This window comes from Lemur catta, chromosome 12 (genome assembly GCF_020740605.2).
Source record: "Lemur catta isolate mLemCat1 chromosome 12, mLemCat1.pri, whole genome shotgun sequence".
Taxonomy (NCBI): Eukaryota; Metazoa; Chordata; class Mammalia; order Primates; family Lemuridae; genus Lemur; species Lemur catta.
The window spans coordinates 65,030,584-65,102,672 of record NC_059139.1 but is presented as its reverse complement, the minus strand read 5'-3'; the positions used below and the strand labels follow the sequence as shown (position 1 = coordinate 65,102,672).

General features: G+C 39.5%; 1 protein-coding gene across 1 annotated transcript; it reads left to right on the top strand.

Annotated features, from left to right (window-relative positions):
* Positions 1–20,891: 20,891 nt before the first annotated feature.
* PCSK1 (proprotein convertase subtilisin/kexin type 1) lies at positions 20,892–59,575 on the top strand. The gene is made up of 14 exons (XM_045566573.1): positions 20,892–21,267; positions 24,443–24,547; positions 27,823–27,933; positions 29,850–29,996; positions 31,325–31,401; positions 36,754–36,842; positions 39,940–40,112; positions 41,439–41,651; positions 44,128–44,228; positions 51,965–52,198; positions 53,368–53,525; positions 54,929–55,062; positions 56,647–56,808; positions 58,316–59,575. The coding sequence occupies exons 1-14, from the start codon at positions 21,088–21,090 to the stop codon at positions 58,691–58,693; spliced, it is 2,262 nt and encodes a 753-aa protein (XP_045422529.1). The 5' UTR covers positions 20,892–21,087; the 3' UTR covers positions 58,694–59,575.
* The last annotated feature ends 12,514 nt before the right edge of the window (positions 59,576–72,089 follow it).

The window sequence follows — 72,089 nt, the reverse complement described above, 5'->3', positions numbered from 1 at the left end:
TGAATCCTGACAATTTCCTTTCATGTACATATACGTGACCCTTCATCAATTATCCAAAGCAAAATCAGGAACATAAGAAAGATGAAATGCATTAAGTTTTAAAACCCAACTACAAGCTGCACAAATGAATTGTAAACTCCACAGGGATAAACTACAGCTGTGGGCCCATGTGACTCTGGTCAGGTACTTGGCTCAACACAATTCACTTGGTGAGAGTGGTGGCTTCCAAGCAGAGGACAGTGACAATCCATACTGAGTTCAGGGGGACAATGGCTTATCCCATCCCTTACATAAAACATAATTCAGATAGGAAGGGAAAAGAGGGATTAACTCATGCAAAGTTGTGCAGGTAGGAACACACTTGTTAAGTTAAAAAAAATACTGCATAAGTCAAAGTGCTGAATTTTGGTACAGGAAAAATTAAAAGTCAAGAAGCAAACATAGTTAGAAGATAACCTGAGGAGAGCTAAAGTTTGTACCTCATTGACGTCAGAGGTTGAAAGTGAGTTGTCAGTGTTACATCTACTATTTATATGTTTGCTTTGATCTTTCAAAATCCAGTTTCTCTTGAAATTCAGAAGACCTTGTAATACTAGTCCAGCATCCCTATGCCCTTGAAATAATGTGAGTACCTCAGTTTTTTATGGCTCCAAATTCTTCTTACTGAATTGTTTATTTCTGTCCCAATTCATTCATTTTTGCTATAGCCAGACACATATTTGCCAGATATATTTCAGATCATCAATGCCAACATGCTCTTATTGGCCTCCAAACCTTTACACACTCAAACACACACTCTCTCTCACACACACACCATCCCACTATAATCTGACATCTCCTCCTTATCTTTCAGGGCTAACATTAAATGTGCCTATAATGTCAAGTTCTGGGAATGCAATGTCTGAGTCCTGGGAATGCAAAGTATATAAAATAAAGACCCAGTCCTCTTGGAGCTTAAATTCTAGTGGAGAGTGATAGACAATAAGTTAATAAAGAAGTAACTGAGTAGTATGTAAGGCAGTGACAAGTGTGATGGAGAAAAGCAAAGCAGTGTAAGATCCATGGGGAGGGGGTGCTGCTACCTTCTGTAGCAAAGTAGGCCCCAGGGATAGGGAGACATATGAGCAGAAACCTGAAGGAAGTGAGGGAGCGAGTCATGAGGCCATCTGGAAGAAGATCATGGCAGGTAGAGAGAAGGGCAAGGACAAAGGCCCTGAGGTAGGAGTATGTTTGGTGTGTTTGAGGGGCCAGGATGGCTGGAGCAATGCAGGAGAGCCAGAACATGGTAGGGGATGAGAAGGGAATGTGTCTGGATCTAGGGCTTTGTAGGTCATTATAAGAGCTTTACTTTGAGTGACGTGGGAAGTTATTGGAGAATTTTGACTAGAGAGGTGACATGATCCAACTTATTTTTTTTTAATTTTGGAGAATTATTTCTCTGAAATAAAAATCTTTACTAAAGAATGCTCTTCACAACATCATACTCATGCTTACATAGTTATAAGCCTGTTAAAACACACAAATTTTTCATTTAAATGAATGCATTATCATTTACATAAAATATTTATTCAGCACCTTTCTATACCTCAAGCCAGAAATTATGCTAATTAAATTATTGGAATAAAGATAAACATTCTCCTAAGTAAATCCTTCTCCTCCCCAGGAATCACTGGTCACTGTTTATATTATTCACTTTATATTCAGCAAATTCTGAAGTAAATTTAGGATTTTTATTTTTACCATACAGCAGTTGCTTTTTCTCTGCTACTTTTGACCAACAGACTATTCTTCTTTTTTATTTTTTTTTTAATTTCAGCATATTACAGGGGTACAAATATTTAGGTTACCTATATTGCCTTTGTCCATCTGACTCAGGTGAGGCAAAGCCAACTCATTTTTAAGAGGATCGTGCTGGCTGACCATGAGGGCAGACCATGGCAGATGGCCGCAGGATAGAAAGAGGGAGATGAATTGAATGTTGTTTGGTAGTTGACTTGGGCCAGAGCAGCACTGATGGGTATAAAGCAGGGAGGAACGGAGAACTTTGAGAGATATAAGAATCAATCAGACATGAGGACTGATTTGGTGTGATGAACGGTGGAGAAGGAGAAACCAAGGATGGCACTAAGAAGCTCTGTCTACCTCTCCAGATCCCTTGTGAGAAAGAAGCTCACAGAGGACAAGAACCCATCCATATTACTTACAATTTCATCCCTAGTGTCTGCTACAGGGTAGGCATACAACTTTTAAATAATTAATGAATGAAATAAGTTGGGCATATTAAAGAGAGGTTTTGGAACCAAGGTGGATTTGGAAGATAAAACTCAGAACAACGGTCTTCATATTCTTGGAAAAGTTGAATGTTAAACCATTTAGGTTTCCAAATGGTGGGAATGGATGCCCCAGAATTATCATCTATCACTATATACTTTTAAGAGGTTTTTCCTCTAGAAAAGCCTGCAAAGGGAATAAAGATTTTCATGAAAGTGCAGATCACAAAATGACAGCCAACATATGTATGTTTAGCTCTCTAAATATTGGCCCCTACAACGTTTTAAAATTTTTTATTTAGTTTCCACCTTTAAAATAAGCAGAATTCACATAATAGTGTAGATTTCTATATCGTCTCTTGGAAAAAAAAAATCAAGGTCTGACCATGTTGGCCTCATATTATTCCTTCATGGCAAATACTGGATGGCGCTAAGTTCCATCCACTGTCTCTAGGGAGCCCGTGTCACCCTTTCTCCAGGTCATCAGATTCCTCCCATCCCCACTCCCTGTTGTCCTCCCAACACTGCAAGTGAGAGGAGGTTCTCTTCTGTCATCCCATACCCAGCCCACTTCCCTCATTTACGTTTTCTGTTTTGGACCCAGAGGGATTTTTATCATCAACTGTATCCCTGGAGTGAGTTCTTTCTCCATATTTGTTGTTGTTTTCCTCCCCACGTGACCTCCCTTCCCTCAGCCTTCAGAAACCCAGTGCCCTCATCCTTCCCTCCTTCCACTAACTGTGTCGAAGGTCTCCCGTGCCAGTTGCTGGAGATGTGATGGCCTCCAAACAGACACAGGGTTTGCCATCAGAGACCTTAAACTATTAAAGAAGAGACAGGGGAAAAAAAAGCAAATCAACACAGAAATAATTCCAAGTTATAGTGAAAGCCATGGAGAAAAAGAATATGCAGCAAAAGAGAATAGTATGGACAGAAGAAAAAATTTAAGTAAGTTGTTCAAAAGAGGCCTCTGAGGAGGCAGCGGTTAAACTGTGAAAAGGCGGGGAGAAGAGGGCTGGGAGCTGAGGGAATGGCAGGACAGAGGCCCTGAGTGGACAGAGCTGGGCTCTGTTGAGATGTTGGTGGAACGGAGGCCGGCTGGGCTGAGAAGTGCTGAGGGCATGAGATGGGACTAGAAGGCAGGCAGTCGAGAGCCAGATCCCGGAGGATGTGTAATAGGCCCAGGAGAATCATCAAAACGTGCCCCCAAGAAAGGATTGGAAATGCTTCCACGTTCCACTAAACTCACAGGCGGGAGTTAATATGTTACCTTTCTTGGTGGAGGTAGAGTTTTATTTTAATAGGAATCCAAACTTCAAATGGAAAAATAAACTTCCTATGACAAAATGAAGTGAATCAGCATAGCTCATGTAGACTGGAGCATGAAGACCCCCATTATCTCTGAAATAAATAGGCTCTACCTTAGAAAACAATTTAGCACAGGATTAAATTCCAACTGAAAAATGAATGAGAATCTTAAAATAAGATTAAGCTGTATTTATTATTTACACCAGCACCTCACTTATTCAGAGGTCATTTTCCTGGAAGCCTTGACTATGTGAATCACAACTGGAAATGAAGTAAAGAAAACGGTTCTCAACAGCTAAAGTAGATGTCACAAAGCCCACACATTAAGCTAATGCTGTGCTACTTACGTCACAGTAGAGTTCCCCCCCTCCCTCCAGAGCACTTGATTCCAACTATGCATATATACACACATAGACACACACACACATATACGTATATATAATCTCCCCCAATCCTATCAAGACTGGTTATCTAGAAGCAGTTATTCCGGAAGTTTTAAAGGAAGCCACTAAAATCAGGTACTTTGACAGTGAACAATAATTACCACTGACAAGCTGGCAACAAGGGTAGAAAAAAGAAAATATAAAAAGCAGTGACGAGAGTTTGGAAAATTTATCAACCTATAAGTTGATAAATTGTTATGGGGAAACAACTTCACGAAGATCATGAGCACCCGCAGGTGTCAGTGTTTGTATAACTGTGCTTTATTTAATTTTCATAGTGATAACCCTGATGCATAGAGGTAATATTGAGTCATGCTGTAGTGCCTGTTTGAGAAATTGAGGAAGGGCAAAGAACATGATAGAAGGATTTCTTTCTGGAATGATTATATACAACCAGTTTCAGGAGCTTAAATAGCAGACTTCATTAATGCAATCAGCAAATATTCAGGGACGGGTTGCCGCAGGTTCCAGTAGGAGAGAAAAAATCCTTTCCTCTTGGAACTGACGTAGGAGTGTCAACATGGACAAGGTGTTCAAAGCTAGATAATGGGACAAAATCACCAAGCCTTGGATCTGGGACTTTTGTTTTACATGGAATGTACCCTCTCGGCTGATGTTGGGCAACAGGGTTGTCCTTATAATGTCTGTATTTGCATCATACATCGTAAAGAGAAAGGTGGAACAGGAGGCAAGACCCTCCTTAGTTGTTGCAACTAAGTAGCAAATGCATTACCTGCTCATTCTGGTTTAATTTCCCCAAATGAAACTCCTTTAATTACTGGAACCATGATGCCAAAGTTTATTATCTGTATCTTTTTATAAACAACTCGGTCTTATTTCCAGAGGTTATTTATAGTTTGCCTGGAATAAAAGTCACCTTTTTGTCACTCTGTTTATTTGTGATAGCATCTAATTACTGAAAATGAGGCATACATGAGTGACTTTTTAGCACACAATTTCTCTTTCACAGAAAAGAATTTTCTACTTCTATTCATTCTTCACAGAAGTTGGACACAGTTTTTCCCTGCAATTGAGCTGGGGCCATGCCTAGTCTAGGAGAGGCTGCAGGATAGACTGTCTAAGACCCTGCCTATTTCTTTCTGGTAGTATTTCAGCCCTTCATCTTCCAGGGTTGACTTTCTTACCATATCTTTGTATTATTAATACATATTATTGTGGTATGCCTGTATTGCTTTTAAAATATCTGTATTTTAGTTGACTCACTTTTTATCCTAAATTTATTTAGAAAGAAACATTTATATCACTACCACAAATAGAAAATTACCATCAATTGGCATAAATAGAAGATACCAATAAAATAAATGCTCTGTTGCTTGCCAAAGGCTCTCAGCCAAATGCCTGCTTTCGTTTTATTGGCAAAAGAGATTAGCAGGAGTTTTAAGAGCATATTAGCACCAAACTGAGCCATTTTCCTTGGTGGTTATTGGAGGGCTAGAAAAGGGAATACATCTCTCTTAGAGATTCAATATTACTTAATTCAGGGGTCAATGAGCCACCGAAAATCGTTTCCATTGCCACTGGTAAAACACTTGGGAAATATGGGAATTTTAAAAAGAAACGATCTCTGTTCAATTTAATTTACCAAGGAAGGGGGATTTTACATGTGTTTTGCAGGTCCCATTAGGCTCAGCACAGGGCTGGGTGCAGAGTAGACACTCAGTAGTGCCCAGCCTGATGTCCATCACCATGACTGCACCCCTGCCTCTGGCAGGCATCCACAAAATTGCTTATTTTTGTTACAAGGATTAGGGCACAGTGAGATGACTGAACTCCTGGAAGATAAAATCATAGTGCTGGGATTATTGACAGTCAATACCAACACCTCTTTTGTATTATAATGATGTAAAAGTAGCAATGCAGCATTTTTAAAAGGGAATTGACTTTGTACCTGTGTTTAAATCTAGACTTAGGAACTCACTAATTTCAGACCTTGGAGTGGTTATTTCGTATCTATGGTTTTGGTTTCCTTGTCTGTAACATAAATCTCATAATATCTTTCTTATAGGGATGTTATCAGGATTAATGAGGTGACATAAATGATACAGCTGCCATGTAGTAGGGTCTCAATAATTTGGAGCTCTTCTTGAGGACAACTCCTAGACAGGCTACAATAGCTCTAAGGCCTTGTCTTATAGTTGAAAAAGAAAAATATATATATTTGGAGAATTAGACAAAACCAAAAATTTATTTCTATGGATATAAGTTAGAGAGAAATCTTGAGGAAATTATACAGGTATTGCAGTTCAAAAGTCCTGCCCATTAGAATTAACCAACACCAGTTTGTACTGATTTTTTTTTGTCTTGATTCGCCTGTATCATTTCATAAATTCTCGTTTTTGCAGGGTGGATACAGCTCTAGTATATAGGAACAGATAAAATACTTTTTCCATCTTTGTCTTAAGGATGTTTTTGCATATTGAAGGATTATTTCTAGGTTCTAGGTTTTTATTTGATGCCAAAGCATTTACTCTCATTAGATCAATTGCCAAAGTTTTTGTTTGAGGCTAACTACCTGAAAAAGTCAATGAATCATATGCCATGCACACTTCGGTTATCACATGCACATTCAGATATGCACTGTCACTGGGAGCAGCCTAGTCAGTCACAGCCAATAGGAAAGCCACATTGGATCTCTTCTAACAGTGCCGTACGGGGATGTGCAATGCCCCTCCTGTAGCTACACTGACACATTATGACGATATACAAAGAATTGCCATTGTCTTTTTCATATTGTTCAACTCTCGATTTCATAAAGAAATTTTATTCCCCTGAAAATTCACAGTTTCCTATGCTTAGTCTTCTCTAGAAGCATTATATTATTAATAAACTTCACCACACTACACAAAATAGACACGTGGCGAACTAAAGTTAATCTTGAAAACAATTTTGTAGACCAATCGTTAATATTGTTGCTTTTATACTTTTATTAAATAAAATTAATAACTTTGCCTAAATCAATGCCAATAGGATTCAAAATTGGATTCATGTAAACTCAGAGAGGTGAAAAATAACAGAAAAACAAGTATTCAATTGGCATTTTTGAATAGCTATTTCTCCTGTGTTTAAAAACTTAGAAACATGATGTTGGGGCCCTACTTCTCATCATACCTCTTAGGACCATTACTCTGTATACATGCATTCTTCCTGAACGAAAATAAACATATTTTTTTCTTTGTAACTCTGGGGGTCATGTTTGTTCATTAGCTGAAGTTATTCCTTAGTTAGTTGGAATTTCTGTGACAGGATTTTCTTTTAAAGGCATTAGTTTCCTCACTTATTTATTCTTTCTTTCTTTCATTCATTCAACAGACACTTATCAAGAACTGGATAGTGGTAAGCACTGAGTTAGATTCTTGAGGTAGTATGGGGATGGTAGGTGGTACACAAAGACATAGAAGACTAGGAGTCTGCTCTCCAGTAGTGTATAATCTAAGACCATTTAGGATTCATAAAAGCAATTAAACATATACCATGAGAGTAAATGATAGGGGTACTTGAGTGCTGCAAGGAAAGAGTGGAAGAATCAGAGGAGAGGACATAGGTCAGATCTTGGTGGATGGGCAGAATGTCACTAAATGAAGACAGCATAGAAGTAGGGCATCCCAATAGGAGAGAATTTTCTTAACATAATCTCTTATTCAGCTTAGTCTGACTTAATCATCATTTATTGAGCAACTGCTAAGATTAGATACCTGGAACTCAGAGATAAAAAATGAGTTTCCAGATTGAAAGATACACTAAATGTCCAGCACAATGGATGAAAATAGACCTGCACTGAGGCACATCAGTGTGAAATTTCTGAACACTAGGGACACATTTTTAAAATTTATAAAAGCTTCAGAAAGAAAATAAAGAAGATAGTTTTGAACTTCTCTACAAAAATTCCATCAGCAGCATGACATTGGAGCAATGTTTACAATTATCCAAGGAAAATTGTATTTCTTATATGGAATTATATATACATCTGGATAAATTCTCAATTAAATATGAGGGTATATTGAAGGCATTTTCGGACATGTACTCTTTCTCAGGAAGCTACTAAAAGAAGAGCTCCATAAAAACAAGGGAAAATACCAAGAGAGCAGAAGATATGGGATCCAGAATATTGGCTCCAACTGAAGAGGGTGGTGAAGAGAATCCTTGATGATGATGAAGGGTTCTCTGGGTTCTTCCCACAATGTGCACCAGACATAAGAGAATCCTGTCCAGACAAGACAAGCCAGAAGGCTCTAGAAAATGTTCCCAGGGAGATGGCATTGATGGATTACCTGATGCATGTGAACATAACTAGAGGAGATTTGACAAATGGGTGAAAATGTAGGGATCAATTGGTGATAAATATATAGAAAATCAAGCAATGAACACACATGACAAAGTGTATAAGAAGGGAAATGCAATTGTAGGCAAGATGCCTCAGGGGTGAATGGACTTTCCAAAAGTTAATCACGTAAACACTGAACGTATGTCGAAATAGAACTGTGACATGACTATGAAGGGACAGACATTATTGTGTATGGCAGGAGTGCAATGGGGATTAAGGAGAGCTAGATACTTTGAGGCTACATAATGCCTAAAAGCGAAAAACATCAAGAAAAAAGAAAATAACACTATTTAGAGATATGGAGGGAAGATACCAAAAGCTAAGAAAGTGGGAAGATTGTCTTGGAGGAGCTAGAAATCGGGCACACTGAGGAGGACAGAGGACTATTGTTTTTCATGATAAGCCTACCAGAAGTAGTTGATCTAAGTGTATAACTTGATACAAATAGAACACCAAATATTTTCAAGATATCATTTTTCTTCACAATTTATCCAGGGAGTCTAGGTCTAGGGAATGGTTGCATTTTTAAAATGGCATATGATCCAATTAAGCAGAAAACAGAAATATCTTTGAAAAACTCTGCTCGACTACATTTTCTGATCAGTAATATGATCTTTGTGGCCCAGTGTATTAAGTCAGACCCCTCCCTCATGTGAATATGGAAAACCTGGGCAAGATCTAGATATTTAGAGTTTTTGCCCTGATCTTCCTCAAAGTGACTAAGACCGCCAAGAGCTTCAAGAATTTAAACACTGACAGAAACACATGCAGACATTTATAGTTTGTTCTGATCTGGAAAGGCAGCAAGCAGCAGAAGCATCTATAGTTCAAAGGATCCATGTAAAGATATAACTGTCAGTGGACGGCAGGGAAACCGTTTCCATTGCAACTAGTGCAGTGCCTGCTACTTGGTAAAAGCATAATAAACATTTGTTGAATAAATGAATAAACGAATGAATGAATGAAATATAGCAAGTTGCTTTTTGGATAGCTGACAGGATGGTCTCCAAATGCCAGAGCAAAACATTTGGTCACTTGCTTTCATTTCGTCTTTAAATCCAGCATTGCAAATACTTAGATAGCATCAAAACCCCAAGGGACACAATTAGAAATAATTTATGCACAAATTTCCTGTTCCATTTGGAGTCAAACCTGAGACTTTAAGATTTATAGCCCCTACAGTCATTAAAACACTTTCTGTAATTCGCCCAGGGTAGCAGTGAATACTGCAGTAGCTTTCAAAATGGCTTTCTTTGTAAGGGCAATTGCATTGCATAAAAATATTCCAGACAGATGCCCCAAGCTGATTCGCCTCTCTCATCTCTGCTCAGCCAGAATGGCCCTGGTTTTATCTTCTTTTTACATATGGGAGTTCCATCCAAAATTATGTCTCCACCACTTAAAATGTTTGAAAACCACTGATGTGGTACAGAACTGTTCTAGCAGAACAAGGTTTTACTTCTTGTTGCATGTTTCCAGAGAGATCAGGAAGGACGTGAGGTCTCACTACACAGTAGACAGCATTTGACCCAATTTAACTAGAATCTTACAGACAGGGCCCCTCAGATGATGTCTGGGTTATAGTACATGTATGTGTGTGTGTGTGTGTGTGTGTGTATGTGTGTGTGTGTGTGTGTGCGCACAAACACATGAACACACGCATCTGTATTTTTCTATAAATAAATGTAATTTGGGTTTGGTATGGTGGCTGACATCTGTAATCCTAGCACTCTGGGAGGCCGATGTTGGAGGATTGCCTGAGGCCAGGAGTTTGAGATAAGCCTGAGCAAGAGTGAGATTCCCTTTCTACAAAAAATGGAAAAATTAGCCAGGTGTGGTGGCCTGTCCCTGTAGTCCTAGCTACTCAGGAGGCTGAGGCAGGAGGATCGCTTGAGCCCAGTAGTTTGAGGTTGCAGTAAGCTAGAATGATGCCACTGCACTCTAGCCTGGGTGACAGAACAAGACTCTGTCTTAAAAAAATATATAATTTGTATGATAAACCCACATTTCCTTCTAAAAGCAGAACACTTGACCAGGTTTTTCCAAGTAAACCCAGTCAAATTATTGCTCAGTTATTTTAGTTTTAGCCTCAAGCAACTTTAAGGTTCTATCCTTCTGTGTTTTCTGCCCTTGAGTAACATTTAAATTCCAAAGAGTACTTATGTAGAAGTCTGTGTGGGTGTATGTGAGTGTGTGAATTAGTGTGTGTGTATGTGTATGTGTGTGTGTGTGTGTGTGTGTACGTGTGTGTGCCGGCTGTCCGTAGTCAGTAGGTATTCTTTGTCTTCTGCAGGCATCAGCTGCTATTTAAGTTGTCTGCCCTAACCTTTGGAAATTGGCCCTTACACCCACTGCCTGAGGTCCTAACATGGATGGACTTAAGCTTTTTCCAGTTCACTGGTGCATTCTCGTCCACGTCCAAACCCCCTCTGGGCTGCACACTTTGAGCTGTCATCATATCACTTAGAAGTCCTCTTTCAGCTCTGAAGTCTGGAAACTCAAAGGGGTGTCTCCTGACTTCTCATGCCTGGGCTCATTTTGTATTATTCCTCTCTTGCCACTGAGCTGTGGAGCACATATCCAAGACTGTTCCCACACTGAATTCTCCGGTGGAAACCGGGCATTATCTCCCTCTCTCCAGGTCTGTAATTTAGCCAACATGCACCAGAATGGTCATTAGGATTAATTGGGCATCTCTTTTAAGTGGCCAATGCTTGTGATTTTCTGGCTGTTAAATACTTAGAATCCTATCCCTCCTCCCAATTCTCCCAGTGACAGGAAGTTCAGTCATCCCCTCTCTCCTCTAGATGTTAGTTTGATAAGGACAGGAGCTGAAATCACACACTCATGTTGCACAGTTGCTTTTTCTTCAAGGTAACTCTTTTCCCCTAGCCCAGGCAACCTTTATCTAGTCTCTGGATATAGCAGTCTGACTCTTCATCTGTTCGCTTTCCACTCCTTGTTTATGACACAAACTTTACGCCTGACTTCCTTTAAGCCTTGGCCTCTTGCAGCTCAAAAGAAACTGGATCTTGAATATCAATACCCTTGACTTTATAGATTACTATCTCTGCAGTGAGGTTTACATTTTATTTTTAGAGATTCAAAAGCTGAGCACTGACTGCTTATTTTCTTTTCGTGTTCCTAGCATAAAACCCTGCATCTTCTCTGAAGCAATGCCTGCTGATGAATGAATAGGAGAGGAGCTTGGGGAACCCTGGTTAATATCTCAAAATTTCATCCTGCCATAAACATGCGAGTGATGAGCCTGTCCAGTTCCTCCCTTCTACAAACACAGAAAAAAGCCCAGAAATTATAGAGATGCAGTTGGCCATAATATCCTTCAAAGTCATGATAAAGCAGTTTGCAATGTGATACATCATGAACAAAGAGTTCTTGTACCACAATCAAGTCAAGTTATACTAAAGATCGAAATACAGATTTCTTATGTAGATCCAATGAGAGATTTTGTCAGAAAGGTAATTCTGGGAGTTCTCTAATGTTCCTTTTGGACACTTAACAATTATTTTGCATTACCAAGTAGAACACTTCATCCCCATTGCCCTCCACCCTACCCAGATGCACACCTAGCAAGGGGATATGGAGCTCACTTTTGCTCAGAACTCAGAGTGAAAAAAAAAAAAAAAAGACTGAAAAGGGGAAGCCAGGGATCTGCCAAAAAATAATAAAAATAAGAATGCACAAGGCTGAGGAAATTTATAAGGCACGTCCTTACTGGGAACTTAAGGGTTCCAGAGTAAGATATGGCATGTTCCCAAAATAGAGAGAAGAGTGAAACTTTGAGAGAAGAAATGGAGTTTAAAAGAGGGATAGACTGTAAGAAGAAAGGAGAGATAAGGTTAAAAAAACAGGAACCATTCAAAGTGACAATCCTGGATGCCTAAAGAACATTCAAAAGGGACTCATTAAGTTTCTGGAGAATGAGTCCAGGTCTCTTTTCCAGGTCAAGAAGGTAAGATAGCTACACAAAGCCTTGATTTTTCAATCCTCTACCAACTTCATTCTGCATGTTTTGGATTTATCAACAGAAGTCTTTATATAAGCCCAGTCTGGAAACCACTGGCCAAGGTAGTTCTTTAAAAACAAAAGGAAGAGTTTCTTTCCTTCATGGACATTGGTAAATGATTTCATCATGGACATTAGACCTCTAGAGAACAGACCACAGGAACAGCAAAACTACCAACAGTGTCCAGTACCCCAGCGCATGTCCCAAGGATAGCTGGAGACACATTCCTTGGGATTTCAAAAGAGAATTTCTTCTGGGTTACAGAAATATGTTTCTTTTTGTTTTACAAAAATTGAATACTATGCTTCAAACTTTGCTTAGTAACTGTATAAAATAGGAAGTAGCAGACTGCCCTATATGGAGAGCCACTAAATGCACATAAATGGAAAATTCCCACAATTCAGCCTCATAATGAAGTAAATCACATACATGTGTCACAATAAGAATCTCGAGACCCAGAACTCAGACAAAACCCAGATGTCAGAATTACTAACTTGTTGAGTTATTACCTTACATGGTAGATTAGTTGTTTCTGGGCAATGAAACAGCCTGAAAAGCAGGAAAGAAAATAAGCCTGAGCCTCTTTTGCCCCTGGGCCTCTCAGATCTGTCAGATTCCTCATCTGCTCAAGCTGCTGACCACCACCTGATCCCTGGGAAGAAGAGGAACACCGGAGGCCATGCTTGGTCAAATGCATCCTTGTCAGTGTTTTTCTCATACCCTTTTGATGCTTAATACAACTTGTGAATAGAACACATTGATGCCTGTAAGTTCTATTCTGTCATTTAGACTCCAGCGATAGTCTTCTCAAATCTGGGTCAAAGACACTGTGACCTTGGGCAAATTGCTAATCTCTCTCAGCCCCAGTTTCCCCATCTATAAAATGGATAATAAGAGTAGCTTCTTTACAACATTTTTCTGTGAGATTAAGTGAAATAATCCATTTAAGGGCTTAGCAGAAGACTGAGGAGACAGAAATTGCTTAGTTTGCTACTATTATTAATGCTATTAACCTATCACTTTCCACTTAATGTATAAATGTATTTCCATGTCAGTAACTACTCATTTTCATTATTTAAAATGGTTGCATAGTTTTCCATTATATGAGCACCTTATAGTTTATTTAACTAATCAAATATTGGGGGACATTTAGATTGTGTCTATTTGTTTGGCTATTACACTGCCAGGTATAGTTAGTTGATTAAATATATGTGTCTACTTGCACTCCTCCCTAAAACCCCTCAAAAACACAGTTAAGGGATTTTTAAAGTCATAAACTCATGGAATGGGGAGAACAGAAGTAGAAGCAATAGCAACAAAATTATGGAAGCAGAAGAGCAAACATTTTAGCAGACCCAAGAAAATTGAATGTTAAGCCAACAGCAGGGAAAGTCAAGAACTAATCCTTTCTATGCCTCAGAATTTCTCCAAGGCTTAGGAATTGGTGGGCACCAAATAGCTCTAGAAGTCGGGATGAAAATAGATGTTAAAATAAAAAAGGTTGCTTGAAAGTCTGTTTCAGAAGCAGTCCTACCCTAGCTCCCCTCAACACTCTCTATTATCGGGAATCCATCCCTCTGCCACCCTATCAAGAGACTGAAGATTTCTTCCCCAGGGACACCAGGCACAGTTAAAAGTTGAGGCTTCACAGTGAAACATGGGACTAAGTAAGGTACAATGGATGCCAAGTTCCTTGGGATTCTTGTCTTTTCCCTCTGGCAGCCAGCCCCTCTCCCTACAGATTGGAGGTTGGGGAGTCCCCTCTCTAGAATCTGATTAACCCAAGAGGATAGACTTAAAGACTCTGGTATTGGAGTTTTCTCAGCTCATCTCCCCAGCCAGACCATCCTGCAGCAAAACTCACAGTTGTCAGTCTCCATTTAAATGATCATAGCCTAACCCCATCACTCAGGACTGAAAAATAGTTAGGATTCCTTAAAAAGGTTAGTAACCATTGCACATATAGGAGGAGCCAGAGCCAAGAATTTAAAAGCTTTTTCACAACTTCAACAATATATATGACTCACTTATTTTAGATGAAAATTCACAGGAATATGCACATTAAAGCCACAATGGGGTACAGCTACACATACCCATGGTGATGAATAAAATTTTAAAAGACTGACATTATCAAGAATTGGAGATGATATGGAGCAACTGGAACTCTCATATACTGTTGGTGCCACAATAAGTTTGTACAACCACTTTGGAAAGCCGTCTTGAAATGGCTAATAAAGTTAAACATATAGCTACCCTAAAAAATAAATAATCACAATCTTTCTTTTCTCACTTTTAAATGTGTTCTAGCAACCACGGATCATCAGAGATCTGAAAAATGCCTCTACCATGAGAAAGGGCACTGAAACAAAACAGAAGAAAACAGCTTAGTGGTCTACACAGGAAGAGAAAAATTTCAAAAAATAAAAATAAAACAAACAAACAAATATCCCTAGCATTAATATTCTTAAAGACAAGAGAAGATACAGCAACCATGAGAGAAGAAAAGAAACAAATAAATATGAACATATATAAAACATAGAACTTTTGGAAATTAATAATATGGTGGTAAAAATGAAAAACTCAGTGGAAGGGCTGGAATATAAATTGAGAAAAACTGCCCAGAAATTATAGCAAAAAGAGGAAATGTAAATGAAAGGGTAAGTTTATCCGTTATAGACTGATTTGGTGGGAATATTTGAAGGAAAGAGGACATTTTAAATTATAGGAACTAGCAGATTTTTCAGCTTGAGATAAAATCAGAGAAGAATTCAATTTGTAAAAGTCTTTAAACATTAAAACATGGAAAACAGTAGAAGTTTATTTCTAGTGCCAGAACAGCAAGGCAGACGGCAAGTACTAAAACATTATTAGTGATCTTTCTAAATTAAATAAGTCTTATGTCTAGCACCAACAAAGTGACAAATCTGTTACATGAGGCTTATTGGCAAGTCGTGGTCTCAATCCACCTATTTTCAATGAGAACTGAAAAGGCATAAGCTATAAATGCAGGCCAGTTTAACAATACCTTAGTTATGTATGTCAACCCACCCAGTCTTTACAAATTCCTTAAAGGGCAAGATGGAGTGAACGCTCAACCCCTGTGGCTGCTTCTATGACAACTCTGATTCAACCAAGAAAAATTGTTGACCAGACATAATTTGCTTCTACCTTCATTGCTTATATGCTAAGATTCATTTTGAATGTCCTTGAGGGTCTATATGTTACTAGATGCAGAGGATATTTTGACAAGATCAAGTATACCCTAGCAAAATGAAATAGAGAATTGAGATAATTAAGAAGAAATCCTAGACTAATAATTCACTTTCCCTAAAATATGCAGGTAATTCAGACCAAAGTGTTCTTAAAATTCTCTGCTTTATTTTACTTCTAGGCTTAATATCTGTCCATGTCTTGCAGAAGGATATAGAGAGCAGGCAATTGTTAAATAAATTTTATTCCTGTGTATCAACAGACACCCCATGATGCCCAATAGAATCACCTAACAAGATCCATGCCACACTGATTAAATTTCAATCTCTGGATTTAAGGCCAAGGCATTAGTATTGTTTAAAAGCTACTAAAGGTTCTAATGTGCAGTAAGAATTGATAACCACTGATAAAGATACATAACCAAAATTATTATTTAGGTTAAAAAATACTTTGAAGCCTATGGTTTGGATTGGCTATTTATATATTTTTTAAAAGTTGATAATTGCAAAATATCTACTTTCTTTGAAGCTGTATAGATACAATATCCAAACTGGTGACCACACTTGATTAGCTTAAGTGGTTTCATATTTGACACTTGGCTTTCCTGACCAGTTTCCCAGCATTTAGGTGCAATAAGTTGGGGGCTGAGGTGGGAAGTGGGCACCAATAACATCATTCTTGGAGTGTCTGGCTGGCTTGAAGCAAAAGATCAATATAAGTAAGATTTCTATTGTATTGTAAGAATAATGATCCTATATCTAGTTATGCATCTTTATAGGAAAGACTTTGAAACTTGATGTCAGGGCATTAAATTTGGGTCCAGCATTAATAAGCTCCAGGAACAAGCATGAGCTATTTTACTCTTTGGGAAAGGGCCAGAGCCCTAAAGGGATGTGTGAGTAAATGATCACTTCAGCCTAATGATTGTCTTTCTAATTGGCCCTAGGAAAGTTACATATATTTTTTTCTTTGAGTAATTACTCTGTTTTTTCCCCACAGGTTCAGTGGCATTTTCTCTAAAGAGATAATAATAGAGCTACTCTAATAGTGGAAAATAACCTCAGGCAGTCTGTTTGAAATGGTTAAGGGGAAAAAAAAAGTAAAGAAGAAGAAAGAAAGAAATGAGAAGAAAGTGGAGGGAAGTACCAAAAGGATGATGATGAAGAAGACAACAAATAAGGAGGAAGATGGAGTGGAGAAAGAGAAGAAAGAGGAGGTAGACCAGGAGGAAGAAGAGGAGGAGGGAGGGGAGGAAGAGAAGCAGCAGCAGGCCAGGTAGGAGTCAACTCTAGTTGATTCTTATTACATTTAAGATTTTAAGCGTTAGTCTAGTTCATTCAGCAAGAATTTTTCATAATTATTTATTTACCTCAGAGCCTTTCAATGTGCAGACTTTGCTTTGTTGTTCTCTTATCTTCATTTCTGTAGGCCAGCACTTCCCAACTGGCAGAGTTATAGATGTCCCTCAAAATATTTGGTCTTCTTATCCCTAGAGGAAAACCAGGCAAGCAACTTGATGCAGCCCGTCTGGAACTCAACCAAGCAGACAACTACCATGATACTGTATTTACTTCAGCACCCCATTGCAAGCATGTTTCTTTCTATCATGTGAAAGTATCCCTGGATCAGGTGGAAGAGTTCATGTTCTAGTGCTCACCAAAATTTGATCATGGGAGGAGAGATAATGAGAAAGCAAGTCAGGGACTCATAGCAGGTATATCTTTAGGTGGTGACCCCAATATCAGTTTTCCTGTACACCAGATACTTTTATCCATTTGTGGTAAAATTGGTGCATGGTAACTTCTCTAAAGGCCAAGTGTATTTTCAAATTTAGAATTTCAATATGGTAATACTTGACATATAAAATTTAGGTGGATTCTAAATCTACATACACCCTCATATGAAATTCTAGTGATAAATTTGGTGAGAAAATAAAAGGAAGAGCTGTTATATTATTTAAAATCAAATGTTGCAAATTTTTAAATGATTATAGAGTTCCTTCGAAATTTTTATTCTCTACCTGTGCAAAAATTTTTCATTGACAGCAGCTATCAAGAAATTGAAAAGATCATTTGCCATTAAAATTTTTTTACTAGAAATGATATATAGTCTTTCAAGCATAAAACCTGAGATAAAAGTTGTATTAATGAAAGCATACTCATATCATTCAAAGTTATCTGCTACAATTTTAATATATTTCTTATAATGTAGTTTATTTTCTTATCATAATTGTATCATATTAAGAAAATGTTATGAAATTCTTCACCAAGACCCATACAGATGTCCCCAAATTTCCTCTAGTTTACTCCAGTGTGCCATAGAAATATTGTTATTTTCTATGATGGGGAAACACTGCTATAGGTAGGTTTGCCTCTATAATATGTTCTGTCACAAAAAAATCTTCTAGTTTAATGACAGACTAATTTATTATGCATTTGAGTTAATATATAAATACTGTTACCAAAAGCAAAAGATAAGTCTACATAATAATTAGAAAATGTTAAACCTAAGTTATTTTCTCACCCCTTCTCTAACATCTCTTGAAAATCTTGGAATATTGTAGGACTAGAAATGTTCTTTTTCTTGACCTGAATGGTTACAATAAATCACTAAGCACATTGTTTACTGTACTTGAGAATACATGTTTTATTTAACAGTAACAAAAGCTTTAAAACATTTGTTTTCTAAGACTAAAGAGATATGGCAATCTATAGACCTCATTTGAACACATACTTACTTCCTGCTCATACTAGCATTGCTTGTGTTAACCTCCAAGAAAACTTAATAAATTATTAACTGTATCCCTGGGCAGTTGTGAGTAGTTATGAAAGGCATGACATTCAATTGATAATTCATAATAGAAACACAGTCCTCTTTAGTTTCTGGATTATTCTGTTTTCTATATAAATTAATCAGATGAATCAAATGCTATTAAAACCAATTTAAGGGGTGATAATTGGCTCTTCCAATTCACGATATAAAATACAACACTGATGAGCCTGGAGGTTATTACTTTGACCCACAAAGAAGAACAGGACTAGCCCTTGATAAGAAAACGTTAACATAGATTCTAAATCTGTTTTTACCTCTAGCCTTGGCAAAAAGTTATTTCTTCTGCACAGCAGAAGTTGTGGCGAATAAGTTTCACAGGATCAAAATCGGACAATTTCAGAACAAATTACTGATTATTGTGTGGATGGGGATATTTTCTTCTTGTGAGAGTTTAGTTTTCCCTATTAGGTATATCAACCAAATGTTTATTACAGGCTTGTATGGTGCTCCATTTAAGACAAATGCCACAATAATGAGACACTGACCTTATTGCCAACACTCTACCAAACTGATTTACTTAAACAATAATAATAATCACGTTCCTGTTCTGACCATATCTACCATTTTAAACATTTTCCATGGGGTTCCCTTGCCTTGCTAGCTCACAGTCAGCATCTGTCTTCTGTGAGAATGAAACATCCTAGAGAGCTTGAGGCCACAGCTCAGGCTGAGGTGTGAAGTGAAAAGAAGACAGCTCACCCAGCCAACACCACCCATACGTGTGGATTTATCCACATGTGAGAGAAAAAGCAGACAACAGAGCTATCAATATGAGCCCATTCCCTAACATCTCACATGAGAGTTCCATTATTGTAAAACACTTGACTGCATCACATAGTTTATTAACATTGGCATTTGTTTTTGAAAAGATACTTTATGTTTAAAGAAATTATCATTCTAGTCCACATTTCTGCAAACACGTAGGCAAATGAAAAATTAGCCGAGCCCCATCCTCCACCAAGTCCTGTCTCATTTGCTTTTTATAAAGAACATCTTTTGCTTCCTTTCTCCATATATAGGTCGTATGCCTTCTTTCCAGTCTTCTCCCCTTTCTTCTGTTTCTCTAGAATAGATTGCGCCCTCCGGCGGTTGGGAGCTTAAAACAAGAAAAACATTTCTCAGACCCTGCACATTCGCTCACTTCCATCTCTCTGCAATTTTACTTTTGAGCTGAGTCCAACGCGTTCCCGAGAGCTCGACGCCAGTAGTCACGATCATAAACCTAACCACACTCCCCCCTGCGGCCAATTTCTTAATTTGCTGTTGGAAAGGGGGGAAAGGCACGTGTCAAATGGAAGCAGCCTGGTGCCGGCCAGCTACAGAAGGGCGGAGGTTCTCGGTGCTCAGACGCAAAGGCAGCTTTGGCAGCCGGCCCACGTGTGTCGCTGTCCAGACCCCGGTGCTGACTTCTAGACGCTGAGCTTCAATCCCTCAAGATTGGAATAGGCTCCGCCAGGGTAGACTGAATCTATTTCCCTCGGGTGGAAGGTGGAAGGTGGAGGGTTCTTTCAGATGTTTGCTTATTTTCTTTCCACAGGAAAACATTTTTCTACAAAGAGACATTGTACATTTCATGGGAAAGTAATGGCACAGCCAGTTCAGCACCAAAGTGAAGAGCTGCACTGAGGGAAAAATGGAAAGTTCAGAGTTATGGAAACCTGCCCTTTCCCTCTCCGAGTCAACACAACAGCATTTGGGACCCTAATCCCCCTTGTTAATAAATTTTTAAAAATCTGTTTTAAAACATCATATAATTAATCATTTATCTGATAAGCACTGTAGAGGTGGTGGTGGTGCTGGGCTTTAAAATAGCTAGAATTTTAGATATAGTTTTACTCAGGTTGAGAATCAGAGAGAGAAGGAAGTAAACTTGTAAATTAAGGTGGTTTGAATGGTTAAAATTTCATTTTTAGAAGTATTGCTGTAACGTTGTTTTGGAGACGTGTTTATTTTCTTGGGCGATTTAAAGCAGAATTTGGGCAGCAGTAGCTTCCCTCCTTCTCTCTACCTTCCCAGCCTCTGTCCGGTTTGAAAGATCTGAGAGCCCTGTTCTTCACAGCAGGTGCTGAAATTCAAAGGGCCCTTGTAAGAATTCTATCCACCCCTCCTCCACACCCTCTGCACATGAGATAATAAAGTAAATATAAATAAAATGGACGGGAGGGAGGGAAGGTGTGCTGCGCTCCCAGCCTTTGGTTCAAATGGGGCACTCCTCTTTGAGAAGTGAGGATGTTTCCCACGGCTGCAAAATTTATGGGCAGACAGGGAGCAGACTTAACTGATCCCAGCAAACTGTTCCTTCCTTTTCTTAATCCCTCGCTGCTTATTTTAGTCTTTTCTCCACCCCGCTGGGAATACCATTCAGATCTTAGTCCAGGTAGATCTGACGTCAAGAGATGGCTTTCGTCGATTTGACGTGTAAACACTCATTTCCATTCTGGCTGGGCAGGGCTGGGGCTCCACTCAGCCTGGAGACCGAAGCGCTTCACTGAGCGCTCGCCGCCGCCCAGCCTCTCCTCGCGCGCCTCCTAGCTCCTCGCAGAGCCGCCGGGAGCCAGGAGCGCTCCCGAGCCCGAGGGTGGGAAGGGCGAACCTGTCTGGCTTTTCTCCTATCTTGTTTCTGTTCCCTCTCTCCTTCCCACTTGTGTGCGAGCCATGCAGCGAAGAGCCTGGACTCTGCAGTGTACCGCGTTCACCCTCTTTTGCGCTTGGTGTGCACTGAATAGTGTGACAGCGAAGAGGCAGTTTGTCAACGAATGGGCGGCGGAGATCCCCGGGGGTCCGGCGGCAGCCTCGGCCATCGCCGAGGAGCTGGGCTATGACCTTTTGGGTCAGGTAAGAGGTTCCACTTTCAAGAAACTTTTCTGGGGCTCGGGGGGACTGGCGGGACTGTAGCGCGGTGTTTCAAGAGGGAGCCCCGGGTTCAACTCTCCTGCGCCCGGAGTGGTAAAGAACAAGGAGCTTCTCCCGCTCTCGCCCCTAGCACGCTTGGAGAGGGAGAAAGCTTGCGTTATTTACTGTTGGGCTGGGCGCAGCCAAGCAGAAGGAAGCCGCTGCAGCTGGGTAGAGCTTATTCTTACTGTCGGCAGCTCTAGAATTGAAATCTGTTCCCGCGCGGTTTGGGAGAAAAATCCCTCCACGCTTGTTCAGGGAACTTGGGATGCACTCAAGCTCTCACCAACTAAGCGCCCGGGGAGAGGCAGTGCGCTCCATCCCCCGGGACCATTAGGCGGTCTGCGGCAGGAGCCCGCTGTTTCCTTCTTTTCAATATGGCAGCAGCAGATCCAAGTCCTGATGCAGGGGCCAAGCAGGCTTGGGGATGTCGGCCGGCAGCCTTGGGGCGTTGGGAGAGCGTCGGCTGCAGGGACTCGAGACCCGGAGGTTGGGAGGCCGCGGAGTGGCCGGGGAGGCTGGCGGGAGAAGAGGTGGGTGAAAGACGCGGGTCCATCTCCACGCCTCTCTGGGGAGCTCCGGGGTTTCACCGGGAACTTGTAAAGTCTGAGCTTCCTAACTTTGCTGGAGCAACCGAACTGACTCTGGGGAAAGGATCTATTTCTTTCTTGTTCGTCTGCCAAGTGCATAATCGTTTCCCCGGGGGTTTCAGTTTATGATGGAAACTGTTGCCTCTCCAAGCGGGGGCTGGGTTCATAGACAGCTTGCGGGGCATGGGGCTTGAAGGCATTAAGAGAGCGGCTGCTTAGCTGCGCGATTCCGGGGGGACTGCAGGGGGTGTGACTTCTAATCGAGAGCTTTCCTTTTCCTTGGCTCAGAATCAAGCCCTCGCCCCCTGCTTTCTAAGTTGGTAAGCTTGGAAGTGGGGGAGGAGGGAGTTGTAAAACATTTTGGCGCGTTTTTCCTGGAGGTGGTGATTGAGAAGCCGCTGAAGTCACGGATGAGTAATCGGCGTGGGCGTTGGCGATTCCATAGATCGAATCCACTGGGGAACACGCCTTCTCTTGCTAGAGGCTTCATTCTCCAACTTTATGAGCCAGACTGTGTTTGAAATGCCTGGCAGGAACGTCAATGCCGATTGACTTCCTGGTGTCCCAGTACCAGACCGAGCCTTTTGCTTTTTGCCCAGGTCTTGCCCTGTGCCAGGTTCCGTGTTAGAAGCTGAGGAATAAGAGGACGAAGAGAAACACTGTCAAGGAATCAAGAAGCTAGAGGAGACTGGCTTAGAAACAAAGGATTACAACTGAATGTAATTTGTATAAAGATAGAAGTTGTACTTGGAGTCTCAATGATTGTTGGTTGAAGGAATGAAGGTGAAAGGGAATCTGGGAGAGGTGAAAGAAGACTGCCCAAAGGAGGAAACACCTGCATGGGGTTTAGGCAGAAGAGTCGGAGGTTGCCAGGAGAACATGATGAGAAGGCATGCCAGGCATAGAAAACAGCTTGTGGGGAAACAGTGAGGCATAAAGCAACTTAGTAGTAAGTCTGGTAACTGCAGGCAATTGTTGGGAATTTTCAAAAGTGAAAGAGAGAGTGAGTGGCAGATGGAGCTGTGCTTGTGGGTACTGTGGGCATCATGGAAATCATGTATGTCCTGTGGGGGAAAAATAGGGATTTAATTCTTTGGGCAGCTACTGAAAGGGTAAATAACACTGGTAACTGTGTAGAAGGAGATTGGGAGAGAGAACAAAAAATAAATCCCTCTTCTTTTTCCCACCTGTTAGCTTCGTACACACATCTAAACCTGAACCATTCAATGTGAGAACTGCATTTCAAAATAAATAAACATAAATCCAAAAAGTAAAAACAATAAATCAGTGTTCTTGGGAGGATCTTTTGGGAAGGGATGGCATAGCCACAAAAACCATTAAAAAATAGTGGGAAAAAACTATCTGTACTTATATATGATTTGCAATGCTATATTTCCTCTAGCCATTTTTAGTTAAAGTGACATTACTAAAAAGGTTCTAAAACAAATTTAACAAAGGTTATTTTGTTAGAATAATAACTTTTAAAAGATTGATAATGCTTTCCTGGTTCTGCTTATTTCTCCTTTTGCTTAGTATTACTAAAATTATACTAATTTTGCATTACTATACTGAGTTCCTTATGGCCTCAGGATAAAGCTAACATTAAGCTAGTGACAAGAAACAAAACCAGTTGTCAGCAGAAACAGAGCTAAGTATTGGTGATCTTTTCTTGAAGCTACTGATCTCTCTCTCAAATTCCATCTACAGCTTATAGCAGATCCACTCTCCGAGGTTCAGACTTGGAACAGGGCCTAAGCATCTCTATTAAAAAATTGAGAACCACAAATTTAAAGAACATGCTTCTGAAAAAAAAAAACTGTTGTCAATTGTTTGTTAATTTAAAAAGTGCAGGGCATCTAGAGGATTTGGTAGCTTCAATTTTGTTACTATTTTGAGTAAAGGGTCACTAGCTTGAAAGAATAATGAACATAGTTCCAAATGGACCAAAGTGTTGATAGCCACCTGGAGAAGTATAGACACCTAAAATGGAACCTGTCCTAAATGTAGCATGCTCTTTTCTGAAACTCTTGAACTAGTGGAAAATCAAATTGTCACTAATAGTAGTTAATAACAATTATCACTATGGATTCAATGGCTACATTTTATGGCAATAATGAATTTTTTTAGTTAAATGTAGCAATGACCACGGATAGTACGCCAGGTGTTTGCCTGCTTTCCACAAATAATTGTTCTCTGACAGGATACATTTGACTAAATGAGTATTTTTGGGTGTGTGTGAAATGTCTACTTATACAATATTGTCACACAAAACCAAATGCAGTTCCTCTAAAATGTGTGAAACAGAAACATCATCAACCCCCAAGTACATTGTGAGCCTAAGCAAATAATAGCCTGAGGATCATCTCAAGACCACTATCAGTTCCTTCCTCATGAAGAAAAAAGTTATTTCAGGTAGAAGGAATGGGTTTAATAAAAGTTGCCTGCCTCAAATTTAGTTGGGTTTCAAACTGGTCCATACATACTTGTTTAGGAAAGTGGGTTTTTATTTTAATTTTTTCCTTTTCTAGATTGGATCACTTGAAAATCACTACTTATTCAAACATAAAAACCACCCCCGAAGGTCTCGAAGGAGTGCCCTTCATATCACTAAGAGATTATCTGATGATGATCGTGTAAGTGCTATGCATTTGTCTTCAAATCAATACCCTGACTTAACTGCTTTTTTTATGATTTCTAATGAGAACAAGATAATTTTGCAAATATAATATAGAGTTCTTTTTATTGTGATCATGATTGTTTAACTGTAATGTTTCTAGTATCTTTCCATAAAGTTATAATTGCACATAATAATAACAAGATTGGATTGGATTTGTTGAGCTGAGGTTTATATATATATATATATATATATATATATATATATATATATATTACAATTATATTTAGCTAAAGTTAATTTTATATGTGTGCTCACAAATCCAGTCTAAGAGGAATGAAAGTGAACATTGAAAATCAGAAAGCAGCGCTAATGAAAATGTTGACAATACAATCAATCAGCAAGCTTTTATTATGTACCTTTTATGTACCAACCACTTTAATAACAATGTGGGGATGCCATACAAATACATCAACCTTGCTTTCAATAATATTTCTGTGTAACTGAAAAACATTCCACCATTTCTATATGGTGGAACTAGTGTTTACAAGAGAACTCTAAATCCATGTCTTCATGAGGCAAATATGTTTCCATAAGTATTTTATTGTTTGATGCAAACCATTTGATCTCTTTTCATCCTGGTTTATCTGATCTAATAATTAGGCAATAGCAGAAAATGTCTAGAATGAGTATATGTAAATAGGGTAGGGATAATTTGAATATGTAGCTAATGTACCTATTGATTTTTGAAGTCTGTTTCAAGGTTGGTGAACATATTAATAGAAAATGTTGACTATGTTGGGGATGTTGCAGTTTGCATATACAATGTTGCCTTTTCTCAAGAATGTGCCATCCTGAAGGAAATTTATCCTGGTTGGCCTATCTGTCTATATGATTTCTGTTGCCTAGGACACCCTGGAGAATTATAGTGAGAGATCCTCTTGGTGAGAGGATTAAAAATATCCTTTCCACTTCCCAGGGGAAAAAAAAAGTATGAGTGACAGAAAGGTGATAGAACTGTTCAAAGTACATGGAATTCATGAATCCTGTAAAATAATTTGCTGTTTTATTCATTCTATAACTGAAAGAATTTGAAGAAGAAGAAGGCAAATTATGAGGATAGGGAATGATTGGGCCTGGGTCACCAGTGTTCAGACATAAATGAAGCAACCAAACTCTGAAAAATAATGCTGTATCAGGACCATGGACAGTGACCCCACAGCTCATGTACACCCATTGCTGGCTCTTTTTGTCAATTTATGGCTAGATGTGGAAGACCCAGTTAGAAACCCTGAACTTTACTTCAAAAATTTCTTGTTCGGTAAGGTCTTCTCTCACCCACCCCAAGGCAGATGGCTCATTGTATGTAGGTTTTGAAAAGACAGACAACTCCTAGAACTCTGGCTAGGTTTTGAGAAGGATTTCCTTCTCTGCCTAAATGCATGACTCAAATGCTCATTAATGCACAAGGAAGTCAAACTGACCTCTCTTCTCATCTTCATAGCAGAAAATTAGACTGAGTGGAGCATACTTACCTGTTATTCTTACTCAAATTATCTCATAAAAAATGATAGACAGTTCATTCCTTGATAGTTGATTTTAGGGGGAATCCTGAGGCATAATGAAAAAGAGCTAAGAATTTACTCTCTAATACAGATATAACTTTGTAAAAAAAGGAGTTTATATAATACTATAAAAATTAGCCCAGGAATAATTTTATTTTAAGAAAATTCCTAGAACCATAGAAGCTTGAAATAGAAGGTTGGAGTAGATGATTTTTGCTCTTTCAAAAGTATGATTTACAATTAAGTACATCATACCTATCATACACAATAGAAAGATACCACCAATTTTTCTCTATTCCATTTGGCCTGCTCTTCTAGAGATTAATATGTGATTCTGAGTTAATGACATTAATCATAACACTGTTTCCAACAATTGGATGTTTATCTGATCAGATTGCAGAGTGCCTCTTCTTACATTCCATTTCTAAAAATTGCTCTTGATTTTCATTTTATTGCTTTTTTTTGATGGGGGATAATATTCTTTCAAATCAGCCCTGTGAAATGCAGAGATAGTCTATCTTTACAAGCCTGTTAATGAAATTTCCAACTGTAAGTGACCCTCTGCCTCAAAGATTAGTACTTGTTCCCTAGCAGCCAGCTTCCAAAGACCAACTCAGATGACAGGCAGTAGTCCAAGCACTGAGGTATTTTAAGCCAAAACAATTAAGCTTGAAAATGCAAGCACTTTAAAAATAAATTATAGTGACTAATTTCTAGCTCTCAAGTCCTTCCCAATGTTTATAATAGGTTTGCAGTATATCTTCTAATTGAAAATTCAGGGCAGTCTTAGTGGGTGGTTTTACCCTTTAGTTGTAAGTTATTTTTCAGTTTTTATTTTTGGATTTGATTCATGAGTACTCTCACATTAACAATATCAAACCACACACTGGACTGTTATCATGTATACAACAGAGAAAATCTGTTTTGAGTAGGGAATAGTTATGTTGTCCAGCAAAATAAGAATATAGCATTATCTCATAATGAATATAACTGCAAGGCAGCCCGTCAGTCTCCTAGGGCCTCAAGTATTATAGGATTATGCTGTAGATGTGCGGCAGGTAATTTTTGTATTGTCAGATCTCCTTGCATAATACATGAGACTGAATTAATGGTAAGTGTGTATGGTCAGTAGTGCTCATTCATCACCCTGGATCTGTTTTGCATATTAAATACTCTTAAACAGGAGGTTTAAGCACAGGGGAGCAAGAGTTTCAAATGTGCGAAGACACAGAAACATTCTTGTCATGTGTTATATTTGCAATTTCTATCTTTTGCATGTAAAGAAAAAGAAATTAATCTATAAGAGCACCACAACAGCAGTCTCTGAAGTTTCCCAGCCTGTTGACTCATTCCATTAAAGTGGACAAATTTTCAGCTATGTAGCCCTGGAACCTCAGCATAAAAATGAGCATTATGGCCCATTTGCTGATGAAAGTGGACTGAACTTTTGCTTCCACCATAACCACAGTGTAAATAATTTGAGGGAATTATCATTTCACTGACTGCTTCTCCTCCCCTAAAGGTGCACTTTGCTGTAATAGAGGAAATGTTCATCTCCCCAGTGGGCAATCCCTTCTTCTCACTGAGCTGTCAGTTTGATCTGCAGTCAAACAAAAACACTGTGGAGCTGCCTGAACTGTGACAGGCAGGGTACTGGAGATAGAGGGAAGATGATTATACAGAGGTGGCTATTTGACTTTTGATTTTGTTGCTGTAAAAATACTTATAGGTTATATGGGCTGAACAACAGTATGAAAAAGAGAGAAGTAAACGTTCAGCTCTGAGAGACTCGGCAGTAAATCTCTTCAATGATCCGATGTGGAATCAGCAATGGTACTTGGTAAGTACCTACAGAAGGGCTGTGTGGGGTCTGGCTGCTTTATATTGTTACATCTGCACAATGGACCCTTCTTTATAATGGAAAATTTATTATAGGGCCATGTTATGTAGACAGTAGGGCTGATGGGACCTTCCTTGATCTGGATCTTTTGTTTTGCTGGGTAAGGCTTTCTGAAACAGAGGTCTTTAGCTGTTACGAGAGAAGCGGTTGTCATCTTTATGTCTCCTTAAGCTTATCTGGGGAGATAATGCAGAAGAATCATGTATTGTAGGATAGCAGTTCCAAAAACAATACTCACGGCAAAAATCTCATTTGGTTGAAGTTACGCTTGAGAACCCTTTAAATTACAGATTACAGTGAACATAATTTGGTATATACAGCCCTGAATGACAATTCTTACATAATACAGGTGAGAATCTCTAAAAGAGAAACACAAGAAAACTCTATTGCAAATGTCTAGACTTGCAAACCAATCGACCTTTAAGATAGTTATAAAATCGTTGCTGATGTGTGGGTATTGAGTGGAGAAATTGTAAGTGTTGCTGTCTGTCTTCAGGGTGTCTTCTCTTTAGTTTTGATGTTAAGCCTCTGTAGTAGTGATACATGTTAATAGAAGGGTTTATTGTTGAGACTATTATAAAAGATAAGTTTTCATGACAATCTTAAGCTAAGGCTTAGACAGTCTTGTTGCATAATGAATGGAAAAGAGGATCAGTTTCTCTTGCCAATATCTTAACCTAAGTACTTGCTCATTGCAGCAAATAAACATATCAGGTAACATTTCTTGTCATTTACTATGTGCCAAATGCTGTTCTAAGTGTTTGACGTGAATTAACTCATTTAGTCCTCACAACTATCTTATGTTGTCAGTACAGTAATTATGCCCATTTAACCAATGAAGAAATAGAGACATTGGCAAGTAGAATAATTTGCCACAATCACACAGCTACTAGTGATGGGACCATAATCTATGGCTGCAGAGGTCATACCCTTAACAACCACAATCTATAATTGCTCCTGGAACTGACACAGAGGCCTTTTTGTCTGGCTTTGGCCAACAATCTGTGCATGGTTCTAGCCTCCTGTGATTTAGCTTCCCACTGGCCTGGTAAATTCCTGTCCCCACACCTCATACACACCTCATTCCTAGGAGCAACAACAAAGGGACAGCCCATTCACTGACACTTTTGACTGTTGTTACTTATAAATTTCTTACTGACCCTTTCACCAGGTACCTGGCATTCTTCTACTGAATCTCTCTCATGTGCTTGGAAATGTGCTTATATCTGTGTTCCCTTGCCACCCAGCTCTTCCTCTCTATAGTCCCACACACTGTTAACTGTCAGAAAAATTATTTGTAAAGGAAAACCCCAAATCTCCTCTCACAGATACTTTCTCCCTAAATTAAACAGCAATTCCTGATAAGATCACATTCTCCTGCATTCCAAGTTCTGCCTCTTCTGTTAGAAGAGAAGTTCTAAAACATCCATGAATGACTGTGCACCAGACAATATAATGTGAGTTCAATGTGGCGATGGAGATGGAGAATCAGGATTTGGGGAGAGATGGAAACATAGACCATCAAATAAAGCTTCAGATAGATGAAAAGCTTAAGTATATTATAATAAATGAAAGAAACTTAGGGATAAACTTCTTTGAAGCCATGTAGTACAAAGAGATGGATCCCTGTTGATTCATCCTTTCAAGTGATTTTCCACTGGAACAATTGGGAGAAGAGCAGCACTCTGATGATTCATTTGGCTGAACTTTATTTTTCATTTCACCTAATTGCCCCTTTCTAAAGAGTAGAGTGACCCAAGGAAAAAGAAAGATGGGTCTCCAGGTTGGAGCTTATGTTCCCACTTCGTAGAAAGCAAATCATAATTTTACCAATGCTTCTTGCTTTTCTGTACCAGCAAGATACCAGGATGACTGCAGCCCTACCCAAGCTGGATCTTCACGTGATACCTGTTTGGCAAAAAGGCGTTACGGGCAAAGGAGTTGTTATCACTGTACTGGATGATGGCTTGGAGTGGAATCACACAGACATTTATGCCAATTATGTGAGTCTGGGCTCTCCTACGGCTGTGACTTGGGGAACTGTCTACGCAGATACATAGTAGGGCTTTCCTTCCCTTCTAGGGCATGCTGCTCTAATGTCAGCCCCTAGGACAATGGGCCAATGTTTTGTCCCTTCCCTCACCCTCTCACCAGCCCATGTGAACTTATTTCATACCAGTGGCATTGAAAAAATTCAGTGGGGTCAAAGATTGCTCAAAGGAATGTATATCGGGAGAAGGGGAGGTACCTACACCAATTAAGATATTAAAAACCACTGAGATACTGAACCACTCAGTGCTTAGAGCATTAAAGTAATCAAATCAAGCCTGATACCTGAGATCATATTCAGTCTTCCTCCTCACATCTTTTATGGGTCAGCATCCCTGACATTGTGAATGTGATTCCTTCCATGCAAATTTAAAGTGAACACCACACAGTGCAAATAGGCCAAGTTGAGTAGGGAAGAGTTTACCAGAAATGGGAAAATAAATAAATGATAACTATTTGCTTTATTGTTTCTGAAGTTCATAATATAATATGAACTCCATAATATATATGAGGTCTTCAAATCAGGGAGGCTGATGTTTCATCTTTAAGGTTGTCCCTTGCCTTTCTCATCCTTCCCACCCATCCAACATTCCCCAGCTATAACTGAAAGCTAAAGAGCAAAGGAAAAGGGAAGGAAAAGAACAGAAAATGTTGTACAGAGTATCAAGTAGGAATTATTGAAAGATATGGAAAATATTGAAATAGCAGTACTGATGATAGAATTTCTATGTGGGAGATGTTTAAATGTAGCAATCTGGTTGAAAAAGGGAGTGGGACCTGGAAGCTTGTCTTGAACTTCAAACATACTCTCTTTATTTAAATTACACATTTGCTTAGTGTACGTGGGGAGGCTGAAGGAGGTCACCATGGACTGGGGTCCCAGCGCATAACCATCTCTCTGCACCTATATTTGTAAGAGAGATGAGTGTCAAAGTGTCACTAAGTAACTTTATGGCCTAGTTAAGTCATTCACCTCCTCTGGGCGTCAATATTCTCATCTGAAAAATGAAGTGATTGAGCTAAGAAGACTGATTCATTCCAGCTCCAACGTCCTATGAGCACTTTGAACCATAATTCTGGTAACATTCACTGAGGATTGAATACTGGCTTGCTTTGTTGTGTTCATCATCTCTGCCTGGTTTGTGGGTATAATACATATTCAGTCCAGAAACTGAGATGCAGGCTTTTGAGCTATCAGCCAGGATGGAAAGGGTAGGGGTAAAAGGCTGGGAAGTGCTGCTTTTTTTATGATGCTACAGTGTTATTTTTGTTGTCTCTTTAGGATCCAGAGGCTAGCTATGATTTTAATGATAATGACCATGATCCGTTTCCCCGATATGATCCCACAAATGAGAATAAGTGAGTAAATGTTTATTTGGGGAAGTAAAATACTTTAAAATGCTTTTATCTTGTTTGAGGAAATTATTCTATAAATTTGATCCACATTTCAGCTCTCAGAAAATGTTAATGCACACCATCCATACCACAATATATTTTTTTTTTTTTTTGCTTTTGAAACAGAAACCAAAGCTTCTGTAATATTTTTGTATTCCTTTTGGTTTATATAGAATCATATTTTCATCAAACTTCTTGTATTATGAAATTCTCTTTCTTATGTTATGCAATTCTCCCTTCCAGTGTTACCAAATAATTGTAGCTTTAGAAAGAATGTTTGGGACATAAAGAGTACAAAGTTTAAAGTCCCCATGATTCCTCTATGAATCTTTTACAATTAGCAACATACTTGATGTTACTCATAAAAAATATATAATATATATGAACGATGCCCACAACTTCCTAGGGAGGCTACAGCCACCCTCACCAGTTCTCCCAGAAGAGCACAACTAGACTCTGGACAAGAGAAATGCCCCTGAAACCTGGGCCCCAAATCCAACACAGGGTCCAGGGCTTTGAAACAGTTAGTAGCCTGCCCCAGAGTTCCTGCTGGTGTAAAGCCAAAAGGAAGAGAAAGGAGACAGCGTCTGAATCCTCAATTAACTCTCTCTCCATTGCAGCCACAGGGTGATAAGGGAGGTCAAGAGCCAGACCTTCCACAGCGAGAAGCCAGTGACTCAGAGGCAAGAGACTTTTAACCCTCTCTCCTAGCCCCAAAGAAACTTTGCCCTCTAGGCATATGGACCCTCAAAATGTCCTTGCCCATGGGAGAACTCATCTTTGTTCATTCTGATATTTCTCACAGACTTCAAGGAGACATTTAAACTTTCCTCTCCATTTTTTTCCACCCAGAAGAGACTTGCACCAAAATAGATCAAAGCCAAGGTCAAAATTAGGGCTTGCTGCTACAAATGGGAATGGAAAGAGCAAAGCAACTAAAAGCTCTTGGTAGATGGCATGTAAGTGCTTCCCTTTTCTCTCTGGATGACTCTGTCTCTTGGACTATTACCCAACTTAGGCCAGCCAAGTTTCTCTTGCTCTCTCCCCCCTCTCCCCCCACCGCTTATTCTCTCTGAGAACTCCCATATGGCCAGTGCAGTCATATTGACCTCAAGTTATTTCATTCTTTGGCTGGTCCCCACCTCCAGAAGGCCAACAACCCCCAGGAAGAGAAGCTGCGGCCTCAACTTCTGGGTGTATATTTCTTCCTTGCAGAGAAGGGGAGGCTTGTAAAAGGTTCAGATATAATACTTATTTCAGTACCATTTATTTCTTTGAGAGTTTGAGTAAAGGAATTAACCATAAATAACCCTTAGAGGTTCAAACATTCCAGTAGGGACACAATAGGAAACACTGGCAGAAGCACCCTTGGAGGAAAGTGGGAGCGTCTCAGGAACTTAAAACAGGGCCCCAAGACAAACTTTTTGCCCTATTTCTGAGTCAGGACAGTGCAGGACCAGTAGGAACCTCTGCTTTTTTGGAGCACAACCTTGTAGTGTTAGCCTGGGTGGCAGTCACGGCTTTGCCAATTACCAGTGTAGTGAGTGACCTCAGGGGCAAATCACTCACTTCTGTCTGTATCTTTTTTTTTTTTGTCCCCTAAAATGGTGACAAGGCACGTGCTCCCTATGTTTCTGAAAGAAACTTCCTGAGCAAATGTGTGATAAGTACTTGGAAGAAGAGGGCACTCTTCTCAGAATATAGTAAAAATGACAACTTTTATTCCACCCCCTTGATTAAAACTAAGAGGGAAATCTGCTGCCAGCTGCATGGGTGCAGCTGCAGAGACTTAACTAGAGGTGTCAGCCTCCTTCCCGGGGAGACCCTGGGTAGATCCTGAGTCTGGCCCTGGGTTCCAACGTGCGTGATGACTTGTGTGGTGGCTGCATCGTAGGCGAACACTTGATGAAACGATACTCTCTAGAGTTTCTCTGGTCATGAAGAGGAAGACTCAGACTTTCCTCTTCCTTGCCAAAAAAAGAGATAATCTCACAGCACAGCATTTATAATAACATATATATATATTATAAAATATAATTTCCCCCAGTTCAGGGAGCTCCAAAGGCCCCAAGAAAGTAACCCTTATAATGATATTTATTTTGTGCCTGAAAACTCTGAGCCACATAGCATGGAAGTAGCATGGCATAGCCCAACAGTTACAGGCACAGACTTTGGGGCCAGATTTAGACCAAATCTTGCTTGTGCCACTTAATAGTTGAGTGGTCATGAGCAAATTATTTAACTTCTTTGTGCTTAGGTTTTATCATCTTTTGAAAAGGGATATCTACTACATTAAGTTATAGGGATTAAATGAGTATATATATGTACACACACAAATGGCTTGGGCACTGCCTGGTACATAAAAAGAAGGTAATAAGTATTCACTGTGATGGTGATGATCATAATGACAATGACAGTGATGATGAGAATGATCAAGGCGTCTCATTTACCAACTGAGGCTGACCTTGTTTCAGTGAGAAATAAACATGACAAGGATAATATCATCCAATATGAGCAGAAGCAGAAACAAGTCAATTTTCTAAGCCAATTCCAAATCTGCTATTTGAAAATGACTCAGTGAACAACTGTCTCTCAGGGTCCTCTTGACTATAATTTAAAAGGTAGCATCCCTATCATTTATCAGAAGGTATAATAAAAAATATAGTTACCCTTCTAGCATGTTGTCAGACATAAAGCCCTCAAGTTTGGAACATGAATGGCCTCATTTTGTCTTGGCTTTTATAGCAATTGCAGACCTATTATCTCCCAATTCCAAGGGCATTATCTCTCCAAACTGTCTGTATTGCTGCTGTTCTTTATTACTATGTAAACGAGATGAATAAAAGCCACATGTAAATGCTCCTTTGCAAATCAAAAGAAGAATAACTAAATAATAAAATCTTAAAAGTGCAGGTAACTCTTACTATTGAGCTGGCATGAATCTGTATTTAGTATTTCAATACCAATTACGGATTATTTTTCTAGTTAAATAGCATGTGTGACAAGGGTTTTTTAACCAAAATAATAGTACTCCTTAAACTATTTTGTGGAATAATTTTTAAAAAAATCAATTTGTTTAAATGCCAGTTACAACCATTGTTCTAAGATAATAGAGGGTTCTTTTATCTCAGCACCTCATTTAGGAAAGAAAAAGAGCTGCAGGTCTATAAAGAATGACACAGACACACTTTGATAAAGTCTTCCCTTTTTCTCAATATGTGATGTGGGAAGTGAGGATAAGAGGAGGAAAACACATCAACCCATAATCGTACCATGATCCTACTGCAACTTTCACTAGAAAATAGTCAGTTCTTAGTATGTGAGGAGAGAAAAATAATAGGTGGTTTCACATTGTATCATTTTTTTAGGACAGAGATACAATTCTGGGGATGTTTGTCAATAGGTTGATTCTGTTCGCTCAGGCTGGAGACTTGCACTGTATTCTTCTGCTATCCTGGGCCCTGTGTGCCATCCTGTATAAAAAGAAATATAGGCAGTGATGACTTCTGGAAACACTTTCTCAGAGATGACAACTGAATCTCTCCTTCTATAAAGGCAAAGAAGGCTAATCCATCAACAAAGCATAAGATGCCTTCTACGTGTTCAAATGTGAACACATTTCTCAGAGAATGGGTGTGTTGGTCAGGACAGCTTCAGTTGCAAATGAAAGAATCCAACTCAAAGATTAAGTAACATGGGGATTTTTTTTTTTTTTCAAAACCATTCACTCAAAGGATGTTCTAGCTTCAGATGTGGCAAGATCCAGGAGCTCAAACAAACATGTCCTCAGGAAACTGAGCACTCTGTCTCCATCTCCTAGTGCTGCTCACCTCCACTTAGCATCATTCTCAACAGAATCTTGCCTGGAAGAGAAAGATCCACTTGGCTCACATGGAATGTAAAGCTTGAGATTCCCAAGAAAGAGTAGGATCCTTCTCCCCATAATCTGCATCAGTCTTGAAAGCTTTCCTAGAGGAGGGGCCTGATGATTGAATGAACCACAAGAAATCAAGGAGGGTTGCTCCCCAAAAGGGGGAAGTGCTAGCATACAAAGAAGAAGCAGATGTATGCTGCATCAGGGAAGACCTTAAATTAAAGAGAATTATATTGTCCTGACTTAGAATTCCTATTCTGTCTTAACACGAAGGAGCAGGAACATCATTTAGTGACAGGAGACCAGGAAATTATCTTTGTTACTTTAGTAAAAAGAAGCTAAACAAAATTCTTTTGGATGGCCCAATTTAGGAGTTTTATGCTCCATGCTAGGCTGAACTAATAGGTGGCCAGCAAGGTAGAGTCTAAAAGTAGCCAGCCAACATTGTTGCTCAGAGCTAACCCTCCCTCTGTTTTCCTTTAGGTAAGTATATCTGGTCAGTGGCTCCTCTGAGCCACAAACAGCCTTCACACTGCTCCCGGCTGTTTCCACAGTGGAATAAAGCCATGAGATAAATGAATTCATATTAATGTGCTCCTGACTTACGGGCCCTCTTGAATGGATAGTGGTGGGAAAAGACAATTATCATTCCCAGAATTTCAGAATTGATGCTTTAATGGCGGAATTTGGTGTTGTGGAGATGTATTTTTCTTCCAAATCCTCTGAAATCATAAATTACCCTCTTCGCCTGATTGCAAAACCAAATTTGTTCAGGCTTCTAGCCTCAGTCAGAGTTGCAGGGACATTCTCATTTCCCAATTAGTCTGTAGTTTTTCGTGAATATCTCAGGCTCCTCTCGGTACCAGATAATCCTCAGACCCAGATAATCCTCAGACATTAGAGTGTGGCGTGTGGTTAGAGAAGAGGAGGAGGGTTTAAAGGGGGCCTTTGTTTTATCGTATCCAACTGAGGCTGGCCAGGGCAACCCACGCCAGGGCAGTCGCTAAGGAGGAAAGTGAGGAGCCACTTCACTACCAAGCAGTACGCAGCATAAGCCGTTCCTCTGACGTTGTTTCTGAGTGTCAGAGTTCTTATATAACACTAATCACTAACACTTCCGAATCCTTACTCTCTGTCAGCCCGTTCCAAATGCTCTATACACATTATCTCATGTGATCTTCACAGCAACCCTTTCCGAATAAGTGAGTTACCCAAGGCCACACCACTAGGTAATGGCAAAAGCCAGAATTTAAACTCACATCACTTTGGCTCTAGTACCTGTGCCCTTCATCTGCAAATAAATTTCATCTAATCCCGATGGGAGGAAAACCAGCGACAACGCTGACAAAAAGTAAATATATCTATGCGCCATGGTCATTCATGTGCAAAACAAATGTGTTGTTCTTATTTTTGTTTTATAATTCTTATTTTTTAATTCTCAGACATGGGACCAGATGTGCGGGAGAAATTGCCATGCAAGCCAATAATCTCAAGTGTGGGGTTGGAGTTGCGTACAATGCCAAAGTTGGAGGTAAAGCGGAGGGTGGTTCCTGTAGTTTGGTGCCTTAACTTGAGGCTTTCACCACTTGTTGTAAGTGGGAGTGGGGAGGGTGGGGGAGGCTTTTGTTTTCAACAAGTAGAGGAAGAAATGAATTCCATGTCAATTTGCTACGGGACTTAAGCATGATTTGCAACCAAATCAACGGATATGGATTCCCGGAAAATGGATAGCTGAATATAGCCTATACATCTTTGGAGGAAAAAAAAATATGGAAATGTTGAATAACATTGAAACTAAATCTCGTTCTTGCTATGTTCTGATTTAGAGGGGTTTGTTATTGAATGTTTGCTAAGGGAGCAGAAGGAGGAGGTAAATTTAGGTGAAGACTTTCCCTCTCTCTCAATTCTGTAGAAGTTCTTCCTTCCATAGCAAAGAATAGCTTCAAAAAACAATTTTTTTTTGAGACAGGGTCTTGCTATGTTGCTCAGGCTGGTGGAACTCCTGGCCTCAAGCAATCCTCCCATCTTGGCTTCCCAAAGTGCTGGGATTACAGGTGTGAGCTACCAGCAAAAGATGTTTAAAATACATACTTGTTATATTAAGAAAACAAAGGTCATCTTTGATAGCAAGGGTGTATAATTTCTAATTATTTTAGTCAATATCTTTATGGGGAAACACAAAGTATGTTCCATTAGGGCAACAGAGGACATTTTAATAAAGAAACCATTTATAAGAGTTAGAGGAAACCAACAAGGGGCTAACAAATGTGAGCAGATGTCACCATCATTGGGCCTGAAGGAGCAAAGGGAAGGGGAGGTCATAGAAAGTGGAGGGAGAAAGCTGTGGTCAAGGAGAGAGCCCCTGGGTGGGCCTTAAGAACATCAGCAGAGCTACTCCCAGGCTGAGAGGATCCAGGGAAATAGGTGCCTCCCTCTCCTCTCAACCCCCACCCTCCTGCTGATATCTTCACTGGGACAATTGCTAAACTCAATGGGATGGCAAGAGAGCCCACTGCTGCAGTCCCTGTCCCAACGGAGAAGGGTGGACAGTGGGTCTGCAGGGACTAACAGACTCCTCTTTACTGTATCCCTACCTCTGGCTTTCGCATTATGCCCTGACCTTACTGTTTAGTTGGCTTTCAAAAACGATAACCACAAAAAAAAGATCAACTTTAGAACATGTCTATTACAATAAAACCTCATTAAACCCTACCTGAACAAACCTTGAATTTGGTTATGTATTCCTTTCTAGAAATCAAATAAATATACATCCTGGAGTATATAATGCATATCTCATTAATATAGGACACTTTTAGATTTTAAGTGTCATTCCTGATTCCTTTGATGCTAACATCTTCAAAGTGCTCTGTTAATTTAAAGATAATGAAGGCAGAGTGCGAATTAGGTAATCAACTAGAAAAATAATTCATTTTTTTAGTCCTGATGAACTAAACAGCTGTAGTTTGTGAGAGAACCATCTAAGGGGTGGGGAACCCATGGCCTTGAGGCCAGATGTGGCCTTCTGGATCCTTGAGGGCTTTGACTAAATCCAAATTTTATGGAACAAATCCTTTTAAGGTAACAAAATCTAGTTTGTGGCAGTGTAGAACTGAGACATAAGTCTTTAGATTCCAAACCTACTGATTTGTTTTTCATTACTCTACCTTTTAATGATCTAGCCCCAAATGCATTTTTTAACAATACTTTTCATTTATTAGTCAGCTACTGTATGTCAATCACTTACCCTACAACACATCATAGGCACTGTATCCTGGTAGTTAACAGGGTAGATTTGGGTGCCAGATTTCCAGGGTTCAAATCCTGGCTCCCTGATTTCAAGGTCTGTGGCCTTGGGCAAGCCACCATCCCTCCCCCTCTGGTCTCAATCTATCTACCTACAAAATGGAAAGAATTACAGCACCCACCTCAAATGGCTGTTGCGAGGATGGATGAGTTCATACATGTAAGCCCTGTAGAATGTGTAGAATGGTGGCTGTACATGGAATATCTTCAATGCACGTGAACTGTTATTATCATCCCCATTTTACAGTTGAAGAAACTGAGGAACAGAGAGGTTATGGGCTTGCTCAAGATTGCACAGCTAGCAAGCAGCAGAGCTGGAAATTTTTTCTTCCAGATGCATTTTTAAACAATTTTTTAACAAATACAACTGTCACTGATCATGTGAATTACATGTCCTTTTACCTTAGCTCCATAGTAAACAACAGTGTGCAAATCTAAGGCTGTGCACTCTATTGCATTATGAGCCTGAAGCCAGAAATAACCAAGTTGCTGCCTGTATCTGTCCAAATTGTTTTTGTCTCTTGCTTTCGCAAGTGTGATGATGGGCAACAGCCTATTGGAAAGCACAAAGAGCTACCACTTCTACCTTCTCCTAATGAAAAATGATTTCCCCTGGGGAGTGAAACCCATGGCAATGATTTCATCCTTGAGATTATTTAGGAGAAAAGGAAGCGTGTGTCTTGAAAATCGTCCTTAGCAAACACATAAAAGAATGGCCTCTAGGTTATTTTTAATCAGTGCTTAGAAACAAGAGTTCTTTCCCTACTGGCTCATTTCCGATTGTGGCTCGATCTTTTCAAGCTGCACGGTTTCCTGTCCAGCGTCCTTTGTATGGTGCAGACTCGGCCACAGCCATTCATGGTACAGTCCTGAGCAGGTGCATTGAGCGAGGGCTGTTGGTGGTCATTCTGAAAGCTGTTCTGTCATTTCATTGGCATGGTAGTGGAGGGAGAGGAGACATTTGTAATTGACAGGAACAATGGCCACTTCCTGTCATCCAAGGATGCTACTCCCCTGCAACCTCAATCCCAGAGGTCTTACTGGGAACAGAGCCTTGAGTGGGACAAAGAAAAGTCACAGCTGCTTGCTCAGTGCATACTATTTATTATCTTAAAGAGGAGACAAGAAAGCTTATGGGGGCAGTGACTTGTCCTTCTGTGCTGTTAGTAGCTGGGGGTCACAGGCACTGGGGACATCCAGTGGTTGTCTTGTTTTTGACTCTTTGGGGAGTCCTTCAAAAATATGAATGTTAACAGCATTGTGCTTTTCTACATGTACATACTGACATCAACCGTTGTGTGAGCGCGGTTTGTTTTGTTGCTCAGGCATAAGAATGCTGGATGGCATTGTGACAGATGCTATCGAAGCCAGTTCGATTGGATTCAATCCTGGGCACGTGGATATTTACAGTGCGAGCTGGGGCCCCAATGACGACGGGAAGACGGTGGAAGGGCCTGGCAGGCTAGCCCAGAAGGCTTTTGAGTATGGTGTCAAACAGGTGAGGTACTCAGCACAGACCTACATGAGATGAAACCCCACCATTTGAATATGAGGAGAACAGAACAACACTTAGGTTATGTGGAAAGAAATGGCCGTGAATTTCTTAACCATACAATCTTAAATGCACTTAGAGAGCCAAATCATTCTTCAGAAGGGTGAGAGTTAAGGGTTAAGAGAGTTTTGCCTATTTGGATCTGATGTTGAACAGAAGTTCATCACTTTTAGGATATTTTCTTTATTTTTATATTTATTTCTTTGTTTATTTATTTTTGAGACAAAGTCTCACTCTGTCACCTGGGCTAGAGTGCCATGGCATCAGCCTAGCTCACAGCAACCTCAAACTCCTGGGCTCAAGCGATCCTCCTGCCTCAGCCTCCCGAGTAGCTAGGACTACAGGTGCATGCCAGCATGCCCGACTAATTTTTGTATTTTTAGTAGAGACGGAGTCTCGCTCTTGTTCAGGGTTCAGGCTGGTCTAGAACTCTGAGCTCAAGCGATCCTCCTGCCTTGGCCTCCTAGAGTGCTAGGATTACAGGTGTGAGCCACTGCACCCAGTCTAGGATATTTTCTTTAAAAGTACTTCTGGACATTTCTTTCTCCTTTCTCATTCTCCTGCTGCGTTTGGATTTTCACAACTAGGTAAACTATGACCCAGGCTTCTTTCAAATGCTCTGAAAATGCATTCTTCGATATAGAAGCACGCTGCCTTCCACTGTGCACATGCCTGTTGAGCCTTGATTGCGTTGCTGTGCCACTTGGGCTTACTGCATTCTCACACATATCCTAAGGCCTTGTACTCCACAGGATGAAACAAAAGTAGAAACTTTGGAGAGCACACAAATCGAAAAATCATAGAAAGGCCAGCCTTGATGAATTCCATTCAATCGAAGAGTCCCTTTTAATGCAGCTGCAAGGCAGATCTGAATAATGCCTGATTTTGTCATTCTATCAGTCAGCCAGAAGATTCAAGCAGAAAGAAAGAGAGGAAGTTCAAAGATGCAAGCGTAGTGACATAAGAGGAGTGGAAGAAGATGAGCAAGTGCTAAAAGGCTAGATTATGAATCCACATAATACAGAAAAGAAAGAAAGGAAAACGTGTGCTCAGCCCTACCCCAAAGAGGGCCCGGGGACAGAGCCCAGTGATTTATAATACACAGTCTTGTGAGATTTCCAACACTGATGCTGAAAGTCCTGGAGTTGAAAATAGACCCCCAAAAACTGTCTCTGAGAGATTCATGCATGTAATTGTTGGGGATTTTATTGGGGTAGGACAGTGACTCCAATGGACAATGACAGACGTTATGCATTCTGGCTTTTCCTTTAGGGGAGACAGGGGAAGGGCTCCATCTTCGTCTGGGCTTCTGGGAATGGGGGCCGCCAGGGAGACAACTGTGACTGCGATGGCTACACAGACAGCATCTACACCATCTCCATCAGCAGCGCCTCCCAGCAAGGCCTGTCCCCCTGGTACGCTGAGAAGTGCTCCTCCACGCTGGCCACCTCCTACAGCAGCGGGGATTACACCGACCAGCGAATCGTATGTTGCTTTTGTCTAACTCCCTCTGCTTAGGAAGGAGAGCATAGCACGCATTCAGAATTATCCTCCTACGTGACCTTTGGTAATATCGACTTGCTTAAGCGTGCTGTCTCGGCTGGGGAGACCCACGGTTACTCACTTGAAAGGCTGGCATATATTGGGAAGTTTTCTCTCCAGGGATAATGACACTTCTGCCAAGATGATCTTCCCCTCCGTCATTTTTAAACTCAGCCTCGGGAAGCCACCAAACCTGTCATTACACACAGCCAAGACTCCAAATGTCTTTTCTGCTTGTCTGATGCCTCCCTGCAAACAGCCTTAAAGGCGATTTCGGGGTTGTAGGGGCTTTATCACCCTTGTACTTGCTGATCCTTTAATAGCAGGGATATAGTCTGTCTTGCCCTTTAGCAGATGATAAAAATACAGAGTCTACACCGGCTATGTCTCCTAAGAATGGATGACCCGCAGGAAAATAACAGTCTCAATTTCCCCTGAGGTGACCTGCTCAGCATCTGGGAAGGCAGTTCAGGGAGATCACGTGCTCAGAGAGCTCCTGCAGCCCACGCTTGCCTGAGCCTTCGCCACCGTGAGTCAGACTGGCCAAGGGCAATTAGTGGATTTCCCTTCAAGGGCACGACGATGAAGGGGCACTTCGGAGCTTTGAGAACAAAGAGAGCTGCTTTTCATTTAAAAATTTAAAGCCCCCAATTTAATTCCTAACACAGAACAAACAAACTAGCTAAAGTCTGTAGATCCTAATCTCAATGAAATAGCAGGTTATGATCCAATTAGACAGTGAGCGAATCCCGTAATAATTACCTAGGAATGTGTGCGAAATTCCTATTAATGGCATCTCACCAAAACTGTCCACACTAATGTCTTCTTCCTACAGGATCCCTCTTCTGCAACCGTTTCTGCAACCTAGTTTACACAGGAAAACTGTGGTCTCGACTTGAAAGCACAGGCCTCGCTCTCATGCCCATCCCTTCGGTTACTCAAATAACAGACAGCGACATTCTACCCAGGGGTTCTTTACCGCAGGCAGATTTTATAGCCTTTGAAAGGGGCACGTCAGACATCTGCCCCACTTCTGTTCAGAGCCCCTGGCTGCTGTCATTTCCCTGAGTGTCCAGAGCCGCCTTTAGAAAATGGCCTGTTAGGAATTTTCTCATCACCATTTCGTAGCCTGTCCCTTATTTGGGCTCCCCTGCACTGAAGCAGAAGAAAGATTTTCTATCTTTGTAAAAATCCCTTCTTAGGTAAGCCAGCCCTAGGAGAGACAGCTGGTGGATTCTATTTGAGACGGCTGCAGGAACATAGCCTTTCTCTTACGCAAACCTCTTTCTCAGCACAGTCATCTCTGGGGGCTTACTTGCGTCAACAGGTAAAAAGGGCAACCTTGTTTCCGCAGCCCTGCTAGGAGCGGAGCCACCATGACTTGAAAACTTCAGCGACCCCAAGCGGGAAGCCAATGGAGGTGATAATGGAACAAATTATTTTTTTACACCTCCCTCCCACACATTGAAATCTCTAGCTAAAAACTATGATGCTGGAGCCTGGGTGGGTGTCTTGTTAGTAATCCCTTGGCCCAACTGCCTATTCAACCAGCAGCGCTGTGGTCCCGATTGGAAGTCTTTCTGGTTTCTTCCTTCATCTCAGCAACCTCTTCATTACCCTAAAGTGAGCCTGGGTAATTCCTTGCAGGCAATAATCTTATGTAAAAATACTTTCACAGACAGGATCTCATTTAAACCTCAGAATATGAGTCAGCAAATGTACATCTCTTTTTACAGATGGGGAAACCAAATGACTTGCCCATGGGACATAGCTAATAAGTCGCAGTTCTAGAATTTGAACCCAGAACTCATTCCAGCACAGTTTTCATTTTAAAAACCTACCATTTTCATCAAAGTACAGATGCAGACACTAACTCGTGGGCATCAAATCTAGTGAACAGTGAGTGCAAACGACACACTAAGCAAATTTTGTGCAAGTAGTTCCAGTGGCTAAGACCAGGCTGGCTTTGCATTCTCGTGCTGAAGAGGCAGCCACATGTCAATCTAAAGGCAAAAGGGAATTTTGTCTGAGGCAGAATTTCTAAATATGCCAGACCAAACACAATGGACCTGGTGATTAATGGGCTAGCATGATTCACAGTGATTTTTAAACAGCTCTTTTTTTATAGACAGCATTTCGTTTGGGAATCTCAGAAGAGAAAATATTCATAGTGGGAGTATTTCATCCCCAGAAAAGGCGTCTTGTTGCCAGAATTATAGACAAGTTGCACATAGAGGAGAGTGAACTAAAATATCAGCAGATGGCAAACATCCGCCCGTGGTTTAGAGGAGAAAGTAGGGAATCGAATCAGCTGAGTTTCCTGGTCACAGCGGATGCGGCCCTTGGTCGCGTTAACCCCCAGGGCCAGGCTCACACTCCTCACGCGTTCTCCCGCCTTTCTCTCCTTGATGCCGCCCAGACGAGCGCTGACCTGCACAACGACTGCACCGAGACCCACACAGGCACCTCGGCCTCGGCACCCCTGGCTGCTGGCATCTTCGCTCTGGCCCTGGAAGCAAAGTAAGGCCCAGAAAGCTTCTAATCGCCTTTGCTAAGGTTGATTCTCCTTTTGAATGCCACATGTTTTTTTCCGAATACGTGGTTACAGGTGAAATTTTGGAAAACTGCAAAAGAATAATAATAATCATAAGCTCTCTTCCTGCCACTTTTGAGATAATCACTGTCAACATCTCAATGTAAATTTAATACACACACATCTTACAAAATTGGGAGCATAAAATATGCATTATTTTGTAATTTGATTTTTAATCCACCCTGTAATATTTTTAAAGTACTTGCTCACGTTTAAGTGACCGTTCCTTGACCTTTAAAAACTCATCTCTCCCCTCAGTCCTGTTTCCACTCAGCTACAAGTTCTTCTCACTTCTGTTTATTCCCATCAGGCACAATTTTGTCCAAATAGTTTCCCGTGGGCAGTTATTTGGAATGAGTTTCTAAAAATCCTTTTTTCAGACTAGACAAGCCTCATCCTGGAGCTGATATAATCACGTGAGGGAACATGAAATTCAGACAGGATTTTTATCCGTTCGTAGTATTCCATTGCATAAATGCAAATTTTATTAAAGTCACCTAATCATCTTTACACATCCTTGCCCATAAATATTAGTTGTCATCTCTTATAATTTCCTCAGGATAAATACTCAGAATTGGAATTTCTGGGCCAAAGGTCAAGTGTGTTTTAATGATTTTTGAGACATATTCACAAGTTGCAGCCTTTAAAGACTATACCATTTTATATTCCCACCAGGAGTGCCGTATGAAAGTGCCAATTTCCAAAACCCTTGCCAAAGCTACTCTCACTATCTTTTAAAATGTTTGCTGTATTGATAGGTGAAAATTGTAGCTCGTTTTAATATGCTTTTAGTTCATTACTACTGAAGCTCATCATTTTATATCCTTTGGCCATTTGTGTTCTGTGATTGCTACTTTATGGCCTGGATTTTGTTTTATGGCATTGATTCAGAAAAGCTATTGATGTTTTATCCAGTTTGACATTTACCTTTTGATTTTTTATGCATAATTTTTAATGAAATGAGGTTCGAGTACATATATATAGTTATGTTTGTCGGTCTGTGTCTTTAAGGCCTCTTCCTTTGTTTTTACGGTCAGAAAAATCTTGACAACCCCAAATTGTACAAACATTTATTTATATGTTTATTTTTATCATTCCCTTACCATATTTAAATTGTAAACTCCCCCAGAATTTATTCGGGTGTATGATGTTAAAAAAAGATTTAACAACATTTTTTTCCTTATAATACTTACCAATAGTCCAATACTTAACACAGAGGAAAAAAATTAACTGTGTCACTCTGCATATCCACAGCTTTTTATTGTTCTCATTCCTGCTTTCCGATGTTGTATGGTGACAGCAAATCTTTAAATGTCAAGTCAGGTGCTATGGTTGCATATTAGAAGAAGTAATTAAACCTGTAAATGACTATTATCCTTCCTAATGAGATTATCCTAGAAGAAACTACATATTCTCTAGAGACAGCACAAAGCAGTCCCTGAACGTCACGTTCAGTAGACTAGGTTCACAATAATGGAAGAGTAGAACATGTTGGCCTTTACCACAACTGGAAAAGCCCTGAGGTTGCTGAGCCTTTGTCCAGGAAGGGCTTCCTATGGAGACAAGAGATAGTTCCTGGGTATCTCAGCTATGACATGGCCAAGGTCGCTAAGCAAGACAGGCCTAGCAAGGCTCTTACCAAGAGTCCATCTACGTGGAGGGGCTGGCAAGATGTTCAGTAAGGGAAGAAGGAAATCCAGGTGCTCCATTAGAAATAGATTTTGGTTCCAACAGAAAAGCTAAGTTCAGAATCTGAGTTCACACATAATAAGAAGGGGATGGATGAGGGACAAAATCTATGAACACAAGCTAAGACTGGCATCGGTAGATCCAAATGAACTTCAAGAAAAAGAGTCCAAACAGTAAATGTTGCAGGGAATACCTGGCTTCAAGTTCTAGCTAGCTCTACCACTACCTATGTGGCCTTAGGCAAGTTAATTTATATATGGGGCTTAATCTTTCCATCTATAAAATGAAGAAGTCAAATCAGACCATTTTTCTCCAACTTCTTCCCTTTATAAGATTCTCAATGTTGAAGCTGAAGATGTCAGCATATACAGATAATCTGTATTCACGTTAGAATATCTGCTGGTGGTGAGAGATCTGTGCTACAAGGAAGTAGGGTCCTGTGGATTATAGGATCCTATGAAACAGGCTTATAATATTTATGATTTCAAGGTACCAGCCATTAGCCCCAAGGATATGTTTAAAGAAAACCATCTTAAAAATTTTAAGTCTAGAGTCTTTCTTCTCTACCCAACAACTGTCAGATGCATGTAAATGTAACTAGTCATGCCCAGCCCGTCCTTGTCTAATAGCCAATATAGTAGAAATAGCCATGTAGATGAGCAGATGTAATGCCAATTTCACATAAGAATTGAAAATTTAAAAGCATAATCCCTGGTTTCTAAAACTTCAAACCTTCTTTTTCAGTATACACAAGGAGAAAATGATCTAAGAATGATCTAGCCTCATTAATCTCAGTCTGTGGTGGACTATTTCTACAGCAGGGGCTCCACTGCTATGAAATACACAGATGATTTCTGAGGGGTCCATGACTCTCTTTGCAGCTAACTGCAGAATTGTTTATAAGTGTGTGCATGGCGTTTTTCTTGTGAATGGTTTGTAGGTTCCAGCAGATTCTCAGTTTTAAGAGTCTATAACCTCCCAGGAGTTTATCATAAAAATTTTATTCCCTTCATGTTGATTCAATTTATCAGTGAGATGGACATGATTGATCTATCTTTAACATTTATGTCCTTGCTACCAAAGTACATAGAGATTATTGAGATGTCTGTTCTTGGTTGGACAGTTTTCTGAACACTATTGTACACCAAGATTGAATGCCAGAATTTCTACAAATGTAATCAAGCTTTATCCCCCGACACGCATGATTGAGAGAATCATTTAACCATGTGCCATCCTCAAGAAACAAGTGTGGAGGCTGAAAAACTCTTGACTAAACCTATCAGGAATAATGACATCCAATACTTATTAGGTTCTTCCTACAGGCCCAACACTGAGCTAACCTCTTTATATATAATACTAATTCTAACCCTTACAACAGTCTTATGACATGGAAATCATTAGTTGCATTTTATAAATGAATAGATTGAGGCTTAGAGAGGTTGAGAAATGTAACCAAGATCTCACAAGGAGATTCAAACTCAGGTTTCCCTGACGTCAAAGCCCATTCTATCAGGCAACTACACTATTCAGCCTCACCCAGCCCTGAGAGGGAGAGAAACTGTTGAATGGCAGCCTGTCATCCCCTCCAATAAAGGTTAAGGGTTACGAAGATTGAGGCAGATAAATGAACATGTATTTATGAGTTCCTCATAAGTTTCCTGTCACAAGCAGACTACCTAATATGCTGCATTGAATGTGCTATAACTAGCGTGTTGGGGGTGGGAAGAAAAAAGGGAAAGAGAAAGAATGGTTTCTGGCTGAAATATGTACAGAGGACTATTTTCCTTCCCTAAAACAATGTTTTTGAAACACCAGCATACGTAGTAGTCACCTGGGGAGTTTAGTGAATATGCAGGGTCCCAGGTCCCCTTGCCAGCAAGTCAGATTCAGAAGTTTCTGGTGTGCAGCCTAGGAATTCTCCACTTTTAACAAGCATCCCAGACACTCTTTAATGCTGGTAGTACCTTAACCAAAGTTTGAGAAGCAACTATTATAAAGAGTTACTTTTACAGCTGGAGTTTTCTCCAACCTCATCCAGCTGTGACTGTGAAGGTACCCATTAGGGTAGTTAATAGGTATATCGTGGAGATAAATATACTGAGAGTAAGAAAGAAAGGAATTTCTTGCATAAATGCCTGTGGCACTATTATTTTTATGTAGTAAGCATACCTACAGAAGCTGGCAGACAATAGACTCAGTCTTCTCAGGAGAGATCAAAAGAATTAGAAAAACTTTTAATAGAGGAGAAAAATTCTGAAGTGAACCATCATACCTTCATACCTTTGGAGACATGAAAGAAACAGGTGAACCCATCTTATGTTTTTATTCAAGTCTGGAGAAAGAGAAATGGACTTTCAATGCTGTATGAAACCTCCGGGGGAAAAAAAAAACACAACAAAAACATCCTTGACTCAATGGGTTATGAAATGTCGGAAAATGCAAATTAGAAAATCTTCAAGATCTAGGCTCATTTAGGGTTATCAGTGGCTGAACCAGGTAGACTTTTCACTCTAGAATTTGTTTCCAGATGACTTTACCTACATCTCTTCTAATTGGAAGCAATGTTTAATTTCAGTGTTTAATTCCATAACCTTTATTTTTTATAAACATAGCTTTGTTTAGCAACCCAATGCAGTTCTAAAAAATTTAATTATTGCGGATGCTGTTGAGCACTAATTAACAAAGGGAGGCTGTCAGGAATGAGTTGTACTATTGTTAGCAGCTCGTTTTCATTTATGAAATGCAAGCATGCAAGTGAAGAATAACTCTGTTAGGAAAATAGTTTTAATTTTCCTAATTGTATGACAATGAAGCTCCTTGAATATTTTGCAAAGACTAGATAAAAGAAAATTAAAAAAATGAAACCTGCAACTAAATATAAAATAAGTGCTCTACTATTGAAATATAGAAAGTGTACGTTTTGTATATGATTAGCATGATTATCAGCACCTGGCCTTACGCCTCCTCAGTACCCTTCCTCACCCTACCTTGATAGGCACACCTGTGTACACTCATCATCCATATGGGAAACTGGTGCTGCCCATTGAACACCTTGATAAGAGGCTTTTACCTAAATCCTTTTAAAAGACCAGAAGGAAGCAAGCACTCCAATAAAATGGTCTGTAGGACAGACTTAGTTTCTACATTGAGAAAATAGCCATTTCTGCTCAGTTAATGATTCCTGAATGTGGGCTGGCCAAAAAGGAAACAAGGTCTACAAAGAGCTATTTCTGATAATAGGCAGATAGAAGGGCTGAATAATAAGGACTTCTGGAAATTGTCGTATCAATCCTCTTGTGTTATACATGAGTCAGCTCAGGCCCAGAGAGATAAAGAGACTTGTTTAAGGTCACACAGTACTTTGGAGGTAGAATACAGTTAAAATGTGCTTTCTATTGCTCCATATTCTGACCCCATGATTTGAAATGATTTATAATTGTCTAGATTGGTCATATGCTTGCAACCTTTCTACCAACTCCTATTATTTCACTGTAATATAGAACTGGCTAGACAGGGTTTTTTTTCCCAATCATAAGTACAAAAATCATGCCCTACCCTCAGATATTTTGATGAGTGGGGTTGGGGTGGGGCTCAGGAATTTTTATTATTTACAAATATGCCAGGTGATCATGATGCAAGCGACTTGGGACCCAGAGAACCCCTGAAGTGGAGTCCTCCTAAGGCCTCCATCGGCCACGGCCACACTCTGGGGGGAAGTGATATGTTGTCAGGAGCTGAGCTGAGCTGTCAGGTGTTAGAGTAGCTCATTAAAGCAACAAGCCAAAAATGAAACAGTTAAGCCTTTAATCACTTACTGCTAGGATAAAGGAAGAGTCTAAAACCAGAGAAAATACCAGCTTGCCCTGTTCCATTTTCCCCCATGGAAAGGCATGTGGCTCAGCACAGACACGAGGGCTGTCTCACTGTCCAGTGAGCCCTGAACAAAAGACTCTGGCAGTTTTATGGACTCTGGGGTGGAGAGTGGGGGCGGGGAGTAGTGAGGGCAAAGGCTGGGGATAGTATTGAGTCAGAGTAGGGAAAGGTGTCTTCATGCTTCCCCCTCCTCCCTCCCTAAGGATGCCTAGGCAGAGATGTCTTAAGACCTCTGCTCAACACCTCAAAGAGACATAGAAATGTAAATATTGGAAGAGCATTGCAGGGGGTGGGGAGGAGTGGTCCTGAGGCCTGGACTGCAACACCCCTCCGAGGCTGCGATGCTGCGATGCACAGCTCTGCACCCTATCTGTGTGGGGAGGGCAGCTGCCCCCACCCCATGTGGCCCACCCACACCCAGGTTTTTAACTACCAGAGAGACTCCCCAGTATTTAGGAATGTACACTGCCTCTTTCTTGTCACCAGGGGATTGTTTAACCAGCACACTATGAGCTCTGGAGAGAAGGCAGATTCCCCTGACAATTGTTCTCCAACCTAATGATAAGATAGGAAGCTTAAGTAGTAAATACTTGGGCATTTACTTATTAAATAATGTTTAATTGCTTTCATGGGAACAAGGCAGGTCTCAAAGTCAAGGAAAAGCTCGAGATTATGAAAGAATCTGACTAATGACTAATAGCAATAAGCTTTAAAATCATATTTGGGGCTAGTTACACGTAGGCACATTCAATTATTGAACCAAGCAATATTTACTGAGCACATACCCTGTGCCTAGCTTTCTTCTGGGTGCTTGGCTCACATCAGAGAACAAGATAGGCAAAGATCTCACCGCTTCTCATGGCTAGATGCAAACAAGGGTGACAGACGTTAATATTACACAATACAAATGAGTTCCCTAGTATGTTAGGAGGTGATAAATGACATGGAAGAAGAAAATACATATACATCTATAGCAGGATAAGACAGCTCGGGAGCACATGGGGAGAACTGAAATTTTAAATAGGGAGGCCTCATCATATTATAATACATCCAACAATGCCTTACATCTCCAATTCATCTTTATATTGTTGCTCAATTAATCTTACTAAAAACGCTTTTGATTTTACCATTTCCTTTCTCAAAAATCCTTGATGATTCCCATTGCCCAATGGATAAAGTATAAGCTCCCTTTCCAGCATTCAAGATTCTCATCACTCTGGCTCAGTATTCCTCATTGTCCCTTCCCTGGTCCAGCAAACCAGACTGTCACCTGGCTGCACCTGTACTGTCCCACCCTGGTGCTTTTGCTCCAGGGGCCTCATGCCCTCTTCTCTATCTGCACCTCTCAACATTCTACCCACCCTTCAAAGTTTAGCTCAAATATTTCTCCCCAGCAAAGGCTCCCTAGATCTTTTCATTCCATGGGAATTTTTTCTCCTCTAAACTCCCTCAATACATTAAGCTATGAATCCAGCATCCAACAGATATATTATGGCTATAAAAAGACTTATTTTTAATGGATTGTAAAAGTGTAAAGAATCACCTCCTTGAATATTCCCACGTATTTAGCATGGTGCCTTGCAAGAGTGAGCTCACATAGCTAAGAGTTTCTTGACAATTTTGACATATAAAGAAAAAAAGTAAAGCGTGTTTACAAGTAGGTAGCCAGCCAGTGTCTTTAAAATGTAGTTCTTCCTACGAAGGAAGTCAAGGCCTCATCTGTGGGTTCATGATGCCGAAAGTGCTAAGGCTTTTCATGGGCAGCATAAGACCGGAAGGTCCAAAGAAGTGTTGTCATTTAAAATTTTTGCTCCAGTTAAATGTAACTAGAAATCAGGGACAAAGTTTACACTTCTATAATGCCGAGGGTTGAATTTTATTCATAGTAAAAGCTTAACTTATATGTGAGAAGTTTTCAGTACTGTATTTTGAATTTTGAATGAAAAGATATACCAATAGTAATAGATACTAGAACAATATAAGTACAATTGCAAAAGGCCCTTCATAATCCCTGAATGGAGATGCTTATTGTTAGCACTTGGTTTTGTAAAGAAACTTCATTTTGTCCCTGAAAGATACTTTGGGTCAACTTCCCCTCCAGCCCAAATCTCACCTGGCGAGATATGCAGCACCTGGTTGTCTGGACCTCTGAGTATGACCCACTGGCCAATAACCCTGGATGGAAAAAGAATGGAGCAGGCTTGATGGTGAACAGTCGATTTGGATTTGGCTTGCTAAATGCCAAAGCTCTGGTGGATTTAGCTGATCCCAGGACCTGGAGCAGTGTGCCTGAGAAGAAAGAGTGTGTCGTAAAGGACAATGACTTTGAGCCCAGGTAAATGTCTTCAGGAATCTTAAGCAAACATTTGCCCATGGCACAATTTGATTACAGTGTTTGTCACTCTGCCTACTTTTTTTCTCACCTACTGTTCTGAAGTAGATGGAGACAGAGGTTGCCAGTGTTCTCTGTGGGTCTCCATGGAGAATCACTGAGAGACCAAAGAGCTATAACTCATGCTAGCATATTTGCATTTTCCTCTTGCAGCCCACCTACCACATAGCATTAAGTCCAAGGTGCACCACTGTTTATGTAAGAAAAACATTGCCAAGTAAGCTATGACCAACCATCAGTTTTAAGATTCATTTAAAATTCAATGTTAAACTATTTCTAAAAATTCATCTTAGGATTGATGAAATGCAGTACTTGCCAACCAGTATTACCCAAGACTTACTTTTAAAATAGCCTTGCTTCGTGCCACAGTGCTATGTGACTCATGACTTTTCTTCCGTGAAGAATCCTTTATCATGCTGCTTTTACATAGACCACCTCTGGTACACCACATCCAGCCACAGAAGCAAAATTTGCTATGTTTCTTTCTTTCTTTCCCTTTCTCTCTTTCATTCTCTCTCTCTCTCTCTCTCTGATTCTCTTTCTTTCTTTTGAGACAGCATCTTGCTGTGTTGCTCAGGCTGATCTTGAACTCCAGGTCCCAAGCAATCCTACTATCTCGGCCTCCCAAGTAGCTGGGACCACAGGCACAAGCCACTGTGCCCAGTGTGTGTTTTGTTATTTTTATCAAGACAACCTAATAATACTGAAGACTCACTTACACAAAATACCTGAGGGTGGGTAGGAGGCTTAGGGGCATGCTTTAGGAAGGCCTTATATACAAAATCATTTTTTCTTAAAAGAAACTTTGCTGGGTCCAAAACACAGCTACCTGTATTCAATTCCACAACAAATAGCATTGTATTTAGGTATTTGTGTTCCTTACTATTTTCTTATGCACTAAAATTAATTTATACTGAATCCTGAATTGAGTTCTACTCGTAACAGGGAATGGCAACAAGCTTAGCTGAGTATCTAGTCAGGACTGATATGTGTATATATATATATACATATATATATATGTGTGTGTGTGTGTGTGTGTGTGTGTGTGTGTGTGTAATCTGCAAGGAAGAAGACATATACTTTATTCAACGCTCTGTATTGAATGTATTTAGAGCCCTGAAAGCTAATGGAGAAGTTATCATTGAAATTCCAACAAGAGCTTGTGAAGGCCAAGAAAACGCTATCAAGTCCCTGGAGCACGTGCAATTTGAAGCAACAATTGAGTATTCCCGGAGAGGAGACCTTCATGTCACACTTACTTCTGCAGCTGGTAAATGAAGGAAAACAAAATTCTTCTAAATCATTTGTTTAAATTTTTAAGTGTAAATTGAATGATTTCAAATCACTGATTGTTTTTATTTATAGGACTAATAGATATTTGCAAATCTTAAAAAAACCATGCTTACTTTTACTTTTTCTTGGTATTAGATCTTCCTCTGTGCTGCTCATTCCCACCGGTCCTTAGATAAGCTGAGAGTGAGTGAGGCCCATTCAAATAATACCAATTAATAAACTTTCCTGGAGTCACGCATTTTTAAAACTGGGTTCGCTTTTCCAGGTTACTGATCTATCCTTCTTTTCTTTTAGGTAATATATTAGTGAAAGTTACTCTGATAATTAATTAATGAAACTAATAGATATATCTGCAATATCCAAGGAGTCAATTGAAAACTGGAAATTCTGATCTGTAAGAAAAGGTTGAGAAGACTAAAAAATTGGCCATAATAATATGAATAAGGCCATATGATAGGATATCTAGACTTTTGCCCTTTCCTGAGAGGGTGCTAATTCAGATGAGATAGTGGATGGGAAAGGGCTGTGAACCATAAACCACAATCCAACCAGGTGGATCTGCTCCAATACTCTTACGTCTTAGTAGGACTCCACTGACTAAATTCAGATACATGAAGAAAGATGAGCTATCTCTATGATCTTCTTCTAGAATATGAATTTTTAGAGGTTTGGAGTAGGCTATGTTAATTTTGGAGTTATGCTTTCTAGATGTTTTGGAATTGGCCTGAAATATTAGTGAAAATGCTTTTTTCATTCATTGACCTACAGTTCACATAACCGTTTCACTTAGAAAGAAATATTATTTATTGATCTATATAGGGTTTGGACTTGAAAAATTTTAGAGCTACTCTTAGTAGTAGTTTTTATATGACAAGAGATCACTGAATTTATATATCATTGATCAATTAATATTTAATTAATGATAATTATTAATAACTAGATAATGTATTAATTAAACAAATTAAATGATTATAGATTCAGGCACCTATTCAATTTTCAAGATTTCCTCTTACACTTTAACATCATAGTTCCACTAAAATGTATTTTAGATCTTTGACTTTCTTCTTTAATCCAACTTGTAAATGTAGTTCTCATTCCAATAACTTTTAGTCAACATGTTCATTCATTATTGATTTTTTCCACAATATTCATTGAGGAAAATAATATTATTTTCTATTATATGCCAGGCAGTATGCTTAGTACTATAGATAAAAGCATCATTTTTTTCCTTGTGAATGTCTCTTTCCGGGTCTTACACTAAAAGGGAAAATTAGGACTAATTTCTCCCAGCTTTCATTTTCAATTATTAGATGTTACAGAGTATCTTACTATCAGAGCTGTTAGAACATTCATTATCTTGTGTTTGTTGCATGAAAATAGGAACTAGCACTGTACTGTTGGCTGAAAGAGAGCGGGATACATCTCCTAATGGCTTTAAGAATTGGGACTTCATGTCTGTTCACACATGGGGAGAGAACCCTATAGGTACCTGGACTTTGCAAATTACAGACATGGTAAGTATAGATGAGAGGATGAAGAAACACAAGCTTACTTTTAAACACTTTGAAGCACTTTTAAGGTTGATTTTTGTCATTAATTAGGGCCCTAAGGAACTATACAACTCCTTAGTAGAAGTAAGAGAGAAAGGTAGTGTTTCAAACCCAGCCGGCTTGGTTATACAGATCATTGATTATGATCTGTATGATCTGTATAACCATATCTATAGAAGGGAAAAAAAGATATACTGATTAACAATGTGACCGACTATGGGATGAATCCTGATTTCCATGTCCGAATGCAGCCAGCCACCTGACCTATTCAGGCACCAAAATAATTGTATTAACAAAGACAGTCAAATGCTCAGACCAGCTTTGGTTTAACACTCTGCTGGAGTTTCATGAAGGCATTCTTACAATTATTCTGCAGTGGCTATTTGGAAGTAGCTTAATGTTAGGCAAAATATCTTATTTAATATGACTCTTTTTTTTTTTTACCAGTTTTAATCATGAAACAAACCAAAAAGCATTTCTCATTTCTCTTTTGCTCTTTACTAACACACTTTGACATCCCTCTGTAATTTTAACACACAGTTACGAAAAGGAAAGGACAAAAACGTGTGAGCAAAAAGCCAAAATAAATGAATTATTTAGTTTTGCATCATTTCTCCAGTATTCTCTATAGGTGAGAATATAAAAGAATAGCGTTTTGGCTTTGAGTTCTGAGAGGAAGTGTAGTTAAGTATCAGCAGTGTAGATTTCAATGCCTAGATAACTTTTTTAAAAGAAATTACTAAAAAAGACATTCTTAAAGATGTCAATTAAATTAATATAAATTCTATAGTCATTTTTCTTTTTGTCTAAGGATAGCTTTTTCTTAAACACTGCTAAAGTTGTGGTTTAGAAATGGAAGTTGTAAAAAGTCCTGCTCTCATAGATAGAGGAAGAAAATGTTCTTAGTGGGTTGTCCTGTTCTTGAATGTGAACTCTATCCTTTAACTCAATTTCGCCACCAGGAAACTAACGAAACCTATTTACCAACATGGGATTATTTTATCTCAAGTTTGCTAAATATGACCCTACACTTTTAGATTTTTAAAAAATATTTTAGATTTTAGCATATTATTTATAACATAATTATTGAGTCTCTGAAAATTATTCTTCTTTCCATAAGTATATAATTTGTAAGGGCTGATTAATACTGGAGTTTATTTATAATACTGCATAGAGACTGATTTTTTTCCCAATGAAATGTTTCTATAAGTTGATAATTGGGAAATATAATTTTATTTATGCAAGGTATAGTCGGCTTTTCAATAACACATCCAGTATGGAAAAGAAGATTTATTTAGAGAGTTTTGATTTTTTAATTAAATGCTTGATTATGAAGCAATCAGCTTTTAAATTGTTGAACCCACAAACTGTCGATTTTTATAGCAAGAATGAATCCAATGATTTCTTTTGACATAGCTCTCTACACATGAAATGCATAGAACCTTAAAATTAGATTTTCAGTATGAAATCCTTTTTAGATATTTGGAATGAGTTTGTTTTGTGTTATTGAAAACACACACTAGAAACATATGTATGCTTTTTCATTAGTCTGGAAGAATGCAAAATGAAGGAAGGATTGTGAACTGGAAGCTGATTTTGCATGGGACATCTTCTCAGCCAGAGCACATGAACCAGCCTCGTGTGTACACATCCTACAACACGGTCCAGAATGACAGGAGAGGGGTGGAGAAGATGGCAGATCTAGGGGAGGTCTGTGTGGCTCTGTTCTTGGCATGCTCTCTTTTGAACTGTAGACAATGTAGTGAGTGAAGCTGCACCTAACTTCTAGACAGGGAGTAAGTCAAACACAGACTGGGAGGAAAAGGAGTGGCAGTGGTAAACTGTTTATTTTCCATACGATGAAACCTTATTTTTTTCATTTGTTCTTTTATCCAGAATTTAGAAATTAAAATTAATGAATTCAAATTATTACATCCCCTAACACAAATTTTCTCCATTTATGACAGATACCAAATTGAAGAGAAAGCTGTCTTTATGCATGATCACATATGTCGAATACTTGCATTACACTTAATTTTTAAGCGTTTTCCACATTATCTCGTTTAACCTATAATCCCTATGAACTAGGAAAGACAGACGTTAGTATGTCCATTTTGCAGAAAGGAAAACTAGGCTCAAGTGGCATAATCATATGGGCTTCCCTTTCCTAATTCTTTAACTGACATTTCTTGGTAACACCAAGGGGAGCTATAGAATCACAATTGCTCCCAGAACATGTGAGAGAATAGCTAAAGTAAGTCATTCACATTCCCGGGTCTCAGCCTACAGGCAATGCTGGCTTCTGCCTATCAGATGAGTGGGGGGGAAGAAACCTCACTTTCTTTATCCATGTATTACTCAGCCTCCAGCACAGCGCCTCTGAGGTCGCAGGCAGGTGTTCAGAATTTCCAGAATGGCCTGCCCTAAATAGGTCTAGCTCTGTGCTGGGTGTTTTGGAAGATAAAAGTATTTATTCAAGAAATTTATAAACTAACCATGGTGAGGCTTCAGCTCAGATCTGGCCCCATTCATATTCTACATGATGGCTTCCCTCCGGGGCTTGAGTCCCAGGGCCTCTTCTTCACAGTCTGGGAAGCGGGTTAACCTTAGGAGTGTTTCTCCTTCTGATACTCCTTAAGGGATACTACCAGGACATCGAAATACTTCCACAGCAGTTGACCAAGAGCGGCTTCTGAGCTCTGCAGTTTCCTCCTCCCCAGCCCACCACCTCAGTCTCTCCCCTGGCCACCCAGGGGCTAAAAGGGTAGTTCTGGCAGAGTAGGCACCTCCAGGAATCTGCTCCCACACTACAGCAGCTGGTGGGAGTCTTCTGTAAAGAGTTGTTAAATATTTTAATATCCTCTTCTTCCCAAAATGGATTCCACCATAGCACACTGACAAGTGAAGGAAACTAACACATACTGAGCACTTACATGTACTCTCTCATTCAGTCTTCAAAACCACCAGAAATGGAGGTGTTCTTGTTACTACTTGGCAGGTGAAATCAAGGGAGATTAAGACAGTTGTCAAAAGTACTTCAGTAAGTAGGCAAGTGAGGGCTGAGACCCACATCCATGTGCCCCCAGCTTCACGTTCTCTGGGCTCCCCACTTTTCCTCTCCAGGGGCAGCAGTGGGCAGGTGCTAGCATTGCAGCTAGCTCACCTGGCCATAAGGAATGAGTCTTCTTTCCTTTGTGGGTGCCATTTTGTGTTTTAGGAGCAAGCCAAACAAGAGGAACCCAACGAGAAGCTCCTGGTGTCCCAAAGCCCCAGTAGCGGCAACGTGGAAGGCAGAAGGGATGAGCTGGCGGAGGGAGCCCCGTCCGAGGCCATGCTGCGACTCCTACAGAGTGCTTTCAGCAAAAACTTGCCGCCAAAGCAATCACCAAAGAAGTCCCTAAGTGCAAAGCTCAACATCCCTTATGAAAACTTCTACGAAGCCCTGGAAAAGCTGAACAATCCTTCCCAGCTTAAAAACTCTGAGGACAGTCTGTATAATGACTATGTTGATGTTTTCTATAACACAAAACCTTACAAGCACAGAGATGACCGGCTGCTTCAAGCTCTGGTGGACATTCTGAATGAGGAAAATTAAAATAAGTGTGTGGTCCCAAGTTGGAAATATTCATGCTTCTTCCTTACCCTTAGATTTTGCCTGTGTCTGAAGTGGTTGTTTTGTCATTGATTCCTATGCTTATTATTATAAGCATAGGTACTTTATGGTACTTTTTCTTTTTCTCCCCAAACTGTACATTTGAAGGGGATGAGCTCAAGTAGGAAATCTAACTTCCAGAACTGATCCTAACACATCTCTCAAAACACATCTTTCCTACCCACAAAAGTCAAGTGTTTTGTTCTTTGTGGAGTCACAGTTGACACATCGCCCTCACACAACATTAGAACACCTCCTCGAGCCCATTTCATTTCTCAAATGCAGAGGCAAAACCTGGGCAATTAATGAATTTGATAAAGTAATCTACAAAGAATGAGAGAGAGAAAAAAACTTTCTGTAGCTTGTTCCCTGTCTTTGCCGTGTGGTTCTTCAAATTTTGATACCAAGAAAGCATTTGGAAAGTCTCTAATGAAAGAGTGCACAGTTAGACCTATTCTCTAAGCCTTTCTACTCCGAAGTACTACTCATTCCCAGAGTCACAGTCTCATCATTTGGGGGAAAGCTGGATTATTTAGATCTAGAAAAAGATAGTGAACTCTGCATGTTCTGGTTTGGACGTTCTTCTCTGATTGGTGTGCCATGCAGAGGCATCCGTGGTCCCAAAGGCTGCTGCGGCTCACACTCCGTGCCCTGGTCTCTTCCTGTAGTTAGTTCCCCTTCTTCTGAAGGTTTTCCTTACCTGTCTCCTTTCTTGTCCACAAACTAAATATTGAGAGAACTACCACTTTCTCAGAAAAAGACCTGGAAAATTCCTAGTTATAATTTTTTTTTAACAATAATAACAGGAAACCACTCATCATCACATGGAAAACCGATGTAATAACAGGAAAATATTCCTAATAGGGAAAACCGATGACAGGTTTTGTTTTTGTTTTCTCAAATTGTGTTCATTAGAACAAGTTGTTCTGGATCTTTGAAAACTGAATGTTCATTCTTTGATACTAAAAGGTCTCCTCCAAAACCTAGAGCTGGTAGTGTCCAAATTCTCATCAAATTGCTTCCAAGCTTCAAATCAAAAGATGGAACTGGCAGCCCACAGACCTTATTTTGTCCCTCAAGTAGATTTTGTTTGGTATACAGAATGTTTTAAAAACGTGAGTGATTATTGAAAATATGAGAATTCACATAAAACCTGATTCTCAGACCCATCTTCCCTCATGGCAACAGTTGGCGGGAGCTGAGTAACAGCTGCCTGATTACACTTGAGCTCCCGGTCCCCATGGCACCCCGCTCCGTGCTACTCACAATGGCCCTGTGACTCATTACTGCACTAAATGAATGTGTGCAAAGTGTAATTTCATTAGGAAAAAAACTACCCTCAACTTCTGTTAGGAAGGATCTCTATAATAATAATTATGAAAGTTTGCTAGGATCCAATTAGGTTGCATTTATAGGCAAAAAAAAAAAATAGGTATTTTAGACCCCCCAAAGTACCTCTGAAATCTAGTTTGACATATTCATTTAATCTCACCCCACCTGGATGGATGTTCACTTATACTAATTCATTCATTGCCAACCTCCTAGCTTCCCTCTTTCAACATGCCCATGTAGGGGACAGCCACCTACAATTGTTGACTTTCTCCCATTGAATTTGCTGTTTGCAATTCTTTCACGAAGTTTGAATTTGATAAGGCCACCAATGGCATTGAACTGGTTCAGGAAGAGAATACTAGTCTGTTTCTCACTTTGACTTGAAGTGTAGTTGGTAAGACAAGCTTTCACTTGCAATTGTACTGTTCGAATTTGTGCAGAATGAGGGTATTTCGAGAGTAATAGCTGTGATATATAGAGATTGTTCTCCTAAAATACATCTCGTATCTCTCTGTCCTTGGAAGTTTCACATGTTGTTTGATGTAAAGTGTTGGATAGAATTTTTAATATTGCAGCACATCAAAAAGTATTAAAGCTGAAAAGGATCAGAGGGTTATTAGATTAATTTTCAACTAAAAAACAAAAACTAAGGCACAGAGAAGCCAATAAGTGGTAATAAATAAGAGTTGGTATTAAAACTCATCCTTTTCCTACTACTAATCTAGGGCTAAATGTATGAAGCTTTCTTTTTAATTCTTCCTAATAGTATCTTTTCCAGGTTAAAACCCCAACGAACTGATTGGGTTGTAGCCAAAGGTTCACTCTCGAGAAGCTTTAATATTTAAATAAAATCATGTTTGAATGTTTCCAACCTGGAGTATATTGTTCAGACATAAAACAGCTTTGTCAGTCTTTCTTAGTGCCTGTGTGGATTTTTGTGAAAATGTAAAAGAGGAAACTTATATAATATTTCCCTTGGAATTTTAAGCTATATTTTCTTTACAGGTGTTTATAATATACCAATGCTTTTATCAAATAGAATTTTAAAAGGCATAGTAAATTGTATTAAAGAACCAAAAGTTTTCCTGAGAATAAGAAAGTTTCATCCAATAAAATATTTTTGAAAGGCATGTTCCTTTATCAATGAAAAAAAAAATAATATGTATGTGTTGTGATATTAAAAGTGACATTTGTCTAATAGCCTAATACAATGTGTAGCTGAGTTTAACATGTGTGGTCTTAGCATTCTTAAGGGAACTCTCACATTATACACCTGATGTATTAACCAGAATCTGTAAAATATGCTCATAAATCAGAAGAATAAATGGTTTCTCACTAAGTCAAAAAGAAAAAAGTTTATGTTTCCAATAAAAACAGGATCTCCCTCTCTTACTGTGTTTCCTGAATGGACTATAAAAAAAAAGTTGAAAGTTTACATTAAAAAGTTAATTCCCTTTAAGGAAAATGGGCTTTCTAGGAAGCAATTTAAGAATCTAACTGAATAAGGTATGTTTTATTTTCCTCTTTAGCCCAGTCTTTACTTTCTTGACAACACACAAAGTTGTGTGACTGATCCTTAACTGAAATGTTGAGGGGAAAAAAATTAAAAAGCTAAAAGGATTTACCATACGTCAGAAAAATGATTCCTGACAGTTCACCATGACTTAGTTTATAGAACAGAGTACAGCAGCTAAATCTCAGAATCTCCCAAGTACCAACTTTGATCTCCTGTCCTCAGGCTCACTTTTCCCTTCCACTTCAAAACGTCATCCCTGGACTCTCCACCCACCAATTTTTTTTTTTTTTTTTGAGACAGAGTCTCACTCTGTTGCCCAGGCTAGACTGAGTGTCATGGCGTCAGCCTAGCTCACAGCAACCTCAAACTCCTGGGCTCAAGCAATCCTACTGCCTCAGCCTCCTGAGTAGCTAGGACTACAGGCATGCACCACCATGCCCGGCTAATTTTTTCTCTATATATTTTTATCCATATAATTTCTTTCTATTTTAGTAGAGATGGGGTCTCGCTCTTGCTCAGGCTGGTCTCGAACTCCTGAGCTCAAAGGATCTGCCAGCCTTGGCCTCCCAGAGTGCTAGGATTACAGGTGTGAGCCACTGCGCCCGGCCCCCACCATTTAAAAATCTGACCTTTCTCCCCATGGGGACTGGTTTTTCCCCAGACTCCATTCCTTCCTCCTAAGTCAAAGTCATTCAGTCAAACTAGAATGATCTTTCAGAAATTACAGGGCTGTTCTAAGAGGGTTTTGTCCTCCACATCCAGACATCTTCAAAGTCTTTCCATCAGGAAGGGTTCAAGTTATGTCTCTCTTTTTTTTTATTAATTCATTGATTTATTGATCATATATATTTAAAGTGCACATCATGAGGTTGTGATGTATATATATATATAGTGAAATGATTACTACAGTCAAGCAAATTAACATATCCATTCCTTCACTTAGTTACCTTTTTCTTCTTTTTATGGTAAAAGTGCCTAAACGCTATTCTCTAAGCAAATTTCTAGTATACAATACTTATGTATGAGAAATTGCTCATGCTATACATTATCTCTAGACTTATTTGTCCTACATAAACTGCATTGACCGACATCTCCCCATTTTTCCCCACTGCTCCACACCCCTGGAAACCACTATTCTACTTTCTGTTTATATTTGACTTTTTAAAAAATTTTCACATATATATAAGATTATGCAGTATTTTTCTTTCTGTGTTTGGCTTATTTCACTTAGCATAATGTCGTCTAGGTTCATCCATGTCCTTGCAAGTGGCAGGCTCTCCTTTTTAAGGAAGAATAATACTCATTCATATAGATATATATCTCACTATTTCTTCATTCATCCATTGACAGTATCTGTCTTCTTTTGAATATTCATTTGGTAACTATGGGATTAACTTCATGCAGGCTGTGAGTACAAACATAAATATATACACACGTCCCAAGAATAAACATTAATTCTTAAATATGAATTTAAACCCATGAGGAGGAAGAGAAATGTTTTTCTAACTGCCTTGTAATTTGCAAGGCTATAGCATTAATGCACATGGTAGCTGGGATTAGCCACCCTGTTCCTTCTGCCACTGTGGACGGAATCTACTTCCCTGGACCTTTGATGTTGAGCTTGACTATGCAATTTGCTTTGGCCAATGGAATATTAATGAATGTGGTGCAAGCAAGGGCCTGAAATGTGCTTGTACTATTCAGCTTGGCTCTTGCTTTTCAGTAATCCAGTACTATGAGAAGAGTATGCCCCAAGAGATACTTTCCCTTCAACCTGGTTTCCAGAATAGATACGCATGGAGCAGATCTAAGCCAAATCCACATTCTGTAACCAAGCCCAGCCAGCTCACGGCATGAAGCAGAGCTAGCTATCCTGATAAGTGCAGCCTAAATAAGCTGAACTTGTCACCTTGTCAACCTGTATAAGAATAAATGCTTGCTGTCGTAAGCCACTGAGTCTTGGAATAGTTTGTTACACAGACTTACTGTAATAATAAAACTGAAATAAAAGTTCCATTTGTTCATTCTACCACCAATATCACCCCTTTCAAATTGTGTCTTCTTGAGCCTAGAGTATGAGAAAGAGCCAGTATTAAGCCATGTCCCTCTTAATGCTGATCCCATAGCTAAACAAAGGTCCTGCTCAAGCTTTGAAATTTTTATTTTTAAAGATCTGCCTAAACTTAGTTTCTCCTGAAAGCAGAGCTTCAGAGAATGACTTGTTTATAGGTAGCTTATTTAGGAGGTAATAGCAGGGAGCAGAAGTGACTCACACATACGTGAGAGTAACATGGAAACGGTGATCAATGGCCATTGGTGAACACATAGTGCTTCTGAAAGGCTAGAATGGACATTTCCACTGATTATAGCATCAGTAAAAGACAACTCAGAACAGACACCTAAGCTACCCCCAACCTCACTCCCATCCAATGTCTTGGCATTTCCATTAGCTTCTCTCAGAATTTAGATGCAACCCTAGAATAAGAGGAAAAAAAATATTATTGATTGATATCAAGTTTACACTGCTTATTAGAAAGGAAAATCTTAATAGAAACAAAATGCTGATATAAAAATGAAGTAAGTTTTGCTCCCTGTGTTTTTGGCTTGCAATTTGTACACACTGCCTGTATGTTGCTATCTTTAGATATTTTTAAACGTTGCTCTATTGTCAATGTAGGGACAAGGAGAGGACTATAGTCACCATGTGTCTATTATTCTCCTGGCATGTGCCAGGGAGGCAGAGACCACTTTCCTGGTTTCCGTACTGGGTCTCTAGCATGTGTGCGACTTCGGTCAATTTGCCTGGAACACCACTAAGCACTTTCACTCCACCCCACACCCACATACGCTCCACCTCCACACACCCTCATGCCATGGGTATCTTTACTGACTATTTACCTGGAGAGGGAGACACAATCTCAAAATATTCTCAGATTTGTTCCTGCAGGGTTGTCATGATTGTTCCTTTCAGTTCTTTTATCCCTTTCCCTAGTAGCCCCAGTGGCAGGAGATTTATAAGTCTAGATGATGTTTTGATGACAAGAGAGTAGCCACCGGGCTTGGTTCTGCCTCAACTACTTTGCAGTTACTTCTTCATCATCACGTCTCTCTTTCCAGACACTACCACAGCCCACCTCAAAGCTCGTTCTTGGGGAGGATCCAGGGCGCTTCCCACCTCATGCAAAATTTTCAGTTTATAATCACATTGACAGAAAAGAATGTCACTTGAGTGTTCCATGGCAGTGTGCATGATGCCCGTCTGTTTTGGATGAGGAAATGCTTCTTGGGTAGTATAAATTTTGAACCCAAAATTTTAAGCTAAGAGAGATTTGTAATGAGAGAAATGTATGTGTTGTTTCAAGTTCTCTTGCCAGAGAGAACCAGAATGAAGAAGACCCACCTGTGAGATCCTATTCAGCCCCTCAGGCCTCTCAGAGGGGAAACAAATCTACCTTGTTTATCTGAACATAAACTTCCTTGCCTCTAGTCATTCTTCACTGGTGTTTGCTAAGCTTTCCAGACATGAATGAATGGCCCTGAACCTGCTGCCATCTTGTTATGATGCTATTTTTACGTGCAGAAACCAAAAAGCCTACAAGCATTAGCTTTTCTCAATTTGTTGCTATAAATGATATTGTTCTAATCATCAAAGGGCAAAAAGATGTCTGAAAATGTCACAGCAGCACAGAGGGGCCAGAGGTGTGGACTCTTGAGTCAGCTATAAGTGAATCTCAATCTAGGTTCTCTTGCCTCCTACCTGTGTGTGCCCTTGAGCAGTTTACTTCACACTTCTGGGCCCTATTTTTCTCATTTATAACAATGAAGTTCTACTCCTGTAGGTTTACTGTTAGGATTAAATAAGATAGTGCAGGGCAATAATTTAGTATGGTTTCTGTATTAACTAAATATTTAGTAAATGTTAGTTTTTTATTAGTGAGATTGTTGCTGTTGTTATTATTGTGGTGTTATGAAAAGAAAACAGATTTTAGAGGCAAACCGATTTGAATTTGTAGCTCCTATCTACAAATCCAATAAAGGAGAAAACGTCAGAATTAATGAAGAAGATGGAAGTACTATAAAATGTCGCTGGCTAAGACTGTGTTGCCTTGGAAATTGTCATTCCAACGTGAGCTTTCTTTTCCTGAGGCCACATTGGAGACAGTTTCATCATTGCCAATATAGACTGGATTGCAATGGGAAGGGACAGAATCCTTTAAGTGACAGTTGAGTCTCAGAAAGCAGTTCCCCAAGACCAAGGAAAGCCAAAGGCCAAAGCAAGGAGAAAGAAGATATTAAATAAAGAAAATAATTTAATTTTGTCTTATATCCAACTACTTTCTGTGGCATAAGTTGGAGTAACAGTTTTCAAACAAAAATTTCATAAACCATTGAGAGATGCTGTAATAACAGAAAAACAATGAGTTCTTTCTTAACTATATTCACAACATAGTGCATTGCTTAATTAAATTCTCACAAGAATTGTAAAACAAATATGAGATAAATAATATTATTGTCTCTATTTTGAGAATTAGAAAATTGAGGCAGAGAGGTAATGTGGTTTGTTTAAGGGCTTACAGATAGCAAATAGAGTTGAGATTACTGGAAGTAATTCCAGAATCCAGGCTATGCTTTATGCTAATGCAAGACAAAAAAAAAGGTGATGTAACATTTCAGGAGATATTTATAGTATTGGCATCAAATGAGTCTTATGCTATCAATTTTTTCTGCTATTTGAAATAATACATTTTGCAAACTGATGCCTTAATAGGCAATCTCATGCTTCCAGGAACACCTGGATAGAATTTATACTGCTTATTTACTTCAAATTTTGGAAACCTCAATAAATGTAAAAGTGAAAGAAGCAGTTTTCCTTGTTAATCATCACTCCTTGGCCTATCTCGAAATGGACCAAAGCTTTTAGGGAGTAACACACCAACCTGATAACTTAGGCATCCCTTGGATCAAGAATCAACCCCATATGAATTCATGTGTAGACCAGCCCCACGGCTGCTAAAACACATTGAGAACAAGAGCATTGATTCTAGGAGTAGTCTACTATGTTGGGCCATTCCATTTTTGTCCCCATTCCTTGGCCTTCCTGCCTTGAGGCTAATGTAGCATCTTCTTTTTCTAAGTTTTTTGAAGCATTCTTCAGCATATTGATCATTGGGATGTGTATATGTATTTACACATTTAAAAAGGATTCCCTGGTTTTGTACATTTGTGGAAAAACTTGAGTTTTTGCATTTCTTCATGGTAGGACTTCTCAGGAGGTTTTTTGTTGTTGTTGTTGTTGTTGTGTATTTTTTTTTTTTTTGAGACAGAGTCTTGCTCTGTCACCCCAGGCAGAATGCAGTGGCATCATCATACCTCACTGCAACCACAAACTCCTAGGCTCAAGTGATCCCCCTGCCTCAGCCTCCCAAGTAGCTGGGACTATAAGCACACACCACAATGCCCAGCTAATTTTTCTATTTTTAGTAGAAATGGGGTTTTCTTCTTGCTTAGGGTGGTCTTGAACTCCTGAGCTCAAGCAATCTTCTGGCCTTGGACTCCGAGAGTGCTAGGATTACAGGCAGGAGCCACCATATCCGGCAGGAGTTCTTTTAACATACTGGCATACATGATGACTCTTCAAGATGAGGGTGCATTTCTTCAGACAGAATCTCTTTTTCCTGGAGCATGTTCCAGGACTGGTGTTCTCTCAGGTCACTTGGGGAGACATTATCTTCCAGTCAACTACCTCCAGTTAATAATTTCTCAGTTTGATTCTGGGCAAGGCTTATGATCACCATATGCTTGATTATTTCTGAGAACTTATGGCTCATGCCTTCTTGCTTCAGTAGAAAATGATGCAGCACCAGTCAGCTGACAGAAAACAGATGCCAACTGTGGTCAGCGAGGAACATGAGACAGAGTCCCCCAGCAGTGAACCAAGGGGAGAGTTGAAACTCATCTTCATAAGGGAAGACAACTCAGATGTGGGAAAAGGAGAGGGAACCCACCTCATCACTCATGTCCATAGCAGGCACAGTGGCCATTGTTCTAATTGGTTGAGGGCAGCCTTAGTTTATCCCTGTTGTCCCAGCATAATTATTTTAAGAGTACCTTGTACAATAATTATATCCTGTTTCTAGAACACAGGTATGGATTGTCTTCTTGGCTTGAAGATGATAATGCACTTCCTAAAATATTTTGTTCCCTGCACAATTGTGGAGTCTCAGAATTGGGAAGGATTATATATTTTTCTATCCAATCTTTCCTACATGTTAAAGGGATGCTGGGGAGGATTCTCGGAAAAGTGTTGCTCCTTAATAAAAAGAGGTGCAGGGAAGAAAACGTCTCCTCCTCTGGTTTGTCAATACCTAACTGTGTCTATATGGAATGCCTGGAACTTTGACAGCCATCTTGGGACCTTCCTGTAACAGTGTCCATTTCTGAAAGGATTCCCCAATTCCCTAAGCTTCAGGTCCCATAAAACCTGGATCTGCCTCTTGCTCAATTCCCTGACCTAAGTCCCCAAGTCTATGAACTCCATCTCCTGAGTATCTTTCCAGTCTGCCCCCTTCTCCATCTACACAGCCACCATCCTGGTCCACACTGCCATCTTCTTCTACATCATTAGTACAAAAGAGTTCTCCCTGGTCTTCATTCATACTGTGATATTTCTAAATTGTATATCTTATCACTCTCTTCTTGAAAACCCACTGTACAATACTTAGGATAACACCAAAATACTTAACCTAGGTCAGAAGCCCTGGAGAATTTCACCTGAACCTGTCTCTGTAGCTCTGTGTCATCTCACTACCCACTCACTCTCTAGGTACAGCACACTGGCCTTCTTCCCGTTACTCTAACACTCCAAGTTGTTATTCTCGGTCATGCTATTCTGTCAGAAATGCTCTTCCTCCATTTCTTTTCTGGTTAATTCTTTTCTACCCACCCTTCAGAGCTCAGTTCAAAAATCTCTTCCTCAGGGAAGCTTTTCTGACCACTGTATCAGCTTAAGTCAGAACCTCTGATATGTTCCTATATAGCATTTATCACAAGAGCAGCCATGTACATAATTAATTGTTTAATGTCTGCCTCCCTGAATGGAGTGTAAGCTCCACGAATGTCTCTTGTGCTAACCCCTATTTTATCAATGATTAGCACAGTTTATTGTACAATACGGAGGATACCAATAAATATTTATGGAATACCGTGTTGAGTATTTGGTTTATCTGCAGGGCCATGATAGGCTTTGGAAATGAGAACTGGGGAAGCCACATTCACCCATCTTAAGTAGCATAAATTGGCAGTGTCAGCATTTCTGCCCTAGGCATGCAGCACAGGTACTGGCTCTCAGCAAGACTCTGGGCTCGAGCTGTGGTGGGTTTTGATTCTGATTCTGTGACTAACAATCTGGGTGACACTGGATGAATTACTCTTCTTTTCTATGTCTCAGTTGATTCACCTGTAAAATAGAGTAATTTTAAACAAACTCATAAAGTTTGTTATTTGCTTATTTGGCACACATTTATTAAACACCTACTATGTGCTGGGCACTCCATAAGAGGCCAGAAATAGAGTAATGTACCACATGGACACACCCTCTGCCCCCATGGGCACCGTTTTTATTCATCTTTGTATCCCCAGTCCTAGCACAATGGCTGGCATGTAATAGTTGTTTACTATATGCTTGCTGAATTAATTAACATAGTTTTTTATTTCCCCGCCCATTTAATATGCAAATGAGACGAAAGTGCCAAAGAGTAAAAGTAAAGAAGAATAATAGCTGATACCCACAGAGGCCCCACTGGGTGGTAGGCAGAATGCTGAGCCCAGTACATGAATTGTTTTGCTGAGTCTTCATTCAATGATGTAGATCCACTTATTATTATCCCCATTGTGCAGAGAGGGAATTGCAGTAGTAGCACAAACAGCTGAAGTCACTTGATCAAGGTCACACAGCTAATAAATGGAAATGATGCATGAGCACAGATAACTTCGCCACACTGAAGTTGTATCAAACTCTAGCTGAGAATCCAGAGTCCCAAGGAAAGAGAAAATGAGAAGAGATGTTCAAAGCTCAGAAAGAGAAACAGTGACATCAGAAAAGCAGTAGGGAAATATCTTTCTTTCTCTGGCTATTTACATCCAGCTGCTTAGTTTTCTATGAAGATTTCATACACCTTTTTTCCCTTTTCTGTTTTTATGTTCTATGTCAAGCAATAATAATAGACTTAACTATGTCAGGCTGTATAGTTTTATTTAATTCTATATTGTACGTCATCAGTTGAAGCACTGGATCATAAGAACGCCATATAATTCTATGTACTTTGATAAGGAAATGCACTTACAACTGAATTGTAGTCGGCTGATTATTCCTTACACTGATTTCAAAGTAGCCCGATGAAGTAACATAATAAAAGCTAGACAAAGAAACAAGCCATATGTTATACGTATTAAACACAAGGGAGCCAGACAGAAAACTAGTATCTGAGATCAAAAAGGTGCGTGTGTGACATGGCAAAGCAAACTGCTCCTCTAGGAGACCAAGGGCTGCACTCACCAGCACGCCTCAGTAACCAAGTCCAGCAATCTTTGGTGCATGTCGGCAAACTATTCAAGGGCGTTTGAAAGCTTTGTTTTTCTTTTTTTTTTTTTTATTTTTTTTTATTTTTTTTAATTTTTTTTTATTTCAGCTCATCATGGGGGTACATAAGTTCAGGTCATATACTTCTTTTTGGGCTCTCTTAATCAGTTAAGATTAATATGGTCATAACACACAATTTCACATTAAAATCAGGAGGTCATCCTAACCTATTGCTGAATACATGAACTTGCTTGGTATAGCCTCATGATATTCACTTGCAAAATTCTCCAAGAATAATTTACTAGGGTAGCGGTTCTTAAAGTTTTTGGACTTAGATTCCCTTTACACTCAACATTATTAGGACTCCAAAGAGTTTATGTTTATGTGGGTTACATCAGTTGAAACTTTCTGTATGTAAAATTAAAACTGAAATAATTAAATATCTACTTATTAATGCATTCCAAAATTACAATAATAATATTGTTGTGTATAGCATATTAGATAATTAACATATTTTTATGAAAAATAATATTTCTAAAATAAAATGTTAGTGAGAAGCATGGCATTGCTTTATATTTTTGCAAATCTCTTTAATGTCTGGCTTAACAGAAAAATGCTGGATTATACTATCTACTTTGGTCTTCAACTTGCTGCAATATGAGGTTTTGGTTGAAGTAGATGAAGAAAATACAGTCACACATAGATATAGCTGAAAGAGGAAGGACTATAGTTGTGGATATTCTTTGATACTACACAAAGACTCAACAAGTACTTTCTTAAAAGATACAATGTAGACTCTGAAACTATATCAATAAACTTTTTATATTCTCTTAAATTAAAATCCATTGGTCTATCTTGAATGTTGAATAGAGCTTTTACCTATGCATAATTTTGGAACACCATCGTCATTATTTGGACAATATTGATTCATTGAGTTACGAAGATGTTCCAAATGTTGACACATTTCATCATAAAATATTTTTTTAAATCACATTAGTTAATATTATCACCAATTTCGTAAGAAAATATAAGTATTAAGAAGCTGTCACGGTCATGGTATAGACATAGTTTTCTAAAACTTTAATTTCACTTAAAAGCTCAAAATTTTATCATTGGCAACAAATACCATTAGCTGTTTTCCCTGAAATGACAGCCTCCTTTTATTCATTTTAAAGAAAATTTCTACCAAATATCTAGGTCAGAATAACCATAGTTTGTCTGTCTTTTTTTCTTTTTTCCAAGTGAAAATGGTGTGTCATGGAAAAAGCAGCTAGTTTAGTCTGCAGCTCAAACAATTGCACAAATGCTTTTCTTCAAGACAAGAATGTTAATTTGGCATGCAACAAAGCCTTTATGTAAACTTCCCATTTCATCACCCAATTTAAAGGCACATATTTAAGAGTCCATGTTTAATTTTTTACTGCTTCACCAAGCATGTTCTTAACTGTATTTGGCTTCTTCTTTTCCTTTTTTTTTTTTGCATTAAAAAATATTGTGACTGTGTGATGGTGAAGTATACAATGACCATTAACACAGTTTGGTGCTATTGCCTTGATTCTTACTAAGGTATCATCATAGCTTTTGTACCATCAGTGCAAATGTCAACAAAGTGAAAAAGGCAAATCACATCAGGATTATTGTGAAAATAATTTTGGCTTTACAGACACCCTTAAAGGATATTGGGACTCCCAGATGTGTGTGTGGACTATACTTTGGGAACCATTGTGTTAGAGAATTTTCAATATTAAGGGATATTATTCTCTTGAAACAAGCCCATGTGATATAGGTTAAAATCAAAGGAGGGTACATTGAAACAGAAATGGTCCTGTTTAAACACCATTAGGGACAGGCTGATGTATACCTGATCTGTCCAATCCTGACACTCAGGTAGTAACTGCCATCGTGAGTAGGGT

Bases quoted from the DNA above. Each gene is read 5' to 3' on its own strand.
- PCSK1 (XM_045566573.1), top strand. From the start codon at position 21,088: ATGCAGCGAAGAGCCTGGACTCTGCAGTGTACCGCGTTCACCCTCTTT. The intron at 21,268-24,442 runs GTAAGAGGTTCC...TTCCTTTTCTAG, and splicing joins GCTATGACCTTTTGGGTCAG to ATTGGATCACTTGAAAATCA. The intron at 29,997-31,324 runs GTGAGTCTGGGC...TTGTCTCTTTAG, and splicing joins CAGACATTTATGCCAATTAT to GATCCAGAGGCTAGCTATGA.